At 38.2% G+C, this 60948-nt stretch overlaps 1 protein-coding gene across 2 annotated transcripts; it reads right to left on the bottom strand.

The window, feature by feature from the left end:
- Nucleotides 1-3039: 3039 nt before the first annotated feature.
- Nucleotides 3040-30584, bottom strand: STEAP2 (STEAP2 metalloreductase). Of its 2 annotated transcripts, XM_049893641.1 has the most exons (6): nucleotides 30303-30584; nucleotides 16917-17021; nucleotides 15616-16140; nucleotides 12729-13256; nucleotides 9813-9977; nucleotides 3040-7328 (listed from the first exon to the last, which is right to left on the bottom strand). In XM_049893641.1, the coding sequence occupies exons 3-6, from the start codon at nucleotides 16105-16107 to the stop codon at nucleotides 7041-7043; spliced, it is 1473 nt and encodes a 490-aa protein (XP_049749598.1). In that variant the 5' UTR covers nucleotides 16108-16140; nucleotides 16917-17021; nucleotides 30303-30584; the 3' UTR covers nucleotides 3040-7040. The 2 variants fall into 2 exon arrangements, with proteins under 2 accessions (XP_049749598.1, XP_049749599.1); XM_049893642.1 differs by lacking the exon at nucleotides 16917-17021.
- Nucleotides 30585-60948: the final 30364 nt, after the last annotated feature.

Raw genomic sequence — 60948 nt, 5'->3', positions numbered from 1 at the left:
ACGTAATTATCCATGTTCTACAACTAACTTGCCTTGTTCTGATTCTATTGTCCTCAAACATTCTTTTGATTACAATTTGAATTCTTATAAAGAACTGATTTAAGAATAGAGTATGCTTAGTTAAGGCAATACTTGTATTCTTGCGTATGGGGCACTGATAATTCTTAGCTGTGATAGATTGCTATTCTGATTTAAGAATGTGTCACTGTATGTTTGGTAAATGTGACTCTGTCTTTAGAGATGTATTGACTCAACAAGTCTGGATTTTCAGCCTTCAGGGCTGTGTGGCTGACCTTGTCAAAACCATCTTGTACTTCAGATTTCACTTTCCATTTGAAGATCTCACTACCAAAAGTATTGTCCTAGTCTGGATTCCCTTGAACCTACTAAAAACAAACAGTTGCTTCCATTTTATTGGGGAGTGCCATCCCAGGGAAGAATAAGTGAGGGGAAAAAGAAGTGAGGCAGTTGAGGAGGGAGCACAAATATAAACCCATTGTCTTCGAGCTGATTTTGACTCATAGCAACCCTGTAGGACAGAATAGAACTGTCCCAAAAAGTTTCCAAGGAGCAGCTGGTGGATTCAACTGCTGACCTTTTGCTTAGCAGCCGAATGCTCAACCATTGCACCACCAGACCTCCAAGCACAAATATAGGTGTTATTAAACTGGCCATAGCTTTGGAAAAAAGCTTGATCTCTTGGAGAATATTTTCATAGAGGCCTTATGAATTCTTACACTGCAGAACAGTCCAACGAGGAGAAAGGGAGAATTTATCCATCAGCTTCCTCTTGAGCTGCAGCTCCTTACTCAAAGTTCACCTCTAAAGTAGGGTTGCCAGATTCCGCAAAACAAACAATCCCTCTCCCCATGAAAAACAAGAAACACATCCCATACAGTATATGTAACATATGTGTACTAAAAAGTTACTTGTTTGTCTGCAGTTCAAATTTAACTGCCCAGTGTTCTATCCAGCAGTCCAACTCTCTGGATATTAACATCCAGTAATGCCCTTGCATTGCCATTTCCAGGTTGCATTACTTCAACTTTCCACACAGCTGCTGGGAAAGACAGCCTCCACAAGTCAGGTGCACAAGCACAAAGGTCAATTTGTCCTTGCCAATGGTGCAGCACACAGGGTTCCTCAATATGTACTAGCATGTGGCAGCTGGCAGTTAGCGGCAGCAGCACTTGGCCCTAGGACCACAAGCCAGAAGGCAAGGCAAGAAGTGAAGCCAGTGATGGGGATGAATGTGGGGTGGGGGAGCATGGGAGGAAGGAGGCTTGGCTGCATGGGCGTGGGGTGATGACATAATTTTCTGTAAAAATTAGTCAATGTTTATTATAACCTCTTTAGTATCTACCATGGACCATATTGTACTGGATACTGGGGATAAGTAGTTAATAAAAGTTTCTGCTTCAGGGAGCTTACAGGAATATTATGTGAGTCCTGATTTTAAAGAAGCTTAATGAATGCTAGTGAAGTGAAATAATTTTAAGAATACCCACTCCCTGGAGTCAATTCCGACTCCTAGAGACCTACAGGACAGAAAAGAACTGCCCCATAGGGTTCCCAAGGCTGTAATCTTCAGGGAAGCAGATTATCACATCTTTCTCCCAGGGTGCGGCTGATGGGTTCGAACTACTGACCTTATGGTTAGCAGCCAAGCACTTTAACCACTGCACCACTAGGGCTCCTCAATACCACCTCATTAAATTAAGGTTTTCCTTAAATGACTACTTTGTATACAAACAAAAAAAAATCACATGTATTGCTTTCTGGATTCTTCTAAAAAAGACTTAGAAAAGAATTAGGTGGTATTCATTAAATACCGGAATGATTTGATAAGAAAGAAAAGTCCATTTGTATAAAACATTTCAAAAAAGAAGTTAAAACACATTATATAGTACTTTTTATTTAGATGTTTATAAGGCAGATCTATGCGAATGATATAAAAACATGGCACATAATTTGACAGCTGTATCTTGGAGATTAAAGAATCTTAGCAAATATCAGTTACACAGTTTTAAAGAAAACAGTATTTTCCAAGCAGGTAAAAAATATCTAAAGAAAGATCAAGGCAAGAAAATGAGTAAAATCAATTACCAATGAAAAATCAATTCTAATGTGAATTGTGCATTATCCTTTAAAAGTTAAAGGTATGAATTGCAGTCTAGTTTACTCAAACAGTGTTAAATGGTATCCTGACAAAGAACTGAAAGCAGAAAGGATTAGTTTCAGCTTTAGAAGAAACCCAAATTAACAGTGGCTTAAACTGTTGATTTCATCCTCAGGAAAAAGCAGTCCAAGTAGTCAGAATCTTTCTAGTCTCCAGTCTGTCTTCCTTAGAGTGTGGCTTTGATCCTCTTGGGATGGTTGCCAGGGCTTCCGTCATCATGTCCATATTCCCCACAGTAACATGGAGGAAGACCATAATGAACACAAGCTTTCTTCCTTGAAGGAGATTTCCAGAAAGTCATACATACCAGTTGCTATGAGTCAGCTCCAACTCATGGTGGCCCCACGTGTGTCAGAGTAGAACTGTACTCCACAGGGTTTTCAGCGGCTGATTTTTTGGAAGTAGATCACCAGGACCTTCTTCCCTAGCCTCGGTAAACTCAAACCATCAGCCTTTTGGTTAACAGCCGAGCATGTTAACCGTTTGCAAACCCAGGGATTCCAGAAAGTCACACTTACTTCCCCTTATATCTCACTGGCCAACGCCCAGTTGCAGATACACCTACCTGCAGGAGAAGTAAGGGATTGGAAGGGACAGCAGCTTTCTAAAGAAGTAGGGCAAACAGACATTGGGAGACAACTTCCTGTCCCTGTTCAAGCTGAATGTCTGCAAAGCTAGGAAACCCTTTTAAAGAAAATCTTAATAACTTAAAATACTTCCTTCAGACTGGCAATTTTGGAAATCATCAAAAAGTATCTGCTTTTCTGATTTAAATTTAGCTCATCTAGCCACTGGGAGAATCCATATAGTCTGCCCTAATTTTGGATGACCACAATGGGAACTCAGTGATTTGGAAAGTTAAAAAAAAAAAAAAATCTCAGTATGTATGTGTGTTAAGCTGAATTAAGAATTTTTTGGTATCACATGGACAGAATCTCTGCATACTAAGCACTTTATAATTTTTTAGATAAAAAAATTGAAGAATCTGTTCATTCTTATAAAATTCACTGTTCAAAGGTATGAACACATTATGTTTCCACTAAAAATATTAGTTTCTCTTAGAGATACTTACATATACTGAACATACACCATAATTATGATCAATTGAAAATAGAGCATCACATTTTCATGATGACACATCACAAATATAAACCTTAACACTGATTGAGGTGCATTACACTAAGTGTGGCACTGCTCTAAGTCAAGATTTTATAAAACAGTTTCACCATGACATTTTAGGCTGTTTTGTATATTTCATAAACTGACACAGATATAATTAGTTCAGTGCTTACAGTATTCCTAAAGAAATATTTATGAATTACACTTATGGTACTAGGTTTAAAACAGCATATAAGAAACCTTAAATTTTATAATTAAATCTCTTTTTCTTTTTTGGACAGGGGAGCTCTGTACATTTATTATGGAACAGATTAATGGCAATAGGCAATGAAAAAGCCTTAAGGTTTTATCATACTACATAAGAGATAAACTAAAAATCTGGATATGTTATATTCCTGAAGCCCTTTTGTAGAAATAACTTTCATAACTTGACTGTAGCATAATATGAATATACCTTAAATTATTATCCAAAGAATTAATTTGGAAAGTAAAATTCCTTGAGTCAAGGTCATGCTAATTTATAATAAATTAATCAGTTAGTTTAACACTGGTGCTCACTTGCCAATCCTTTGTATAGCATAAAATAATTATCTCTGATAAATACCTACAAATATAGTTTATTCATACTTTCAAATATTTTAAGATTTAAATTAAAAAAATCTCACATATAATCTGGGCTAACATTCCATGTATATACTGAAAAAATACATGATAGCATTAATATATTCACATTTAAGTATGATTTCAGCTGTTCTTAAAAGAGGAGACATGAAATTTTCACACAAAAGCTAAGTAGCACAATATGGTCTGTGGTTATTTTCCTTTTAGGAAAAATTGCTTGATTTTTTTCATAGGATTAAAACTGGGTATATTTTTCTACATTCTTATAATTTGTTCAGGGGCACTTCTCCAAACACAGATCATGAGACAAATCCCTGCTGCCCTGAAGTCCCACTACTTTCTCAGGTCTAGCAATAACAGAATTCTGAGGCCAGAAAATGACCCAGAAAAATAATGACCATGAAAACTAACAACTAAGAAAAACAATCAGAGAAGTAGGAAAGTAATGCAATTCAAAATCAGTTAATATTTTTGCATTTTTGGAAAGGCTTCTAAATATTTAGAATTATAATTAATATAATACATTTATGTTAAAACTTCAAGCTTATTTCATCTTTTTAGTACTGAAAAGGAGCTATTACTATTTTAAACAATAGTTTCATCTTTTATACATTTTCACAGAAGTTCATTTTTTCATATTTCAAATGCTCTATTTACCTGCAACAGCAATTACCTTATGTATATTACTGGCTATTTAATATATATGTGCAATAGTATATTCCAAAAGTCATCTAACTTTTAAACAAATTTCATAATATTTTTACATTAAATAGTTAAACATGGCCTTAAGAAAGTTCAATTTAAGGAACAGGGAAGTACTGGAAATATGTTGTTTTCCCTCATCCACTAAAATATTATGTCTTTAAGTGTTTACCCTTAAAAGTTATCATCCAACTGAATTCCTACTAAGAACTAACAAGTGGTAATTAAGAAGGGAAGAATATAAATAAAATAAAGAAAATGAAGAGCTCAATTAAAGTAACCCACCCACCCAGTGCTGTTGAGTCGATTCCGACTCAAAGCGACCCTACAGGACAGAGTAGAACTGCCCCACAGAGTTTCCAAGGAGCACCTGGCGGATTTGAACTGCCGACCCCTTGGTTAGCAGCCGTAGCACTTAACCACTACGCCACCAGGGTTTCCTCAATTAAAGTACAAGGTATTAAAACTCACACACACAAAAAAGAACAGAGAATCATGAACACTTTACCAATGCAGTAGTAGGGAAAGAGCCATTTGGTGGGAAAGGTAGCCTCTACTAAATAAAGTCCTTCTATTTTTTGGCAGCTGGATTCAGCAATGCTTAATGTGGGTAAATTCAGAAATGTTATAATTTCAGGAAGAGGAATGTGTATAATTGAATCTTGACTGCAACTTTCTATTTTAATAAGAAATGAACAAATAGGGAAAAAAATGTAGGGCATTCTAACGAAGATTTGAACAGTTTGCAATTTAAATGTGGAATGTCAGCACTGAAAAATTTTATGAATAATTCAGATGATTATACGCTTCTAGAGTAGATTTATAATTAACCACTTATCCTAATATCCTTCACACTTGCAAATTGCTCCCTAACAAATGGTGAGCAGGCAGGAGGAGATCTCAGGATGGGAAAAGGAAATGACCAACCCTATAGGGATTTTTTAAGATTCTGTAGGACCTCAGCAATTCCCTATCACTGTTCTGGTCCTCTCTCTACTTGAAACTATCACTCCTTGGAAGGGAGGTTTCCCGACTGCTTAGGGTCTCCAGGTGCATGTCCCAGGTCAGACCAGGTAAGTAACTGTGCATTATCTCACAAGCTGTAATAAATTTATGACTGTAATATTTTCATTTATCTTTGGACACATACAATCCAATCTCAAAAATGTCAATGGCTTTATACAAAAGAGGAAGGCACCGATACTGGCATCATAAGCATAATGCATGGGGATGGAGCAGGGACAGTATAGCTTAGTGGTCAAAAGCATAGCCTCTGGACTTGAATGCTGACTTTGCCACTTACTAACTGCGTGACCTTAGATAAATTAACTTTTTTAACCCTCAGTATCCTCAAATGTAAAATGAGGATAAGAGCTATCTACCTCACAGCGTTGTTATAAGTATTAAATGGGACAGTACAAGTAAAGTGCTTAGAACAGTGCTTGGCACACTACAAACCCTCAGTGAACCTCAGTAAAATCCCATACTATAGAGAGCTGCAACTGGCTACGGTGCAACAACATGGATTGGTTGACAACTATTTGTGTGTAAAGCTGATACTTTTCCTCTAACTAGGAACAATTATAAGATTCCCAGGATTGGCACTATGTTAGAAATACCAGTTTGGGAGGTATAATATTACTGAATCCTCACCCTGATCAATATATTATTATGCAAATAAAACTGCTCTGTAACAAAATTAAGAATAAAATCTTTGACAAGGTATGCATTATCAGTATGTATTTCATGTCTCCAATGCATTTAAATATAATTTCAGGGTAATCTGCCTTTTTAATTTGTGCATATTCACATAATCACATTGATTCATACAATTAATTGGAGTCGCCAAATCCTATTTTATGAGAGATACACAGAAATGTTACCATGTACCCTTATTTTTTTTTACCCTTACCTAGAAGCTAATATAACACGTCCTTTTAAAAAATAATACACGATTATGCATTCCTATTTCTTAAGTTATATAATTAAAACCTTATTTAAGCTTCAGAAAAAAACATATATCCATTGAAATGTATTAAAATCTTAAAATTCTGCTGGTTTGCAAAGTGTTTTTAACATTATGAAGTATGTGTATATTATTAACTAAATATTTTGGCCTGATTATGAAATACAGTTTTGTTTAAATAACAACAGTGTTATAGTTGTACAAAACAAAACAAAATGTACCTAAATTTCAACAATATGTTTGACTCTGAAAATTCATATTGGCCAAATATGACATTTGTGAAAATAAATTTGAAAAAAATTCTACCACCAATTTCGTTGAGACCTCATTTAACAGATTTCAGCCCACAGCAAATTTGACATACATTTACACAAACTACCGAACACAGAGGAAGTAATTAAAAAAATGGCCTAAGTAGAGCTTTACTGGGGCACCAGTGAGCACCATTTATCATCACATTACTGTAACTCTCTCTGGTGAGAGGTGAGGAATGGCTCCTCCAATACCTTCTTCTAGAAATTGGCTCTTTTCCCAGCCTTTCTTAATTCTTTTTAGCTTTCGGCTTATACATGGGAGGAGTAAAATAATCTTACCCAGAATTACAACTGAAGGCAAAACAAGAGCAAGAACAAAGTTTGGTGGTGTATAAAACCTATAGTACTCTTCTTCAAAAGCTCGTTTCCATCCATAAATTAAAACATGAAAAGTACTTATGAGCAGAGCAACATATCCAAGGGTAGACTTAAGGTGGGGGAAGAAAGAAAAAGAAACAAAGAGAAAGAAGCAAATGATTCAAATTCATAAATTAACCCAACAGGTACACCATGTTTGCGTTTTTATAAAATTATTTTATGTTAAATTACTGAAGTGCTTTTCTATTCTCTCTAAATTAAGCTATTTTAACATTTTTCCATATTTCATATATATTTACATATTTATACACACACTTTATTTTACACAAATAAAGTCATACTGCATATAGTTGAACATTCTGATCATTTTACTTACGTATCAGGAAACTTTTCCTCATGTCATTAAATACTCTGAAAATATGACTTTAATTGCTGTTTAATATTCTATCAAATGAATGTGCTATAATTTACTTAACCATTCCTTATTGTTGAACATTGTCTGTTTCCAAATTTTCTCAACTCTAAAATATGCCACTGTAAGCCTTTTTCTATATTTCAGTTTCTGTCCGTAGGACTGATTTCTAATAGTGATTACTGGTCAAAACATCTATCTTTTCCTTAAAAGCGTTGACACAAACTGCTAAATTGTTCTTTAGAAAGGTTGTTCATTTTCCACCAGGTGTATGTATAGAAAAAATTTATTGTATTTAACAAAATTAAATGAAGAGAATTCTCATGTGTACACACACAAATATTTATATACACATATAGGATAAAGTTGATAGGTAAAAATTTTAAACCCTGTAGAATTAATATAAAATATAAAGAGCAATTCAAACATGTGGCTTTGTTAACCATATTAAATGAGATCATTATGAGTGCCCAGTTAGGCAGTTTACAAGTTAAAAATCTAAAAGGTCACCATTCTTGGGCTCCCTAAATTATTATATTTAGAATTGCTTACTTTGAGAAATGAGTCAGAATCTTTTTTTGGTACTTTGAGAAATGGTCTATGTTGCATAAAATGTAACATTACATCAGGACAATCAAGTAGTGTCTAACTTTCCTGGGAAAGGATCAACTCTTCTTTCTAGCAGGAAAAATCATTCTGTTTGTAATTACTCATCTTAATTTATAATGATAATTTGCACTCGTCTAGCACCTTTTATCAGAGGGCCTTCTATTTCTTTTCAGGTGTGATTAAACTAACAGTTGGGAAAATATTCACATTCTGTTTTCTTCAGAAAAGGAAAATGAATTTAGACAAGGGATCGGTCCTTAATTTGAATGAGGCTTTTACAAAAAACCTCAAGCCAATAAAAAAAAAAAGGCAAAGGGAAATAAAACTCAGTGTACCACCAAAGGACACTCAGCTGCCTCTGTGCTGTGAACCATTTGGATACAACCAATACAGATTTTGTGGTAATATAGCAGGGTCTAAGGTTGTTTTTTTTTAAGGTTGAGTTTATATATTTAAAAAATATACACATTTATTATATACATATTGTTGGAGGAAAATGTTCAGCTTATTAAAGAACAAAATGGTGTTTAGGAGTCCCTTTACAAATGCTCTTATACATATACGTGACTGAAATACTAAATACATATGTTAAAAAGATACATAAGACTGGTCACCTGTCTTAATCCATTAACCTAGTTACCTAGTTTGTCATTGCTTGTGTTTATGTGTATGTATTTGTATACATACACATTTCTTTTTAAATATTCAGACTGACCTTCTTACTCTGTGAATTCAAATTAATGAGAATTTTTTTCCTGGACAGATCAAGATGACTCAAAATATATCATAATTCTTCATTCATCTAATAAATTGACTTGCAGCATTAAATTTGATCTAAGCTCACCCCTCCCCTCCCCCCCCCCCTTTTTTTCTAAATAACCTCCCTGGTGATGTAGTGGTTAAGAGTTTTGCTGCTAACCAAAAGGTCAGCAGTTTGAATCCACCAGCTGCTCCTTGGAAACCCTAGAGAGCAGTTCGACTCTATCCTATAGGGTCACTATGAGTTGGAATCGACTCGATGGCAATGGGCTTGGTTTTTTTTGGTTTTGGGTTTTCCTTACCTTAGTAGGGTCGCTATGAGTTGGAATTGACTCAGCAGCAATAGGTTTGGTTTTTGGTTTTTTTGTACCTTAGTAGGCAGTGCTATCAGAGTCCTCCAGTATTCTTGTCCTGGTCTTTCACTTATTGAACCAGAGTAGCCCTAAGCCAGCCTCTAGTAATAGATGTTTCCCAAGCTAGCTGCATAAACATAAACCCTTTGCTGTTGAGTCAATTCTGACTCATGGTGACCTTAGGGCTTTCACGGTAGAACTGCACTCTGTAGGGTGTTCAATGGCTTTAATCTTACAGAAGCAGACTGCCAGGCCTTTCTTCCTTGGTGCCACTGAGTGGATTTGAACAGCCAACCTTTCAGTTAATAGCTGAGAAAAAACTGCTTGCTCTACCCAGGGACCTTAGCTTTCCCCTTTTAATAAGGAGGGTCATTTATTTGGGAGCATATTTAGAATTTAACTGTACTTGACAAGTTCTATGCCACCCAATTCCTCACCAAACAAACAAAATCCCACCTACCTGAATAAAACTGAATTCCCTCCAGTTTAAAGCATTGCTCACTGAAGGGATAGAGGTGACTGCCAGCAGGGAAAGTAAGCCAAGGCTCATTATTCCAAAGGAGATATACATTTCAATTCTCCAAACTTCTTCCTCATTCCAAGAGTTCTCAATATTTGCATGAACCTGACAAGAAAGGAAGTGTAAATTTCCTTTATTTGTAGGATGTTAACTGATTCAGTACAGAGTTCACTCTTGGCATACAAAGAACCAAGTCATATATGGACATATCTAAGTTGTGTTAATTCAATTCAACAAACTGTTACAGAGATCCTATTATTGGATGATATTGTTTTTTTTAGGTGTAAGGAAAAGGGAGGGAGAGTTAAACAAAAAGATGACTAAGACTCTCTCCTTCTGTGAGTACATGTGAGAAGAAAGGTGTAAACATGTCATCTTGTTTGAAAAACATCATGTGTTACACAGACTCTGGAGTCCCAAGACCATGAAATGCAGAAAGGTGGGCTCCAGGATGACATAGAAGTATAGAAATTTTGGCTCAGTTTTGAGTGAGGTTTAGAAGTAGGTTTAAATTTTTTTGACTAATTTGGGTACATTTTGACCTTAGTTCAACTTAGTATACTAGTGTATCTTCCGCCCTCACATGCAGAGTACTTGTGTTTATCTCTTTTTTCTTACCCTCTTTTCCCCCAGGAAGCTGAGAGTGCCCGGAGGACCAAGCCTTATGGAGCGCAAATATTTATCCACTTGAATTGCCTCATTAAGATACTTTTCCAAAGGTCCAGTTGCCTCATTTGTATACAGTACTTTTCCAAATGTCTTTCCTTATACTGACAATGCATATATATAATAAGTTAGACTTGATTTACTCTGAATTTGTGGCATTCTGCATAGGGACTACTTTTAGAACTGTGAATTTACATAGGAACAATATAATCAGAGTATATACATCAAGGATGGAACTCTTTGGGCTAAAGCTTTGAATTAAGTGAGTATTCATGGGAAGAAAGATCCTCTAACTTAATACCAGCTTAACTTTGTCCATTTCCAGTTAACCAAACTTACCTAAAAGTTTTAAAAAAAAAGGCTACTTCTTCACCATTATTTCTCTGAAGCAACTATACCAGCATTGCTCTCTGTGGAAAAAGGATCATCCCATCTTCTTGTTTGATTTCTATACAATCAATAGCTTCCCTTGGCATACCCAGAGACTACAACCTGGAGCTACCTGCCCTCTCAGTTCATTCATTCACTCAACAAATACTTTTTTGAGTGTCTACTATGTGCTGGGGAAACCATGGCAGCGCAGTGGTTAAGTGCTATGGCTGATGACCAAAGGGTCGGCAGTTTGAATCCACCAGGCGCTCCTTGGAAACTCTATGGGGCAGTTCTACTCTGTCCTACAGGGTCGCTATGAGTCGGAATCGACTCGACGGCACTGGGTTACTGTGTGCTGGGCACTGCTGTTCTAAGCATTGGGCATATGTCAGTGAACAAAACAGACCAACACCTCTCTAGAGGCTCATGGAGCTTACATTCTGACGGGAGAGGGCAGACAACAAATAATACATATAATGAAGAAAAATAGAAACTGTTTTACAAAAAACCAAACCTAACCTGTTGCCTTCGAGTTGATTCCAACTCACAGGAGGTAGTAGATGCTTTTGAAAAAAAGAAAAAGCGGAGCAGGGCAAAAGGGACTGGGATTACCAGTTGGAAGTAGGTAGCGGAATTTAAAATGGAGTCCAGTGAAGGCCTCACTAAGGTGATGTGGGAGCCTAACAACTTGAAGGAGATAAGGGTGTTTGTCAAGCAGATAAAGAAGTGGCATTTTTAGAGAGAGAATGCTTTACCCCTGTTGCCATCAAGTCGATTCCAACTCATAGTGACCCTATAGGACAGGGGAGAACTGCCCCACAGAGTTTCCAAGGAGTGCGTGGTGGATTTGAACTGCTGACCCTTTGGTTAGCAGCCGTAGCTCTTAACCACTAAGGCACCAGGGTTTCCAGCCAGAAAATGCTTTAAGTGACACCAATTTATTTATTTCTTTCAAAGCATTTAGGCTTTATTATTCAAACAAGCTTATCTACTAGATGCCACATACTTTGACCGTCATACCTTGGCTCCTGGTAAAATGTAAATACTTTTACACAATTGTTTTGGTGTAATGCCTTTAGCTTTCTTTAAGGACTGTTATAAGAAATGGCTTGGTGAAGTCTCTTATATTACTTTGCAAAACGGGAATTATGTAGTGTACTACATCATTTAATAATCTTCCATGAAGCTCTACAAGATTTTCCTGGAGAGTAAGTGCTAAGGAAGCTTTCCTACACCTCAGGGACTAGTATCTTTTCTCCTTCTTGACAATAAGAACCTTGTAACAGTGCCTCCTTTTTCCTATTATCAGAAATCTCAAAGCCAAAACAGAACTGTGCAGACACAGCTAGCGAGCTAACTATGAGTTGGAATCGACTCGATGGCACTGGGTTTTTTGTTTTTAATCTTATCTTCCCATTTTCTTTATATTTCACTGGTTCTAATTTTATTTATATGTTCACTGAGAGTTACGTTATTGCTTTGTGAAACATATCCAATTATAAAAACTTAAAATACTTAATGGTTTAATGCTGAAATCATTGCAATCCCAAAATTTAAAAAAAAAGAAAAGAAAACCCCTTCTTTGTAATTCTTTGCCTTTTTTGCAAAGAGGGTGGAGGTTAGCAGCTTTCACCCTTAATGATTTTAAGTTAGCCACTTAATTCCTATGCAGAAACATTGTTTAAGAACAATTCCTTCCCCTCCTTCACAACACCAAAAGAAATTTCTTATCACAAGATATGTAAATTTTATACTATTTTAAATCTTATGGTTTAGCAATTATACTAATTATGTTTAAATAACAAGCACATTCCATACCTGCTGATAAGCCATGTTGAGAAACAGGTACCTCTCTGACCTTCTCATTGGTAAGCAGAGGCTGTAGGCAACATGGACAGCAGCGAAGAAAAAACTTAGTAATCCAAGCTGTTTTCTACACTGGAGCCAGGTCTCCAACCAAGGTGGAAATCTCCTATACTTGGTGCCATAATAAAGCTGATAAGCAGCTGCCAAGAGACCTGCTAGATATACTAGGGACAGCAAAGTAATGGCAACTATGGGCAAGGTTTTATTCACAATCTCAATAGGAATCTTGTAAAAGTCACTCTGCTGGTTTCTCGCATATGGATGTATCACATCTCTGACAAAGGAATAAAGGAAGAAAAATGTGGCCAGGCTTATGGCTACTACCACTGGCCCTCTCCAGAGAGTAAATAGTCGCAGGGGTAAATTTTCAATCTCCCTGGCTGATGACAAAGATCCCAAGTCAATGGGAACGAAATTCAACTGACGAGCAAGTTCAATAACCTGTTGTCGAGCTTGAATATTGTTGCTACATATATAAACCTGCAGAAAAAAAGAGAAAAACTCATCATTACTACTGTTGTTACAAACATGCCAAGGCCTGCATGCTCCACTTTAATCTGGGGAGCATTACTTGTGATGACATCTGAATGATGTAAATTATTAAAGTTAAGAAGTTAAAGCCTTTATTAATTTACTAACCTATTATTATCAACCTATTTATTAACGGGTTAAAATAGTATCATAAAAACAACCAAATCTTTGCTACATGTGATGACATGAAAATAAAAGGTACAGAAATCTAGCTAGAACCTGGGGTTGGGGAGTCCTCAGAGGAAGGCAGGCAGAGGGAAAAAACGGTATGATTTCCTGGGCCATGTGGTTTGGTGGCAGTGACAAGGCAAGGTCTCCCCTCCAGTGGTCCAGGTCCAGGTGGAACCTGAGCAGCTTGTCACTCCTCCCCACTCCCTACCCCCATCTCTCTAATGACTCACTCAGGAAACAGGTCAAGGATGGGGCTGGCTCCCCCAGCTTTGTTTCTGGGCTGTGGTTCTAGGACTGGTGATCCTGCCTAGCAGACTGACTGCAAGTGCTGCCCTTTACAGACGTATATAGGAAGAGGAAAGATAGGCACTGACTCTGAGTGGTGGCATTTGCTGTTAAAACCCCTAAATTATATCATAATGCTGTCCTAGTTATATAATTTCTCTTTATACTTAGAAACCAATTCACTAGATGTCTCTGAAAAAACATGGATAATCTTGGTATATTATTACATTGGTCAGTATATAATAATTCTTTCATTTCTAAATGATGACAACATACCTGGTAAGGAAAAAAATGGCATTATAAGGCTTAGTAATTACCATTTTCTAAGACTAAGATGTTACTTCCATTGGAACTCTAAAGACATGATGGATGGGGGTGAGGCTGGGCTTTTAAAACTACGTAATATTGTTGTTGAGATTTCAACAAACATTTTTTGAGCTCCAAGTTTACTGATGGAGTGAATCACTGTTACTAATGGGTAGGTTATCTCACTTAGGGCTAGAAAAATATTGCTATAAAGCCTCCAGGTAATGTTTGGTGAAAACAAACTCTTAATGATGTTTATACAAGGGCTCTAAAATAGGGAACAGTAAAATATCTGTGTGCGGAACTTATTTACCTAGCGATGCCAGTGTGGAGCTCTTTAGATTGTTAATTTTAGCTAAGAGTAGCCAGATAAATGACAAATCCTATGCTATTATGTAAAAGTTCATGAGCTTTTCAAATGAAGTTTCTTTTATACTAAAGAAACAAGAAAAAGCACTCTAATTTATTACAGTGTGACAATGGGGGAATAATTTTTTTTTACTTATTTAGAAAAACTTTAGAAGATTACAAAATTTTATAATAAATCTAAAAGTATAAACCATTCAAATTAAGGGTACAAAGACTATAAAACACAAATGGAACTATTTCTGTAACTCATGTGAAATTTACTCACTGTTTCACAACACTTTTTCTGTTTAAAAAGTTAAAATTATTGCAAATATAAGTAAAGGATTAAATCAGGTACATTTCACAAGTACCAGCTCTAATTTGCAAAACTTGGTAGATGTGGAAAAAAAAGAAAAAGATTCAGAAAACCCTCTAGGAAGGCAGAAAGTATATATTCTTTAAAGGACTTGAAAGTGAATCATTATCACGGCTCTGATATGCAGCTACACTGATGAGTTACAATGCCTAAATTTATATTCTAAGGCATCTAATCAGCTGCTTTGTTGACAAAAATAATAAATTTTATCATCACGCTTAATTACAAAGGCACAACCACGTCTTTAAAACATTTTTAAGATGCTGTATTTATTGTACATGTTTACTTATGAAGACTCTCAGTCTACCAAGGCATCGACAGGCTCCCCGTCTGCTTTATTCTCCAGTTGAACTAAATAAAGCACTACCCATAGAGTCCCATGCTGAAAGAGAACCTAAGAAATCTACCTTCCCACACAGATGAAAACCTACACTTAAAATTATACTATTTAAAATTCTATGAATATTTAATCTATGTAAAATAAGAAGGCACTTCTAAAGCACTCTTACTCTTACTGAGGATATTAAATGCTGTTTCATACAGAGATGGAATACTGTGTTACGAAATAGTACAAGGAAGGAAAGAAGAAAGGAAGAGAGGGAGCGAGGGAGGAAAAGTACGGGATGGATGGATGAAATGGTGAAGGTAAAGAAAAAGGCCTGTTTGCTACTGTTTCTATTTTTGAGGAAGCAAGGACAGACTCAATGCACACTGTGTGTGCAAAATGATAATCATTGGAGAGTGTCAGAATTTGGTTTTTAAATGTCTGATCATTGTTTAGCTATTTACAAAATATCAGATTAAAATTTTAAAAATACATACCTGCCGGCTGGCATCTTTAGGTCCTAACTGAAGTGCCCAAGCTGAGATGACATTAAATCCTTTGACAATCAAGGAATCCGGGAACAATGAAGCCAAATATTCAGCATTGGATTCTGGATATTGATTTACCCTCATGTTATTGCTAACATCAATCAGGATTTTACCCACGAGCAGATGTCTCAAGTCCCACAGGGAGGTATAATGTTCTCTGTGTATAGCAACAAATATTATATTTGTTTTTGTTAGGGCATCTTCATGATGAGTGACATCTACTACATGAGGAAAAAATTCAGAAGCAAACTTAGGATTTCTACTTCCTATGACGACATGATAGCCACATCTAATGAGTCGAATGGTCAGGGATTTGGCAAAATCCCCGCTTCCAATTACACCGACGGTAACCTTCCGTGCATCTTTGATACCATTTATGCCATTAGGCAGAAAAGTTTCACTAAGGCTCTTAGGACTTCCCATCATGGAGATGGATTCCATGACAAGGACTCTTCCAAGATCACCAGGAGTGTCCTAGGGAGAAGAAAACAAAATGGTCATCAATTGTTTACTACTAGACATTAAAACTTTCAGACGTTATAATACTGTTCCTCATTTTCATAGGTAAAATATTTTGTCAAGCTAGAACACAAAAAGACATAATTTGTAAGCTAAAAAAGGATCTCTAAATAGAAAAGTCAACTGTCACAAAGGTGATGTGCTACGGCAGGACTTCGCAAACTTTAACGTGCACATAGGTCACCTGGGAATCTTGTGAAGCCAAAAATACCCCCTGAAGTCTTCTTAAAATCGAACAATAGTTTAGCTTAACTAGTAAAGAATGTCTGCCTTGAGCAGTGTGCTTTATAGGGGATCAAACTGACAACAACAACTCAAAAGATTAGATAGGAAACTAAGGTAGCAGTGAGTGTTAATGGGAGGGACAATTTGGAAAAGGAGGATGAGAGTGATTGCACAACTTAGAGAATGTAATCAGTGTCACTGAATTGTACATGTAGAAATTGTGAAATTGGTGTGTGTTCTGCTGTGTATATTCTCAACAACAAAAATAAATTATATATATAGAAAGTAATCATTTAAAAAAAAAGTCAAGAAATTAAAATAAAAACTGCAGATTCTGAATCAGTAGGTCTGGAGTGAGGCCCAGATTCTGCATTTCTAATAAGCTCCTAGTGACACCAGTGCTACTGGTCTGTGGATCCCTCTCTGAGTAGTAAAAAAGGAAAGAGACTCAGGTTTTTACCCAGAGCTTTTTTTTTTAAAAACATAGTTTTAACAAGCATGAGTACCCAGTTTCGCAGCAGATCCGAGGCAGCAAATCAGAAATGTTGCTCTAGCAGAGAGAAGGACCTTGATTTGATGAGACAGCTCACTCGATGACAGGAGACAAAAAACTACAAAAAGCAAAGAACTGTTTAAACCAAAACTGACTAGTGTCAATTTGAGGGTAGAGATAAACTATCCTATATACCTCAGTCGGACGGCACTGGGTTTGGTTTTTGGGTTTTATACCTCAGTCGCTAGTGACGTTGAGTCAATTTATGAGAGAAAGGTACAACAGCTAATGAAAAACTCCTGGCCCTTAAAAAAGTTAAGTAATACTTTAAGAAAAATAGGGCATCAAAATATACGAAAGGATTAATTAAATACCATACACTTCTATCATTCACCCTAGATCTATAACTTACTGACAAAAATGGCTTTCCATCAAAAAGCGGACTAATACTGTATTTATGGTCTTAAATTGCACAACACTTATGAAATCTCTTTCTCCTCCTTTTACTTATTAGCTACATAGAATATGATGCAGTTGTTCCTGGAAAAAATTGTCAAGTTATTTAAATGACTAACATATGAAAGTTTTGTAATAGGTAGTAAGTTGCTCAAAAACACAAATCAGATTGCCATGAATCAGTGTGGCTGCTGGGTCTAAATGAAAAATACTTTTCCATTCCATCCTCATTGCACAATTTCTTTTATGTTAATAGCAGATGTGGATCGCTTCGGAAGATTTGATGAATTTTACAGGCACAGGTTGAATGTCTCAAAAAATATACTTTGGGAGTTTTTACCAAATGAAATTTGAAATTACTGCAGCCAGGAAAACTTGACTTTCTACCCAAGAAATAGGTCACATTCAATGACTCACTAATACATCCATAAATCAATCTTTAGAAAGATAATAATAATCTTTAGAAAGATGATTATTTTAGAAAAATCATAATTAGTTATAGTAATAATAGCTAATACTTACATAGTAAATACTATGATCTAGCTCTGCCCTGTACTTCACATTTATTAACCACTTGAATCCCCAAAACAACCCTATAGACAGGTGCTACTGTTGCCATCCTCACTTTGCAGGTGTGGAAACTGAGAGTTGCAGAAGACAATTTACTTGCCCAAGGTCTTAGAGAGTGTAATGAGGGAGCCAGGACTAGAACCTAGGTAGTCTAGCTAAGGCACGTATCATTTGGGTGCATGTAAGGAACTTAAATGGGAGCTGTGGTAGTACAGTGGTTAAGTGTTCAGCTGCTAACCTCAAGGTTGGTGGTTCGAACCCACCAGACATTCCAGGGGAGAATGATGTGGCAGTGTGCTTCCGTAAAGATTTACAGCCTTGGAAAACCTGTGGGGCAGTTCTGCTCTGTCCTATAGGGTCACTAAGAGTAGGGATGGACTCAATGGCAACAGATAAGAAACTTAAGAAAAGGAATATTCTTTGGGTATGGTGGATGAGGTGCAAGAGTTATGGTTGTATTTATACGAGAGAACCATTCCTCCTTCTTTGGCCATTTCATTGCTCCTCAGAGTTACCTAGTGATCTTAATGTCTAAGTCAGACTCTGGGAAAGTAGAAAACTCACCATTTTTTAATCTAGTACATACATTTAATTTCACGAGACACCTTTCAAGACAGAAGGGTGGTAATTATCTACATTTCCCTTAGAGTGCTCCCATGTACCCTGCAGGCCAGGCTGGGAGTCAGAGGCATCAGGGCAGTGCTTGATAAAACTGTCAACATCCCTCTGGAGACATCTTTGGTTATCTTGGGAGTCAGGAGTAGTTAAAAGAACCATAAGTCACAAAATCAATGGTCATCCCATTCAAAAACTAAGGGTGAAGTGACCAACTTACCTACCATTAATCACATATGTTATCTAAGTACGAATAGAGAGGATAGACTCACACAGATCAACCCAAGTATCCTGTATCCCAGTCCTGAGTTCTTCTGAATAGGCACTGTAGCCATCTCCCAATATATTAGAATTGTAAAATCTTTTTAATCTATAAACCATGATCATCAAGGCCTTTTCAAACTAAAAAGAAAACAACATCAGTTATATTATAAACCGAGTTAAAACTCCTGTAAATCAGAATGTGAACATGTAAAAATACATCAGGATCTAATAAGCGTCACCTATATGGCCCTTCCCCCTTCGTTATACAATGTATTTCATACGTGTTAATGAGTGACACTGCTCAAACATGTTCGAGCCTTATTCACACTATTTCTAATGGCAAGGTTTAACGGAATCTTTTAATGGTGTGGCTTTGGCTACCATTAGAAGTTAGCCTAATAAATGAGACTCTTTTCACTAGTTTTAAGGAATTTAAGCATCCACGAGAGAAAAAACAAAACTAGCCTTTGATGGATCCGAGAGATGGACTATCTTTACACTGCTAAAAGGCATATAATACCTTATGTTTATGTCCTATTTCATAACTCAGAATGTTTTCATATATAACATTATCTTATTTAACTCTCAATGGCTGTATAGTACATATTATTATGCCCATTTTAAAGATGAGCAAACAGAAGCTCAGAGAACTTTAGCGACTTGCCTAAGATAGTACAGTTTACAATGACACAACCAGGATTCAAAAGAGTCTTCTAACCTCTGTTCATTCTAAAACTGCAGTGCAAACATTATGTGTGCAATTTTAAAACTGGTTAGCAGCTCCAAATATCACTTGTAACTATATTTTTAAAAAACAATACTAACTTTAAATAGCTAAAATATGAATCTAAGTTCAAGATAGTTTTGTAAATCCAAAATTATACATTTGTTTCAGCTACACAGAAGATAAAATATGATGGAAACATTTCTCATTTTTTCAAACAAAATTAACCAAAGATCTAAGTTTATTAATGTACAAAACATGATTGGTTACTGTATAATTCTTGAAGAACCCCAGATAGCAAGCCATGAGGACTCTGTAGACACCGTGAAGGTAAGTATGTTTTTTAGTGGGGAGTGAAAAAAAAAAAAGGGCTGCGAAGTATGTCTGTATCTTCTTTGACTCACCTAAACATAGACCTAAGAGCAATTCATCTCCCAGAAGCTATGGGAAACTATTCAGTGCTCAGGCACTGGAGTAAAACTTCATCAGTTTATAATTTGCTAATCTAGCATTCTGGATCATTTGGCTAACAGCTGAGCTGAAGTTCTTATTTATGATAGCAATGAAAAACAGGGTTATAAAAAATGAATAATGATAACATCTGAGAGATGTTTACCAATTTAAGAAAAATTAAACATCTTACATTGTACATTTCCAAGGAATGATGTAACTGAAGCCTAAGAAAAATTTACCCTACTGTGACCCAGCATGAATTTATCCAGACCACTGTGTGCTTTGTACATAAGAGGTAAAGGGCAAGAGAAGGCATAGTTCTCACCTAGTGATTACTCAAGGAATTTACACTCCAGTTAGGAAAGACAGGATGTGCTTAGAGTCAAAAGCAGAGAAAAACCTCACATCAGCATATAATTTAAGAACTAGATTGTATGGTCAGAGCAAAGTTACTCTAGAAGATCGGTGAGGAAATATTATATCATGTTCTCTTATTCAAGTTTTACATATGCATATCTAAATCATTTATATATATACAAAATCATCTCTAATCTACACAGAACATCCTCAATCCAAGTTGATGACTGCTCCTACAGATTCATTTTAGCTTAAAACTGCTGTTGTGTGCTGTCAAGTTGATTCTGACTCATAGCAACCTGCAGAGCAGAGAACTGCCCCATAGGGTTCCCTAGGCTGTAATCCTTATGGGAGCAGATTGTCAGGTCTTTTCTCCTACTTCTGGCAGTCAACATGTCCATTTTTTAAAAATAAAAGAAAGCGATAGACGACAGTTGTTTTAGTTGGCAATCCTATATAGATTCCAATTTTTTTTTTTTTTAAGTTATTCGTCTGTAAAATCCCCAAATCTGAAGACTATGTCTCTGGTAGACGTTAGGAAGCTGTGTTAAAGTGCTTGTTAAGCCTTCTGGAGAAAAAGCCTATTATGAGAGAGGAGGAAAGCACCCAGGAGCAAGGCCCCTGCAACAAAAGACATCTGAGGTTAGGTTAAGCAGTACTCAAAGCGTAGGGACACATTCTGGAGATGAAATATCAAATACTGCATTCTAATTTTCTTTAAGTAGGTGACAATTTTTACTTTCACAAACTTTGGGCTGCACTAAGATAAGCCCTAAATACTCTTGGTATTTACACAAACAAAACCAAACTATTTACTTATACTATGATAATAAATGCATTTCTTCGGGGGGGAAAGGGTTTTTTTTGTTGTTGTTGTTGGTTTTGTTTTTTGGAAGTTCTTAAGCCCTTCAGAAAACCCTAAAAGCAAAGTTGCAATTCTGCTTGAGAAACAAGAACATCATTCCCTAACACAGTGGCTCTTAAAATGTGGTCCCCAGACTAGCAGCATCAGCATCACCTGCAAACTGGTTAGAAACGCAAACTCTCAGGTTCCACTCTAGACCTACTGAATCAGGAACTCTGGGAGTGAGGCCTAGCAATTTGTGGTTTAACAAGGCCTTCAGTTGATTCTGATTCATATTAAAGTTTGAGAAAAACTGCCCTAATGTAATACAGTCCAGCCACTATTCACTGTTCGTTTGAATATTAAAATCCACTTTAGTCACACTATTAAATTCCGTTGCTCAGCTGAAACTCTTGGGTAATTGGTATGTATCTTTATTTGAAAAGAATTTTCCAACAATAATGAGTGTAGTGATTTAAACTATATAGATTTATTCTTTGAAATTCTGTTAATAAATTATCACAATTATAAATGATTTATTAGTATTTCATAGTCGAATCTGAATCTTTGTGTTCATGCTTTATAGAACCAACCAAATAATTCTCACAAAAGAAATACATAGTTATGTTATAGCTCAAGCTTGACAGACTAGTTCCAAGCTTTCTAAAAACTCACATAACCAGAACTTTAATGAGAAAAATGAAAAAACAAGTAATTTCCAAGATATTTCCCAGGTTTGGTATGTATGCAATGTTTTTACATGGATATGATTCCAAGATATTTCTAGATCCTAAGTCATTAAGAAGTCCTGGTGGTGCAGTGGTTAAAGCGCTCAGCTGCTAACCAGCAGGTCAGTGGTTCAAACCCACCAGCCACTCTGTGGGGGAAAGATGTGGCAGTCTGCTCTCGTCAAGATTTACACTGTTGGAAATCATTTGGGGCAGTTCTACTCTGTCCTACAGGGTCGCTCTGAGTCAGAATTGACTGGACAGCAACAGGTTTGGTTTTGGAGCCTTGGTGGTGCAGAGGTTAAAGCACCTGGCTGCAAACCAAAAGATCAGAGGTTCAAACCCACCAGCCACTCTGCGGGAGAAATATGTGGCAGTCTGCTTCCATAAGGATTTACAGCCCTGGAAATCCTGTCCTATAGGTTCACTATAAGTCGGAATCGACTTGATGGCAGTGGGTTTAGTTTGGTTACATCACCAAACAAGATTTTATATGTATATGAAACTGCCATTACTGGGGCAGGAAAGTACTCCCAACTAAAGTTAGGAAGATTTTCAACAACAAAAAAAAGGGCTTCTGGTTAAATCTAGGTTAGTCTAGGAATTCAATTAATAAAACAGCAACTTTATTACCCAAGGACTTAAATACAATTTTAGGATCCTCTTCAATAAATTAAAACAATATCCTCCCAACATATCCCCACACATTTTTCTCCTATGTATGCAGCAGAGAAGAATCCTGTACACATCCCTCCATCCACCCTACAGGTGTGGCCTGCTTACTCAAGTAGAGTTATGTGTCCTGTGTATACCTGAGCCTTCATAACACCGGATGTTAACATAACCAGGGAGCGTGTCTAAGATAACGCTGGGACTAGTGGCTACAAAGGTGCCCTGGTGGCACAGTGGTAAAGCACTCAGCTGCTAACCAAAAGGTTGGCTGTTCGAACTCACCAGCTGCTCTGCAGGAGAAAGATGTGGCAGTCTGTTTCTGTAAAGATTATAGCCTTAGAAACCATGAAGCAGTTCTACTCTGTCCTACAGGGTCACTAGGAGTCAGAATAGACTCAACAGCAGTGGGTTGTTTTGGTTTTAGCATCTATAACCTGACTGGAATAATTTCCTCATCTGATAACCTTGTTGCAGATGGTACTCTGAGGTAAGGATATGTATGTTTATTGACCAGCAGATACCATTTTTCTGTGTTGCAGTAACTCAAGTGTAAACAGTCTGCTGTGACAGGCCTGGCATTCTTGCCTCTACAGAAATCCATTTCCCTGATTTCAATGCCACATTATATAACAGGTTACAAATGTCTGCTGTTACAAATGGCACCAAGTTGACACATATTTTTGGGGGACACAATTCCATCCATGACAGGGACCAATCCACAAAGATGGTAATGATACTTACCTATCCATCTACTCAGCCATCCCCATTCACTCACCCATCCAATGTCTTATAGAGCCCTATCTACCAGGTATTTGGCTAGGTGTTCACACTCCAATAACTGAAAACAGGCATTGGATTCCTGAATATATAATCAATAGGATGTAATTATGAATGCTGAAGCATACAAGTAACATAAAAAACGCTTTGTTGAAGCATAATTTACATATCATAAAAACTTACCCATGTTAAGTGGACACATCAATCATGTTAGTAAGTTTACAGAGTGGTATAACAATGACCACAATCTAATTTTAGAACATTTCCATCAATAGTAGTTGTCATTAATAATGTCCTCTTTAAAAAAACTCTAATTCTCTTGATGTCCTGAAAACCCCACTGGCAGGTAAGAGTGTGACGTGAGTTTTGCTGACTCCCACTTGGCACTATGGAAGTCGTGGAGGGGCCCGTTGTTTTTTGGTAGGTGGAGGCAGGGTGGTAACCTGAGGGCCGTCTCCTTCCACAAGGGTCCGGAACAACTTACTAAAGCAGTGGTTCTCCACCCTGGCTGCACATTGGAATCACCCGGTGAGGTTTAAAACATATTGATGCCTAGCTACACACACACGCCCCCCCCCCCCCCCCCCCCCCCCCCGCCAACAACCAGGTTTTCATTTAATTGGTCTGGTTCAGCCTGGGCAGCTTTTAGAAATCTTCACGGGTTTACCAGGGCTTTAAAACGGTTCATTCTGGTTCGAACCCCTGGTGAGAAATTTGCATTTCTCCTACATCTAGGGCAGAATCATTAGCATCAGCTGGGAACTTGTTAGAAAAGCAAATTTCTTAGCAGGGCTTCTAACCAGAATGAACCAATTTGAAGCTCTGGTTTTAATATCCAAGACTGAAAACTACTAAAACATTCAGGATTCAACCTAATACTTATTTTGGTATTTGGAGATAATAGATGAGGCTTTTTGATCCTCAACTGTGTCCATTTTTACATTGTTGTTTGTAATAATAGTAACACTAGGGAGATGATAACTTCCCTTGAATACAGAAAGCTGAAGAATATGGATGTGTGGTCCCTTCCTCTTTCTGACTCAGGCAGCAACAGTGCCAGAAGGTCCACTCACTATTTTGCAATTTCCTCTCTTCACTTCCTGGGAAAGCAAAGTTATTTCTTAAAATGTGTCATTCCATTGTATAGCACACTTTGTTCCTGTTGTTTCAAAACATTCAAAATCCAGAATGTTCCAGCGACGGTACTTCTTTCGCTCTTACAAGAGGCTCCTTTCTTCAGTTCTCCAGGCATCATAGGTCCTGTTGACCTGGCAGAAGAGTGTGCAAGTGTACTGACTCACTCTGGAACAGTGCCTGCCAAACTTTAATGTGAGTATGATCAAATTTTGTTAAAATAAGGATTCTGATTCAGAAAGGCTGGGGTGGGCTCAAGAGCCTGCATTTCTCACCAGCTCTCAGGCGATGCCCATGGTGCTGTTCCACGAGCTACACGTTGCCTAGTGAGGTCCTAAAGTCTCTCTACCTTTTCATCTGATGTTATTCACAGATAATGCAGATTGAATAGCTGAGGAGACAGTGCCATTTATAGAAAAGTTTTCTTTTTCTTTAATTGGCCTGGTTCAGGCAAAACGATAGGTCTAAACTTCAGAAATCGTCTTGATTCTCCGAATTTGTTTCCTTTTCAAAATGGAAGACAAGTAGTACTTGAATCCTGTAGTCCCTTCCAACATGAAATTCTTTTGTTTCTGAGTCTTCAAGCTATATAATAACGGTAGTATCACACCATTTTATACTTAATACTGTGACACTTCAACTTAATAGTTCAATCTTAATGTGTAATTTAAGTAGCATATAGGCTCCTTGAAAATTCAACACTGTAGTTTTCTTGAATGGGCATTTGACTTGCTAAAAATACATTTAACACTTGAGAGTGTATTATGAAGGTAAAGGAATTTAATTACACTCAGCTACATGGACTCCTCAAGATTTTGAGTTGTTAAAAGAAGGATTTCCTTAACACTCCTCTAGCTGCCTGACAGCTGTTGTGCTATATTAATTTTGAAAAATAGAACCTAATTTTTTTAACATATAAACACCTAGGACTTTTTAGTTACTGGATAACAGTAACTTTAAGGGGTTGTCCTCAGAGATTTTCACATTTACAATCTACTGATTTGTTTGGTTATCAAGTTGTAAACAGGTAATGCACCCAGCTGCTAAACAAAAGGCTAAAGGTTTGAGTCCTCCTAGAGGCACCTTAGGAGAGGCCTGTCAGTCTGCTTCCAAAAAATCAGCCACTGAAAACCCTATGGAGCACAATTCTACTCTGACACACGAGATCCTCATGAGTTGGAATCAACTCCAAAACAACTGTTGCTGTTTGACTTTTTAAATCAAGGAAATATAATTCGCCAGGGTCAGGAGTGAGGTAGGTATAGTCTTTCCTTTGCAAAGCACATCTGAACCATTCTTCTTCTCTCCTGCAAATACCCAACACTTCTGAGGCTCACAGCAACTCATAATACCCTCTCCCCATCCTCAATGCTATCACCTACTGAATTCTAGCTTATCCTCAATCTCTGGAGACTTTGGCCTCCAGTACACACATGGTCTCTCTCTTTACCCCAATAGCTGTCATTCTTCTCCAGTACTTCTTCATCCAATGGACCATGGACCTCTTGTTTCCTTCACTTATTCATCAAAGGCAATGACTCTTTGCCTCCACTCCATCTTGGTCACTCTTGGGTCACTCAAGATACCTCCAAGCACTACCTCCTAACCTTTGAGCAATCTTAGTCAAATATTCACACTGATAATTCTAGACATCGAAAGACATCTGGTCTATGATCCCACTACTTTCTCATACTCCATTAACCTCCTCCTGGTTTCTCTTTCCACTTTACCCAACCTAGATTCCACTGTGTATACTTACAGTCACCCCTTTGAAAAGGGTGACTTGTTCAACTCTCATCTCTCTTGTTCTCCACCACATTCATCTGACAAAACTCCAGTCCCGGAAGAACTAAGCTATCTGTTGTCTGTATCAGCATCCAAATGGGTGAAAGTTGCTAAAGAAAGATCAGACAACTGAGCTCATTAGTTTTTCCTTAAATATACAATCACCAACTTCACCTGTCAAAGGCCAGTCTGTCCACTTCTATTCAGGAGACCCTCCCCTTCCTCCTCCCAAGGGGCATTGGTTATGCCTTTTCTCTGAGACATCTCAAACTTAACAGGTTCAAAACTAAACTGCTTCCTATGCAGACCTGTTCCCACTCACCCCAAATTTCCTCATCTCAGTAAATGGTATCAATACTCACTCACCCAGTTGATCAAGTCAGAAATCTGAGTCATTCTTGAGTCCTTGGTTTCCCTCACTTTTGACATAAAACCATCACCAACTCTTGTTCTCCACAATATTTCTGAAGTCTTTCCACTAACACCAATCTAGAACAGGTGTTTATCATTTCTCACCTGCACTCTACAAACATCTCTTAACGGGTCTCCCTAATTTCTCCTTTGACCCTTTCTAAACCATTCCCCACAGTGCAGCTAACATCATCTTAAAATGTAAATCAGATGATGTCACTCCCCTCCTTAAAAATCAATGGCTTCAAAGAAGTTTCCTGAATAAACTGAATGGTTTGAAGGCCAGCGTAGCAGGGGCAGGGGTCTGGGGACCATGGTTCCAGGGGACATCTAAGTCAATTGGCATAATAAAATCTATTAAGAAAACATTCTGCATCCCACTTTGAAGAGTGGCATCTGGGGTCTTAAACGCTAGCAAGCGGCCATCTAAGATGCATCAATGAGTCTCAACCCACCTGGATCAAAGGAGAATGAAGAACACCAAGGACACAAGGTAATTACAAGCCCAAGAGACAGAAAGGGTCATGTGAACCAGAGACTACATCATCCTGAGACCAGAAGAACTAGATGGTGCTCGGCTACAACTGATGACTGCTCTTACAGGGAACACAACAGAGAACCTCTGAGGGAGCAGGAGGATGCAGACCCCAAATTCTCCTAAAAATACCGGGCTTAATGGTCTGACTGAGACTAGAAGGACCCCGGTGGTCATGGCCCCCAGACCTTCTGTTGGCCCAGGACAGGAACCATTCCCAAAGACAACTCGTCAAACATGGACTGGACTGGACAATGGGTTGGAGAGGGATGCTGGTGAGCAGTGAGCTTCTTGGATCAGGTGGACACTTGAGACTATGTTGGCATCTACTGCCTGGAGGGGAGATGAGAAGGTAGAGGGGGTTAGAGGCTGGCAAAATGGACATGAAAAGAGAGAGTGGAGGGGGAGAGTAATTGGGATTACACAGCAAGGTGTACGTAAGTTTTTATGTGAGAGACAGACTTGATTCGTAAACTTGCACTTAAAGCACAATAAAAACTATTAAAAAAAAAAATCAATGGCTTCTAGTTGCACTTAGAGCTAAACCCACATTCCTGACCATGACTGGCATCGTTAAGGTTGGGTATCAACTTGGCTGGGCCATGGTTCTCAGAGGTTTGGCAGTCGTCTGATGTGATCAAGTTCATGATGAGATTTGATGTAATGTGATCACCTCGATGATGGGATCTGCTGTGAGCAGCCAATCAACTGAAAGGGAGTTTCCTTGGGGGCGTAGCCTACATCCAATACAGGGGACTCTCTGGCAAGGCTCCTAGACTTTTGCTGGCTCTGGATCCTACAGCTGGCTCCTGTATGTCTGAGCTCAGATTCTTGGGACTTGAGCTAGCAGCTTACCAGCCATCTTACCTGATGATCTTGTGATTCGTTGGTCTTTGAAGCCTGCAAGCCAGAGCCCTGTTGTTTGATTTGCTGATCTTGGGTTTGCCAGCCCCTGCAGCTACGTGATTCAGGAGAATCCTACAGCCTGACCCACATGGACCTTGGGAAGTTCCAGCCTCTACAACCGCGTGAGCCATTTTCTTGATATAATTCTCTCTCTATATATTTATACACTTTACTGGTTTTGCTTCGCTAGGGAACCCAGCCTAAGACAATGACTGACCAGCCCTGAACTAGCTAACTCCTGCTCACCTCTCCAAATTCATCCTAACTCCCTGTGGTCTTGCCATACTGTCCTTTCAGCACCTGGAGCAGAAAAGACCAATCACTTACCCACCTTTGGGCTTTTTGCACATGCTGTCCCTGCATCTCTTTAGTAGAATAATTCACTCCAGTTTTGTATTTTTGCTTTTTTTTCCCTCTCAGCCCCTGTTAATTTTCCTTTGTTACCATTTTCTATAATTATTTCCTTACTGGTTACTAGTCCCCTCCCCAAGAAGAATGTAATCTGCCCCTTAAGTGCAGAACCACGTTTGTCTTGTTCATCACGGCCTAGCATAGTGCTTGTTACACAGTAAATGCGAACGCAATAAATATTCTTTGTTATTGAATGCATCAAAAATTGTCGAGACCAAAAGAAACGTAATAGGATTCTAAGTCAGATCCCACTTTTTGCTGATTAAGACATGTAGCTCCAGAGGGACCAGGTGATGTTCAACGTCATGGTTACTGGCCAGGCAGGGAATAAATGCATCTCCTGATGTCTTGACTTTGTCCTTTATCACAGCTACAGTCCTAGTCTTTCAAACTTCTGGTGTATCCTTTCTTACTTCCTAATTCATTTATAATTTGTTCTTTAAAAATTCATCTTCATCTGTGCTATTTTTTTATTATTAAAATACAATTATGCTCATTCACCACAAGTACATTTTATATGGCACCACTATAATAAAAACTGATTTGGATAAAGCTTTTCATTTCCTTCCAGCACAAGTAGCTCAATTTATCATTACTGACATTGTCTCATTCCCCTACCCCAAAAGGCTGACTTTGGCTAAGAGGCAGAAATGTGCAGCCAAACCAATGACAGCATATGCAGTTCAGCTTATATTTCTAAATATTCTGCAAATATCTAGGATGGATATTTTTCTTCTTTAAATAGCTTTTACGCTTTGAAGCAAAAGAGATGCAGAGTAAAAGGCTTAGAGAAAAGAAAAAGAAGGAAAATAAAGAGCAACACAACGAAAAATAAAAAGGGAGAAAAGTGTGAAAGTGTGTGTGTGTTGTGGGGGAAGCTGCTGAGAGAGAACAAAAAAGGTTCCTAGCCTTGGGGACGTTAAGGGGCCTAGAATGCAATCTAAGTCATGAGGATGCGGGTAGGAATATGAATTCTGTTTCTCCCACCTTCTCTGACAGTGATGAACGATAATTAACCATGGCCTGGAATAAGTTTTTCCATTTAAAAACTAACTGCCTGAGAGTAAAAACTGACACCAATCCTTTTCCATGGGGTGGGAGAGATAATAAATGGAAATCTCTCGACAAAAATTCTCTTTATCGCTGCTCTATTTTAAGAGCAAGATTTTTAGGGCATAATTTTCAACAAGTTTTGTCTGAGGCTGAACACAGGGCTCAAAGATAATTTAGGACACTCAAAGAAGAGGCCAGTTGCTTCCCAACACATAATGGCCTAAACACACCACCGTCACATTATTGGGTAATAAACAAAATGACTACTAGAAATACTTATCTGTTTGCAAAGCAGCGCTGCACCATTTATCTTCAATGAAACGCGCTGCACCAACCCAAGGTGGTATATAGTCTATCAGGGAGGCGAAGGTAACCTGTGCCTGTCCTTTCCCTTTGGAGCGCATCCTACCTAGGACGCTGTCTCTCCTTGCCCCCTGGGCCCAACCTCAACCTCAGGACTTCCTGGGAGCTTGGGGAAGAGCAAGAGAGACAGGAGAAAGACTCGGTGGAACGAACGCCCTTTTGCACCCCTCCCACTCTGCACCCCCACCTCAAGATGCCAGGAGATCAAGGAACCCTGCCAGCTCAGGGTGGACGCCTGCAGAGGGCGCGGAGTCCGAGGAGGATGGATGCAGCGCGTGGCGCCAACAGCATCTAGACCCTGGACTCCGCCGCCGCAGCCACCTCGTCCCCGACCTGCTCACCTCCGGCCCTCCGTGCCCAGGCAGGGGCGAGCGTTGAAGCTCTCCGGGCTTGGCGCCGACTCTCTAAGGGCCCGCCAGGGCTCCAGGGCCTACAGACTGCACCTCCGACCGAAGGCTGCGGGGTGGCTGCCGCGGGGGCCGCGCTCCTGCCGCTCTCGGTCTCCCGGGGCTGGATCAACGAGACAGTAGGGAGGGAGCGCGGTGCGCGGAGGCCGGCGTCGCGGGGACGCGCCGCAAGGGGCGCGCATCGGGAAGGCGCCGAGCCCCGAGCCCGGCCGGGGAGCGCGGAGAGGAAGGGGGCGGGGGGAAGCCGTAGAACGCGGGGGAGGAGTCGGGGAGCTCGCTGCGGGGTCCCAGGAGGGCTTGCGGGGAGCTGGGAGAATTTAGAGCAATAAGGAGTGCAAGGGCAGGCGGGAGCCTGGCTGACCCCTCGCTGTCCCCTACTGGGACCAGCTGGATCGTCGCCGCTTGCCTGCTCCCCCTTCCCACCATCCCCGCCCGTAAGGCTCCTGTGTCGTCTCCCACAGACTCCTTTTCAAGCAGCTGTGGAAAAATCAAGCCCGCTTTTCTACTCCGCTGCTTTTGGGACGTGTGGTCACCTTTCAACTCTGTACTTTTAAATTACGCCCTTTCCCCCTCATCCCCTCCTCACCTCCCGGCTCTCGAAACTGCACTTTTTTTGTGTGTAAGTAGTCTTTACCTCGCTCACTTTTACCCACCCAAACTATCTTTTGGCCGAACTGTGTCCCTGAAATAAAATGTTCAGAAATCCACTTTTATGAACCACATTTTAAAAATCTCTTGGGCAGGAGGACCCTCACAGTCCGCGCACTGCAGTGACTTTGACCTTCATTCTTGCTCGCGCCGCAGGGGAAAAGCAGATTAGGCCACGAGTAATGGGGCCTGTGTTCCTGAGAAAGCTCCTTAACTCCCCTGGCCGCAAAAGCTGTGGGTGTTAAGGAGATAACCGCTGATCCGCAACAGCGCCAGCAGCTCTGAGGTTCTGTACGTTTTCTCCCCACAGATTACCGGGTAGTTAGGTATCCCTTATCCTTTACGTAAAAGGTGTCAATAAAAGAAGCAAGAGATCTTTATTCTCTGTTGTAAAACCAGTTTACCAAAAATTCTCAAATTTGGGGAAAATTTTTCCCGTATGTCAGTTAATTCCCACTTCAGCAAATTAAGTTTAAAAATTATCTCTCACGGTGGTTTATTAACCAAAAAAGAAAAAAGAAAAAACTGAGAAGGGGGTCTTGGCTTAATCACTGGACACTGTACTTTCCCCTTTGTAGTCCAGACACAGATTAACCTTTGCAAATGCTCTCTTTAGAAATACTGTACATACTTTGACCTGAAATGTACCTCCTCCCCCACCACTAAATATCATCTAGGTTTAAAGTTTGGGCATAAGCCTCCATCGCTAAATATTATTCAGGTTTAAAGTTTAGGCATAAGCTAAGTTTTAGTAATCTGTCAGGGTGTCGGGGCATTGACAGATGGTAAAATACATTTTGGTAACTGGAAAAATAGCCATTAGATTTTATAACAACTTTTATTACTTAGCAGTACTCTCAAATGATAAAATTGGTGTTTTTGTTTGTTTTTCCCCTAGCACTTCTGGAGAAACAGCGGAGGAAATGAATGACTCTTAGCAGATATTGAAAAGTATGTAGCTTTTCAGGAAACCCTGGTGGCGTAGTGGTTGAGTGCTACGGCTGCTAACCAAAAGGTTGGCAGTTCGAATCTGCCAGGCACTCCTTGGAAACTCTATGGGGCAGTTCTACACTGTCCTATAGGGTCGCTATGAGTCAGAATTGACTCGACGGCAACGGGTTTGATTTTATTGGTAGCTTTTCAGTGTTATTTTTAAAAGCAAAAACATATAATTTTCAAAAATGGGTCACTAAAGGAGAATAGCACTTTCCAACTATGCCAGAACTACAAATTATTGTATAGAATCTGTAGGTAAACCATATATTTTAATAAAAAAAAACTAACGTCAGCTGTCACAATACAAATATATCAAAGAATATGGAAAATCAGGTATCCCAAAGGAGAACCATCAAGTCAATAATTTGCAGTTTCCAGAAAGACTGCCTTTCATACTTGAACTGTTAAAATAAACAAATATTCTTGTTTTTTTCTGAATTATATATATTTTGTTGTGGAGACTATGCACAGCAAAACATACACCAATTCAGCAGTTTCTACATGTACAATTTAGTGACATTGATTGTATTCTCCGAGTTGTGCAACCATTCTCCCCCTTCTTTGCAGAGTTGTTCCTTTCTTGTTAACATAAACTCACTGACCCCTAAGGTTCCTATCTAATCTTTCAAGTTGCTGTTGTCAATTTGATCCCATGTAGATAGTCCTTAAAAGAGCATAATGCTCAAGTCATATCTTGACTTGAGCATTATGCTAAAGTTAAGCTAAACAATTGTTCAGTTTTAAGATGACTTCAGGAGATACTTTTGGTTTAAGGTTTAAAGATTATCTCAGGGTAATTGTTTGAGGGGTCATTCAGCCCCCATGGATCCAGCAAGTCTGGAGTCCATTAGAATTTGAAATTGTGTTCCATATTTTCACCCTTCTGATCAGGATTCTTCCATACAATCTTTGATAAAAATGTTCAGTAATGAAGAAACTTCTAAGTCGGAGAAAGGGAACACTCTTGTCTCTGGAGGTTATATATTTGCAACTTTAGTTGCCTGGAGACAATAGTTCCAGGGGGACATCTAGGTCAATTAGCATAACAAAGTTTATTAAGAAAATGTTCTGCATCCCACTTTGGTAAGTGGCGGCTGGGGTCTTAAATGCTTGCAAGTCGCTGTCTAAGCTACATCAATTTGTCCCAACCCACTTGGAGCAAAGGAAAAAGAAGAACACCAAAGACACAAGAATATTAGCCCAAGAGACTAAAGGTTCACATAAACCAGAGACTTCACCAGCCTGAAACCAGAAGAACTAGATGGTGCCCAGCTACCACCAGTGACCACCCTGACAGGGAACATAACAGAGAGTGCTGGATGGAGTGGGAGAAAAGTGTGGAGCAGAACAAAAATTCATGTAAAAAGACCAGACTTAATGGTCTGATAAAGACTGGAGAACCCCCAAAACTATGGTCCACAGATGCTCTCTTAACCCAGAACTGAAACTATTCCTGAAGCCTACTCTTCAAACAAAGATTACACAGGACTATAAAACAAAAAAATAATACATGTGAGGAGTATGCTTCTTAGTTCAATCAGATACATGAGACTAAATGGATGTCTCCTATCCGGAGGCAGGATTAGGAGGCAGGAAGTGACAGGAACTGGTTGAATGGACACAGGGAACCCGGGATGGAAAGGGGGCATGTGCTGTCACATTGTGGGGATTGCAACTAATGTCACAAAATAGTATGTGTATAAATTTTTGTATGAGAAATTAACTTGAGCTGTAAACTTTCACCTAAAGCACAATAAAAAAGAGTTTGGTAGTGGTAGCTGGGTACCATCCAGTTCTTCTGGTCTCATGGCAAAGGAGGCAGTTGTTCATGGAGGCAAAAAGCCAAATATTCCATCTCCTCCTCTCATTCCTGACCCCCCTTCGTCTGTTGCTCCAGGTGAGTAGAGACCAGTTGTTGTGCCTAGGATGGCCACTTGCAAGCTTTTAAGACCCCAGGTACTATGCAATGGACTAGGAGGTAGAACAGAAGCACTAAATGTGTTATTAGGCTAATTAACTGGAATTTTCTATGGAAACATGACCCTAAACCTCCAACCCAAGGAACCAAATGCCATGAGGTGTTTGGTTGTACAAAAGCAGCCTCACCAGCTACTCTCTCTTTTTTTTGTCATCGTTGTAAATACGCCTATCACAGTTTTTGCTTATTCAACTTTTTACAGGTATACAACTTATTGACAGCCGTTATAATAATCGGCTATGCAACCCTACCCTACCCTTAATCAACATGATAGCAAACAAATATTCTTGGTAGAAAATCCGATGTCACCGAAGGTGTCCCAAGAGTTGATTGATGTTGACACAAAGCGTGATTTCTTTCAGCTCATTCTGTGGCAACTATAATTTTTACTACTGTTTTTCATTTGAAGTTTCAGAGTATAGAAATGATTTCACAAGTCTTTTCCAGGTCGTGAGGTGCTTTCTGACAAACCTCTTCAGTTCCCTGAAGTAGTAATTCATTCCACTGGTGTGCAGCAATAATTTATTAAATGGATCTCTAGTGGGTTTTTTGGGTGAGTTGACTAGATGTGTTAGTGTAGTTTTTTTCTTTGAAGTTACTATAAAAATTGAATAACTATAGAGAGGTGGTTCCCAAAATGTTTAACTTCAAGTACTAGTCCCTCAAAATGCTCCTCTAGTAATTCGTTCACTCCACAATATTTATTGAGCTTTTGCTATAAATCCTGACTAGGGCACTGGGAACAATGGTAAAGAAGACAGATACGGTTACCTGTTCTGATGGAACTTACAGTTTGGAGGGGATGGTAAATTAGTAAAGAAGCACAAATAAAATTTACACAAATAAAATGAGTGTAATGATCATGAAAGTAGCAGGCTTTGAGAGAAATAGCAACAAGAGGAACCCCTTCATTTTAGAGATCCACGATGTGCAGTAATGGATTAAAGGCTCTGATAATTTCTACAGTAAAGACACTTTAACCTATTCCCAACAAATCCCCAAATTTGCTCTGAGTGCTGGGTTATTTTTTTGTGAGCAATGCCTATTAATAAAATGCAGAACCATTTATGTAAAACACTGCTTTTTTGAAACCAAAGAATTCAATAAACGTAAATAGTCTATTAGCATTATATTTATTTGTCAAGGTACATTCACATATTTTAATAGATTTATAACAAAGTAATAAACAATTATAAATAGATTTTTGTCTATTTGAAGGCAAAATGACATAGAAACACATAAATATATTAACATAAGTGTATGAATGGAAAACAGATTTTTTTTTTTAACTTAACATTGTTTCATGAACATATTTCCATATATTAGGGTGCAGATGCTTAAAATTCTTAATAGCTTTATAGCCCATAAAATTGCTATAGATTAGTCTACTTAGCCCTAAGCTAAAGGAAAAAAAATTTTTTTTTTCTGATTCTTTTGTAAGTAATACTGCATTAACATTTTTGAACAAGTTACTCTTTGGGCTATATTCTGAAATGTGAGTTTAGTGAATTAAAGTTTTATGTTTTTCTTGTTGTTGTTAATTGCTGTAGATTCAGCTTTGACTCATTGTGACCCCATGTAAAACAATGACATGTTGGCCCGTCCTGTGCCATTTTCATGCTCGTTGCTATGCTCTAGTACACTGTTGTAGCCAGTATACATTTTGAGTGCCTTCCAACCTTTTTTTTTTTTTTTTCCAACCTAGAGGGCTCATATTCCAGCACTGTATCAGACAATATTCTGTTGTGATCCACAGGGTTTTCACTGGCTAATTTTTGGAAGTAGATCGCCACACATTTCTTCCTAGCCTGTCTTAGTCTGGAAGTTCCTCTGAAACCTGTCCACCATGGGTGACTCTGCTGGTATTTGAAATACCAGTGACATAGCTTTTAGCATCACAGCAACATGCAAGCCATCACAGTATGACAAACTGACAGATGGTGGTTATTTCTGGTTACATATTCCCATGTTTCTTTCCACAGCAATTGAAAACATGTTATGAAAGGTATGGGTGTACTTTTATCATCAGTGTCTCATTGGGTTTTATTATTTGTTCCTGTTTGAGTAGTTTCTGGCAACTTTTAAATGTGTATAATTTGTCCTTAGGAAATAGCAAAGATACTTGGAGGAATTTGGAGATCTTTTATCGTGAATCCATAAAGTATCTTAAAGCTATTTCCTTTCCAGTATGCCTTGCCTCCATGAATTATTTTAAACTACTTTTGTGGCAATCAAACAACTCTATAATTAATTATAACAATGTTTAGAAAAGTCAGGTATAAGCATTGAGTCTAGGTTTAGAATTGGTGTAGGTCAGCAAAGTTTACTTAGGAGCAATGTAAGAAAGAGGAACTGAAATTTGAATAGTGCCTACATGTAAGGAAGCCCATCTTTGGGAGATCCTTGTGGGAAGGGAAAATTTTTCAGAGATTTAAAAGGAATAGAGCAGGGCAGAATATTTGCAGGACTGTGAATTTCTTCACAGCTCTGAAGTAAACAAGAAAATAGGGAGGCAGTCACTTTGTCACATGTGCTTTCAGCATTTGATGATCTGGGCAGAATTCACGGGTGCCGACAGACATTTTTATAGAGTTTAGGCTTAGTAAACCCTATCCTCTTACTCAAAGAGCATTCATCTGCCTTTGTCTTTGGGTGAGGATTTAGTCCACAGATAGAACAGTGTTGAAATTAGAGGTATTCTTGGTGATATGAGAGTTCCCTATGAAACATTTAAAATTGTGTTTGTGTGCTTTTTTTTTTAATGATAATCTTAAAAAGTCAGTATAAGCAGATTTTATTCTGGATGTCATCAATGACCACCTTCTAACTGAGAACAACCATGCGGTTTCAGAGCCAGTGTTCTTTCATGTATCATTGAGTTGATGTCAAACAGATCACTCTGTCAAACTCTAGTGAGAGGGAATGGTGGAAAAAAGACCTTTGAGAATCCAATTCTCCATAAAAGCAATGAGAACAAAGGTAAAAATTGTCAAAATTAACTCTTCCAGAACTGGAATTAACAAAAGACTTGCAACAATCTGAGGAGTGGTTATTAAAGAAAAACGGTTGAAAAAATTGTAAAGAAAGAAAAATGGTTGAATCTTAGTAAGAATAATTAGTTTTGTGAGGTTATAACTTGCCCTGTTCCTACCCTCTTCTCCTGAGCTCTGCAGTAGTCTTGAAAACCAACAGCGTTGCAATCATGGTGAAAACTGGAGCAGACAAAATGGATTTGGAGCTCCCAAAAGTACCATTCCCAGAAAATTGTCAGTATTTGACTTATGTGGCAGTTCCCTGGAAACCCCCACTTGCAGGCTTGTTTTTATTTGATCAGACTCATAGCTCACTCAGTGGGAACAGCCCTTTCCATGGCGGACATTTGCCAAAAACCATCAGTGGCAATTATTTAACATTGCAGCTGCCTGAGGCAGCCATAGCGGATGAAAGAAACAAGAAGCTGGCCAAAAAAAAAAAAAACTTGAAAAGCTGGGGAATGAGAGTCCACAGGAGATTTGAAAAGTTCTGACAGAGTCCTGGGAATCTAGAAGGCCAAGAGGATGCACATGGCTATGTGCATGCCCAGGGCTATGCTCATGCTCAGGAAAGACCTGGGAATGCCTAAGCTGGTTGACCCTCTGGTTGACACTCTGGTTGACCTTAAGGCTCTGGGCAAGCAGTAAGTGAAGACTAAGAAAGAATTATAAACTCTGCTTAAGCACTGAAGTGTGTTCCAACACACAAGCAAAGCCCCTCAGAAGGCTGGGGGATTTATTGGTTCCACACATTTAAGAAAATCTCAATTATTAGCTGACCACTAAGGTAACTGAACAGAGACCTCAGTGGCAACAAAAAATACTTTAAGGAGTTAGTTTTAAGAAAGTCACTAAACAAGCAAATAGCAACAACACCAGTGGCAAACAGGAACAACAAAATGGTGGTGGTAGAGGATCTGATTTCCAGAGTTGCCACATTATACTGTTTAAAAAGTCTTGATTTCAACAAAAATTATAAGACATGAAAAGAAATAAGAAAGTAAGGCCCGCAAACAGGAATAAAAAGTCCATAGAAACTGTTTCTGAGGAAACTCAGGTATTGCCCTTACTAGACAAAAACTTAAAATCAGCTATTTTTAATATGTGCAAAGAGCTTAAGAAACCCATATTTAAAGCAGTAAAGGAAAATACAAGAATATCTCATTAAATAGAGAATATCAATAAAGAAATAGACCACACAAAAATTTTCACTGAAATGGTTATAGCAGCATTATTCATAATAGCCCAATAGTGAAAACATCCCAAATGTCTATCAATTGATGAATAGATAAAATATGGTATATCCATGCAATGCCGTATTATTCAGCCATAAAAATGAATGAAGTACTGATGTATGCCACAACATGGATGAACCTTGAAAACAGGAAAAATGCCAGACACAAAAGGCCACATATTTTGTGATTACATTTATATGAAATACTCAGTATAGACAAATGCATGTTGTTGTTAGCTGCCATTGAGTCAGCCCCCAGTTCATGGTGACCCCATGTGTTACAGAGTAGAACTGCTGCATAGGGTTTTCTTGGCTGTAATTTTTACTGAAGCAGATATCCAGGACTTCTGCGGAGTCACTGGGTGAGTTCGAACCACCATCCTTTTGGTTAGCAGCCAATCCTAAATCTCTTGCTCCTTGACAGATGCATAGAAACCATAAATAGATAAGTAGTTGTGAATCTACTGGTTGTAAGAAAAGGGAATGGGGAATGACTGCTAATGTTTGTGGGTATTTCTTTTCAGCACGGTGAAGATATTCTGGAATTAGATAGTGGTGATGGTTGCACAAGTTTATGAATATACTAAAAAACCACTGAATTGTGCCTTTTCAAAAGGTGAATTTTATATGTGAATTATCTCTCAATAATAAAGAAAAAAGAGGAATTTGTCTCAAAAAAAATTTAGTGAGAACAGATGTAGACTTTAATTTGTAACAATGCATTCTTCCCATGTGAAGACCAAACTACATTAATTTGTGCTCTGCCGATGTACATTTAGCAGTTGAAAGAAGAGAGAAAAGTAATGGAAGAAATTAGTCATTATCCAGCTCATTTTAAGTGTATTAAACCCAGGAGAGCTATACAGTTGCAGTTAGTACCATATTCACATAATAAGCAGCAATTCAGCTTCTGCCAAACCACGTTATCTTTCACATTTACTTGTCTTTGAAACTTTTTGTGAAACCCAGCTGTGCTGCTTACCACTGTGTGACTTTCGACATGTTACTTAACCTTCTTAGTCTCAATTTCTTCACCTATTAAAGGGGGGTTAATAATTTGTTGTGAATATTAAATAAGTTGATATATGTACACTGCCTAGTACTTATTAAGCAGTATATAAGTTAGATGGAAGCCCAGGTGGCATAGTGGTTAAGAGCTACGGCTGCTAACCGAAAGGTCGGCAGTTCAAATCCACCAGCGGCTCCTTGGAGACCCTATGGGGTAGTTCTACTCTGTCCTATAGGGTCGCTGAGTTGGAATTGACTTGATGGCAATGGGTTTTTTTTTTGGTTTTAAGTTAGATATTACTATTTAAGAAATTTGAAAGTTTGTTTACTTTTATAGTTGTGTGCAACCTCTAATAATAATGAATTTAGACCTAGGTTTGTATTTGAACATATTTATGTAACTTCTTCATTAAAAAACGTAGGTCAACAATGTGCCCTGAAAGGGTCACATATACCAGAGACTACATCAGCCTGAGACCAGAAGAACTAGATAGTGCCCAGGTAAAACCCGGGACTGCCCTGACAGGGAACACAACAAAGAACCCCTGAGGGAGCAGGACAGCAATGGGATGCAGACCTCAAATTCTCGTTAAAAAGACCAGACATAATGGTCTGACTGAGACTAGAAGGACCCTGGAGGTCATGGTCCCCAAACCTTCTGTTATCCCAAGACAGGAACCATTCCCAAAGCCAACTCTTCAGACAGGGATTGGACTAGGCTATGGGATAGAAAATGATACTGGTGAAGAGTGAGCTTCTTCGATCAAGTAGACACATGAGACTATGTGGGCAGCTCCTGTCTGGAGGGGAGATGAGAGGGCAGAGGGGGTCAGAATCTGGCCGAGTGGACACAAAAATAGAGTGGTGGGAAGGAGTGTGCTGTCTCATTAGAGGGAGAGCAGCTAGGAGTATATAGGAAGGTGTATATAAACTTTTGTATGAGAGACTGGCTTGATTTGTAAACTTTCACTTAAAGCACAATAAAAATAAAAACTGTGTTCTGTGAGGGTTCTTTCCCTCTTCTTTTGTCTTTAAAAGGTGTTTATTCTTTACTCAAATTTGAGACACGCTTGTGTAGAACAACCTTCAACTTTTTCTCCTCTGTTCTCAACTTTCCTTATACCTGATAATATCTTACGGTTGTCAGTTTTAGGTCTAAAATTAATAAGAATCAGCTATATCTAAGTCCAGTTACCTTATTAGTAGTTTAGGGTTTTTGTTGGAGTACTATTGGATCCACTGAAAGAGGCAATTTGCTACAGTGCAAATTACTGTGGACCAGTAATTAGAATTTTTTTTCTTTGTTTTTTGTTGTTGTTGTTGTTGTGCTTTAGGTAAAAGTTTACAGAGCATATTAGTTTTTCATTAAACAATTACTACACATATTATTTTCTGATATTGGTTGTAAACCCTACAATGTGTCAACACTCTCCACTTCTTGACCTTGGGTTCCCCATTTCCAGTCATCCAGTTTTCCTATCGCTTCCTGCCTTCTTGTCTTTGCTTTTGGGCTGGTGTGCCCATTTTAGGGCTGCTAACCAAATGGTCAGCAGTTCAAATCTGCCAGGTGCTCCTTGGAAACTCTATGGGGCAGTTCTACTCTGTCCTATACGGTCGCTATGAGTCAGAATCGACTCACAGGCACTGGGCTGGGTGCCCATTTAGTCTCATATATAAGGTTGAACTATGTGTTATTGTTTGTTTCATAGGCCTGTCTAATCTTTGGCTGGAGGGTGAACTTCAGGAGTGACTTCAGTACTGAATTAAAAGGGCACCCAGGGACCATACTCTCAGGGTTTTTCCAGTCTCTGTCAGACCAGTAAGTCTGGCCTTTTTTTGTGAGTTTGAACTTTGTTCTACATTTTTCTCCTACTCTGTCTGGGACCCTCTATTGTGACCCCTATCAGAGCAGTCAGTGGTGGTAGCTGGACACCATCTAGTTGTGCTGGACTCAGTTTGGTGGAGGCTGTGTTAGTTGTGGTCCATTAGTCCTTTGGACTAATCTTTTCCTTGTGTCTTTGGTTTTTTTCATTTGCTCCAGATGGAGTGGGACCAGTAGTTGTATCTTAGATAAGCCACTCACAAACTTTTAAGACCCCAGATGCTACTCACCGAAGTAGGATGTAGAACATTTTCTTTATAAACTATGTTATGCCAGTTGAACTAAATGTCCCCTGAGATCATGGTCCCCAGCCCTCAGCCTAGTAACTCGGTCCCTCAGGGATTTGGATGTATCTGTGAAGCTTCTGTGATTCTGTCTTGGTCAAATTGTGCTGACTTCCCCATTATTGTGTACTGTCTCACCCTTCATCAAAGTTACCACTTAACTATTGTGTAGTTAGTATTTTTTCCCCCACACCCCCTGCTTGTAACCATCAAAGATTGTTTCTTTCTGTGTGTAAACCTTTTCATGAGTTTTTATAATGGTTGTCTCATACAGTATTTGTCCTTTTGTGGTTGACTTATTTCGCTCAGCATAATACCTTCCAGTTCATCCACGTTGTGAGATGTTTCGAAGAGTCATCACTGTTCTTTATCACTGCTTAGAATTCCTTTGTGTGTTTGTATGTATCATAGTTCATTTAATTAGAATATTTTAAGTGACTTACTTGAACCTTTAGCAAATTGCTTAACCACTTTGGGGCTTAATTATAATGTCTTTAAAATGAAGGTTTATCTTCAAGTCCCTTCAAGGCCTTCAGTTCTGAGATACTTTCAGCATATTCACAATTATGGTATGATAAATTGTCATGCATTCCTAATACTTGGTAGAGGAAATTTGCCTTTCAAGAATCCTAACTTCATGGAGTATCATTTTGTTCAGAGTTACTAGGTATCTGTCCTACCCTTTTCTATTTCTCTGGCATCAGTTTGAATGCACAGGTAAATTCCCCAAAACAGCAGAAGAGAAGATGGTCAGAAGTAGGGGATATGGGATGATCTACAGATTGAAAAATTAACTGGAAAATTCAAACTTGACTGCACAGTATACAAAAAAGCCTTCCTGTTTTTCTTCTACCTTTTTCAAGCCATCATATTCTTTTGAAGTAATTTTGGATACCATTTTTACCAACCTCCACTTATAATGTAAGAAGCACTGTGGTGCTGGTCTTCAAAGATGGCTTCCCAATGAATATCACATTTTGGTGTTTGTCTTAGTAATCTAGTGGTGGTATAACAGAAATACCACAGATGGGTGGCTTTAACAAACAGAAGTTTATTGTCTCACACTTTAGGAGGCTAGAAGTTCAAATTCATGGTGCTAGCTCTGGGGGAAGGCTTTCTCTCTCTGTCACTCTAGGGGGAAGGTCCTTGTCGTCAATCTTCCCATCTTAGGAGCTTCTCAGCACAGGGACCTCAGGTCCAAAGGACATGCTCCCCTCCTGGTTCTATATTCTTGGTGTTAGGAGGTCCCATGTCTGTCTGCTTGCTTTTCTCTTTTATATCTCAAAAGAGATTGACTTAAGACACAACATAATCTTGTAGATTGAGTCCTGCTTCATTAACTAAAATGCCTCTAATCCTTCCTCATTAACATAGAGGTACGTGGGAAAATCACATCAGATGACAAAATGGTGGACAATCACACAATACTGGGAATCATGGTCTAGCCAAGTTGGCACACCTTTTTGGGGGACACAATTCAATCCATAACAGTGTTCATGCCTTTATGTAGTCTTGCATACATCAAATCTGGGATGGCATCATAAAACAAATACAGTACACTAGTGGTGATGCTGTGTGGCATCTGAGGATAGATAACAAGTACCCTTGAAGCTTCTGCCTTGATCTCTTGGAGTGATTGCTTGGAGGAAGCAAGTAGCAATGTAAGAAATTTGCCCTGAGAACACTATGCTGTGAGGAAATCCAGCCTAATCTCACGGAAAGGCCATTGGAGAGACAGATGCCTGACCAGTCTCCAGCTGTTCCAGCCTATCAGGCTGAAGTGCAAGTCATGTGAGTAATGAAGCTGTCTTGTATGCAAACACAATCAAGTCTTCAGGAGACTTCGGCCCTACCCTCCATCTGGCCACAAAAGCATGAAACAATTTAAGTGAGAATCACCCAGCTGAGGTCAGTTAACTCAGAATTGTGAAAGATAAATTGTTTTAAATTGTCACATTTTGGGACAATTCATTATGCAGTAATAGATAACCAAAATAAGGACCAAAAAATTTTTTTTTCAGTTTCTTTTTTTGATCAACAATATCTATTCTATATTTCTCTCGTGAACTACTTTAAAATTTTTAAAGGAATGTCATACACATTTTCTCAGTAGACTATTTCCCTCTACGTTTTATGTTACTTTGTGTCAAATAGTTAAATTTGTTTATTAAAAAAATCACAAAAACATTATTTCATACCATTTCATCATCTTTTTGATGCCTGGCTTAAGATTTTGGGTTCTGGGAAAAACTGAGTCATTTCCAGCATTACAAATCCTGTTGTTAATACCCAGCAAAAGAAACCAACTTTAAGAAGCAAAACCCGACTTTTGTTACTATAAACATAAACGTTTGACCCCAAGATTAGACTGTAAGAGGATCAGAGAGGATTAGGGAAGGAAGAGATATTTTAATCTTAGTTTTATTATCTTTTAAATTATATTTTAACATTGTTCATTTATTTTAAAACACATTTAAGTAAAATTGAAGTCTCCTAAAGTGTTGTAATTTTGTGGCTCTAAATGCAACTCTCTCCATTTATTTCCATACAAACATTGCAAGAATTTATCATAGTGTATATAAATAATAAAGCACTTTATATACCTCACCTCATGCAACACACCTAAATAAATTCTAGTTAAGCTGAAGAGTTAAAATGTAAAAGTCTGATGATAAAGAAAATCAGAGAAAACAGAAATGAGTATTTATCATGTTTCTGGTAGAGAAGGGACTTTCAAGTGTGAGTAGATTGAAGCAATAGCAAAGATAAAGATTTGTAATTTTGACTAAATAAAATTTAAAATTCTGTATGTTTTCAAGAAAAGTAAACTGAGGGAAAATATTTGTGTATATTTAACAAAAGATTAATGTCTTAAATATTTAAAATAGCTTATACAAATTTATAAAAGAAGCAACAGTTTAGGCTCCAGTAATGGGCAAAATAATTGAATGGACCTTTTATAGAAACAGGAAATAAAACTGTTTAATAAACAGAGAAACTGGGAAAGGTACCATCTGCAGACTGTCCATGGTCTTTTTATTTGAGCTCAAGTAAATTACCTTTTTAAGTAAATCACCAAAGGTGTTAGCGCATTGCCATATAAGGGACCTCTTTAAAATTTGTAGCGCACCTTGACAATGTGAAACGTAAGAGGTAGGTCACAGTTTAAAAATGCTAAGGGTAATGTGTCTCTTTTTCTTGTTCTTTATTATTATGCAATTATATAATAAAGTAATTCCCAGACTTTCCAATATTCAATATATATACTCGGCCTAATTTTTTCAATTCCTAGGCTGTTTTACAGTGGTAAATTTACCCATTTTATAGGCAGCATAAATGTCTTGAGGTCATATTTTCCTGGGTTATATCGTTTAATTGAGGTCTACTTATATTTTACTTAAGAGTTGCTGAGTGGTGCAAATGGTTAACACACTTGGTTGCTAACCAAAAGATTGGCGGTTCAAGACCACCCAGAGGCTCCTCCAAAGAAAGACCCGGTGATGTACTTCCAAAATATCAGCCATTGAAAACACTATGGAGCACAGTCCTACTCTGACACACATAGCTTGACCATGAGTCAGAATCAGCTTGACTGCAGCTGGTTTTTTGGTTTGGTTTAGCCCCTTGACATGATGTTCAGTTTGCTGGTTTTATTTTGCTTCCAGTTCCTAAAAACTGAAAGCCCTATGGATCATGCAGTACACTGTTGTAGGGTAATGCTATTCAGCTATATGCATCTCCTCCCTAATAGAATCAGCTTGGCTCTTCCCTGACGCGTGCTGGGGATGAATTGGGGATGGACTCGGGCTAAGGTACAAGGCCGGGAGTGGCATGACTGGGCCAGTGGCCAAGGCCAAAGAATGCCTTAACAACAAGAAGGAAAACATCTGGGCTTGGATGTGAAGTCCCTGGGAGCACTGACTGCCCAAGAACATGGAAGAAAAATGATGATTCTTGGTCTCAGCTGGAATGGTATATAAGCTTGGGTCCCTTGGTAGGTGGTTGTGGAAAATACCCCAGCCCGCTGCCACTGGAGAGCAGCTGCTTGCCCATGTCAGTAAGTTTTCCCTGAACGCATGAATCTGGAAAGGGCTATGTGTCAGTTCTTTGGATTATCTGCCAAGACGCACAGTGAGGGTCTTTCCTTGCTGGGGCTGTTCCCCGACAGATGTGCAACCAATCATGGGGACTGGGCAGCATTTCATGCTGTTATGCATGGGATCACCATGAGTTGGGGCAGACTCAGGCTGCTAACAAAGACAACAAAGTTAGAGATGACAAGTGATGAGTTAGATATATGAGCCTGGGGTTATGAGGAGAGGTCTGCCTAGAGATATTAATTTGGGAGCTATTGGCATATAAAATATTTAAGTCATGAAATCGCTAGTGGAGCCAGAGTAATTAGAAGAGAACTTCAAGGTTTGAGCTTTGGAACATTTCAAAGTTTGGTGGTGAGGGAGATGAGGAGGAAAGGAGAAAGGAAACTAAGAAGATGCTCTTTATAACATAAGTGAAAAAGCAGGACAGCACATACTCTTGTATACTTTAAATTATCTCTAGATTACTTATAATATACCTAAACAATCTAAATGCTATGTAAATAGTTATACCATATTGTTTAGGGACGAATGTCAAGAAAATAAAGTCTGTACATGTTCAGTACAGACCAAACCATCGTAGGCCTAACTATATAGCACAATTCAGATGCCTGGCAAAAAAATCCTCAAACAATGAGTGCTAGAGAGAGACAGGATATGTGAAATGGCAGGTGGCTACAGCAGGGTATGCCTGTGCATCACTTTTTTTTTCCAAATATTTTCAATCTGTAGTTAGTTGAATTAGTGGACGCAGAACCCAGGGATACAAGAGGGCTGACTGTACTTCAGTGAAAAGGGATTATTCAGCTGTATTAAATGCTTTTGGGTGATCAAGTAGGATACAAAATGAGAATGGGATTTAAAATATGAATGTCATTGGTGACTCACTTGATGGGAGTTAGTTCAGAGAATGGGAGAACAAGAACTGTAGAAAACAAGTATAGATGACCGCCCAAAGAGTTTTGCTGTGAAATGAAGGAGATAAATGAGGTGGCAGTTGGAGAATGCAATAGCATGCTAACCGAAAGGTTGGAGGTTCAAGTCCACCTAGAGGCTCCTTGGAAGAGGAGAAAAAAAGTTAGATATATATACTTACGGGGGGAAATCCAGTAGAGAGAGAAAGATTGATGATGCAGGATAGAGAATGGGAGAACTGCTGGAGCAAGATCATTGAATAGGCAAGAGCGGATGGGAGTTAATGCATAAATGGTGGATTTGGCCTTTGTTAGGAAAGTAAGCAGTTATCTGCAACAGAAGAAAGGCACTATAGACGAGCACAGATGCAGGGACGCAGCAGATGTGGTGGGAAGCTTATGGAAGTTTTTTTCTGACTCTTTTTCGTAGTAAAATAAGAAGCAAGGTCATCAGCTGAGAGAGAGGGTAAGGAAGACAGGGAAGTTTGGGGAGAGAAGAAAAGGCATGAAAAATGGGACAAATAGAAAGTACCTAATAAGAAGAGGGGAAATGCATTTAAATATATCAGTAATGAAAACAAATATAAATGGAATAAAATCTCCAGTTACGTAATTCACTACATGACAGTGTAAAGGAGAAAATCATATGATCTTCTCAATAGATGCAGAAAAAGCATTCTGCATATTGCCATTGATGATAAAAACTCTTAGTAAGTTAAGAATAGAAGGGAACTTGCTTAAACTGCTCTTAGGCCTGCACAAACGTCCAAAAGCAGACCTCACACTTCCTTAAATAATGTTTAACATTTGTCCTTCAATATGGAACAAAACAAAGATGTCCTCTATTGCCATCACTGTTCAACATTGTACGTGAAATACTAGCTAGCATGAAAAGAAAAAAATAAAAGTATAACAATTGAAAAGGAAGAAACAAAGTTATCATTCATAGATAAAAATGATTTTACATTAAAACCCAAGAGTCCACAGATTGTTAGATTTAATAAATGAGTTTAGTAAGATTGCTAGATGGAAACATCAACATACAAAAGTGAACTGTGTATCTATACAACATCAAGGGGCACTTTAATAATGCAATTGAAAAAGATGCCATTAATAGTTCTAACCATAAAGAAAGAAAGAAAAATGCAAGCTGTTTATGGAGAAAATTATCAACAGTATTGAAAAAATGTTCAAGAATATCCAAATGAATGTAAAGATCTACCATAATCTTGGGTAGAAAGAGTCAGCATTGTGAAAATATAATTCTTCCCAAATGTGTCTATAAATTCAGGGCATTTACAATAAAAATACAACAGAATTTTTCAAGGGAATAAGAGACATTAATTCTGAGATTGGTATGAAAGAGCAAGAGGTCAAGAATAGTCATGGAATTCCCAGAGAAGAACAATATAGGGTGATTTGCCTTCCCAGATGTCAATGCTAAGTACAAAGCTGTAAAAAATTGTGTAGCACAGGATTAGACAAATAGGCCGAGGAAACAGAACTGATGTAAGAATAGAGAAAAACTTGATTTATCACAGATAAGATAGGATTTGAATATCAGTGGGAAGAAAGAAAGGACTATTGTTTATCTACCTGGAAAAAAATAAAATTGTATCTTATCCCAAAACGTCAATTCCAGCAAAACAAAAGACTTTAATATGAAAAGGAAAATTTTTAAACTTTTAGAAGAAAGCTTTAAAGAAGAAAACAGGATAATATTTCTGTGACATTTATTAAATAACACACACACAGACAACCTGGCATGCATGCAAACCCACATGCTCACACAAACACAAATGTGAGCCAAAAGAGGAAAATTTTATCCATTTGGCATTAAAATTAGAAATTTTTCAAAATCAAAAGAAACCATAGACAGATTGAAAAAGACTAGTCACAAACTGGGAAAAGATACTCACTACACATACAAACAAGGTATTAGTATCCAAAAGTACAAATTCCCACAAATTATTTAAAAAAAAAAAAACTTGAAAGAGAACTGGTTAAGACATATACATAATATTCAACCTAGCAATACGATTGCTATTATATACCTCAAATATTTTTGTCTCTGGACCTCTTTACACCCTTAAATATTATTAAGATTCCCCAAAGAGCTTTTGTTTATATAAGTTGTATGTATTAATATTTATCATTTTAGAAATTATAATTGAAAAATTTAAAAATATTTATTATTTCATTTCAAAATTTCAAAATTTCCCAATTATGTGTTAACATAGCTAACATTTTTTATGAAAAATAAGTAAATTTTCCAAACAAAAAAGTAAGAAGAGTGATATTGTTTTACATTTTTGCTAGTTTCTTTGATGTCTGATTTAATAGAATACAGCTGGATTCTCATATCTTCTTCTGGATCCATTAGGTTGCTATACCATATGTCATGTTGCCTCCAGAAAATTCCACTGTATGCTTCTGAGAGAATGAAAGTGAAAAAGACAAATAACATCTTAGCATTATTTTGAAAATATTTTTGACTTTACAGACACCCTGAAAGGGTTTCTTGGGGACCTTCAGGGGTCCCATGACCACTCTGTGAGAACCACTGACCTAGAGAAACATCTACTTTTGTACAGCAGGCAATATGCAGAAGCTTGTTCATAACTGCATTATTAAATAGAAAAACACTAAAAGCTAAGATGGTCCAAGATGGCAACTTAGTCACCCATACCTTGCCATCCCCCTGCAGCAAAGAACCGAAAAGCCAAGTGAAGCAGATACAGATGACAATCTGGGCACTCAGAATAGCAAATAGAAGGATGAAGAATTAGATCAAATGCTGAAGGGAAAGAGAAACTGAATGAAAACAGCGAACAAGGAGACTTAACGGACTGGAGGCAAAGTGAACAGCGTTCCTGGGTGAGGAATACAGGAAGGCAACTTCATGTCCCCAATAGGAGACAGAGATACTGTGTAGACAAACCTGGAGCGAAGCAAGGTGAGCAGAACATGAACTGGATCTAAGGAGGGAAAGCGCAGGAAGGCAGGTGAGAGTCCTAGGGATCTAGGCAACCATAGATCAAGGAGGGAGCCAGAAAATAGGGACAGAACTACACACTAGCTGAGGTCCCTGATCATTTAGACGAGTGGCACTGGCAGAGTGGAGGATCCTTGGAGTGACAGCTAGAGATCCTGCACCCAACTGGACTCTGGACAGCTCCTCCTTCTTGGATTTTGTTGGGGTTGGTTCCTAATCACTGGCTGCACTCTGTGGGGAGTGCTTCAGCACCCATGCCAGAGACTGAGGGAACATGCTCTCCTCCTTCTACCCCCAGCCCTCCCAGTGACCAACAGTGAGCCCCCTCGCCCCCCCCCCCCCCCACTCTGCAATGTGTGTGCTCCCAGACCATCAGACCTGTGACTGGAGATTCTTGCTCACTCGCTTTGACCATCCCAGCCCAGTGACCAGTGAGAATGCTCCCTATACCCAAACTGAAGTGACCAGCCAAACAGACACATCATCTCACCAGCAAAGCCAGTCAAATCCTGACAGGTTCCAGCTCTGCCAAAGGACAAGCAGGTGATCCTAGTGACCTCATCTAACGTCCACCCACTACAAAAGCCCACATCCCACACACAAACAGTTCCTGCAGGCCATCTGCACTTGCATTGAAACTGCTTGATACCTCACCATCTACTGAGACACCAATACATACATACACAGAGGGCCTGTACCATCCATTTGTGTAGCACTCCTTCACAGTGGATACAGAAACATCCTGCCCTAACCTCCAGATAATGCACTAACTGCTAGCATCAACCTGGAAGGACCCCATGGTCAAATAAGGGCTGTGGAGGGACCCTGACCATGCAACGCTTGTCAACAAATATCAGAGAAGAACCTGCTTTCCCACCTCCACTAAATCCAGTTAGGGAAGACATAGGAGCCTAACCACAGAGGGCTAGCACATCATACCCACCAGTGAGAGGAAATCACACCCAGCCAACAGACGTCACCAAAGTCACACATAGACCAGAACCATAAAACAACAACAATTAATACAAAGAAAAGAGACATTCTGAAGAGAAAGAGAAGAAACAGAACTCTGGATACATCAAAACAAAACAAAAAAATCAGCACAAAACAAACATATGTATAATCAATCATCAATCCATCAATCAATGAATTGACACCCTAACACCTCAGAGACAGCAGACAATAACAAATCATATGAAGAAACAGGATAAGATGGCTCAAACAAATGAGCAAAATAAAGGGGTAGAAAACCTTCCTAAGGAAGAAATGGTAGTAGAACTACCTGACAAGGAATTCAGAAGATTTATACGTAGGATCCTCAAAGAAAACACAGACAAAACCCTAGAAGAATTCGGGAAAACAATTCAAGAATAAAATGACAAACAGACAACTAGAAATCATACAGAAACAGCAACTAGAAATCCAGATTAACAAGAAAATATCAGAAATGGATAATTGAACAGAAGGACATAGAAGTAGAATTGACTCAATGAAAGAAAGAATCAGTGAAATAGAGAACAAATCCCTTGATACTAATTTCTTTGAGGAATGATCAGAAAAAAGAATGAAGAATACCAAAGAGTTACATGGAACACTATCAAGAGGAATATTTTATGTGTAGTTGGAATTCCAGAACAGGAGGAGAAAAAGAAAAGAAATACAAAAAGCACAGACAGAATTGTTGGAGATTTATTGGGAGAAAACTTCTTTAATATCATGAAAGATAAGAAGGTTTCCATCCAAAAAGCTCAACAAATCCCATACAGGATAAACTCCAAAAGAAAGTCACCAAGACCTATCATAATCAAACTTTCCAAAACCAAAGACAAAGGAAGAATTCTGAGAGCAGCTCATGAAAAACTATCACTTACAAAGGGGCATCAATAACACCACACTCTGAGTTCTAAGCAGGCAAGACGGCAAAGGGACGACATGTGTAAATTCCTGAAAGAAAAGAATTGCCAACTAAGAATCATGTACCCAGCAAAATTGCCTTTGAAATACAGGGGAGAAACTAGAACATTCCCAGATAAACAGAAACTAAGGGAATTTGTAAAAACCAGACCAAACTTACAAGAAATATTAAAGGGAGTCCTTTGAACAGAGAACCAACAACATCAGCTAACAACCTGAGATCAAGACAGACTCCGATGCAAATCTAGATAAAGAATTTTCAAAAGCAAAATGAAATTGCAAAATTGAAAACAGTGAACCAGAGATGACAATCTGTAAATGATGACAACTTCAAAACAAAAAGGGGAATAATTGATATAGTTATAGAACTTTCATGTGATGAGGAAGTCAAGGCAATATCAAGATATAACAGATTGTTTTAAACTTATAAAGATAAAAGTAAAATTTAGAGTAACCACAAAGAAGATTAATAAATCTACTCACAAAAATAAAGAAAATAAAAAAGACTTAACCAAAAACAAAAAAAAAAAACTCACTGCCGTTGAGTCAATTCCAACTCACAGCGGCCCTATAAGACAGAGGAGAACTGCCCCACAGAATTTCCAAGGAGAGCCTGGTGGATTCAAACTGCCGGCTGCTTGGTTAGCAGCTGTAGCACTTAACCACTACGCCACCAGGGTTTGAAACACAAAATCGGCAACACTGAAGAAAATGAAAAGAAAATCCATAATAAGAACTCAGCACAGAAAATTAAACAGAACAAAGAAATAGTTAACAATACCAAAACAAAAGAAAAGCATAACAAAATGGCAGCAATAAATTCATATTTTTTTTCTATTGATAATCTGATAATCACACTGAATATAAATGGTTTAAACACACTAGTCAAGAGATAGAGTGGCAGAAGGGATAAAAAAAATGACTCATCAATATGCTGACTACAAGAGACACACCTTAGACACAAAGACATAAATAGGTTAAAAATCAAAGGATGGAAAAAAATACATCAAGCAAAGAGTAACCAAAAGAGAACAGAAGTGGCAATAATAATCTCTGATGAAATAGACTTTAAGTCAAAAGCAGTGCTCAGAGGAGAATTTATAGCAATACATGTACACAACCAAAAAAGAAGAAAGGGACAAAATCAATAGCTTAACCCTGTAACTCAAACAAATAGAAAAGAGCAGCAAAAGAAGTCCGCAGTCACCAGAAAAAAGGAAATTATAAAGATCAGAGCAGAAATAAATGAAGTAGAAAACAGAGAAGCAATAGAAAGAATCAACAAGACTAGATGTTGTTCTTTGAGAGGATCAGTAGAACTGAAAAACCACTGGCCAAATTGACAATGGAAAAAATGAGAAGATGCAAATAACCACAATAAGAAATTAGATGAGTGAAATTACAACAAAAACAATGGAGATAAAAAGGATCATAACAGAATATCATGAAAAATAGTGCTCCAACAAATTTGAAAACCTAGAACAAACGGACAAATTTCTAGAAACACACTACTTATCTAAACTAATGCAAACTGAAGTAGAAAATTTGAACAGACCCATAACAAAAGAAAAAATTGAAGATGTCATTTAAAAAAAGGCAAGCCAAAAAACTCCCAACAAAAAAAAGCCCTGGCACATACAGATTCACTGGAGAATTCTACCAAACATTCAGAGAAGAGCTGACACCAATTTTACTCAAATTATTCCGTAACATAGAAAAGGAATACTCCCTAATTCATTCTTTGAAGTCAGCATAACCCTGATACCAAGGCCAGTAAACATACCCAAAAAAAAAAAAAAAAAATACAATTGCAAAACAATATCCTTCATGAATATTGGCACAAAAATTCTCAACAGAATTTTAGCCAACAGAATTCAACAACATATTAAAAAAATAATACATCATGATCAAGTGGGATTCATACCAGGGATGCAAGGATGGTTCAACATTAGAAAATCAATGTAATTCACCACATGAATAAAGCAAAGGAAAAGAATCATAGGATTATCTCAATTGACCCAGAAAAAGCATTTGATAAAATTCAACACTTATTCCTGATAAAAACTCTCAGCAAAATATGAATAGAAGAGAAATTCCTCAACATAACTAAAAGCATATATGCAAAAGCAACAGCCAAAGTTATTCTCGACAGAAAAGGATCGAAAGCATTTCCCTTAAGAATGGGGATGAGGCATAGATGCCTTTTATCACCACTATTACTCAGTATTGTACTGGAAGTCCTAGCTAGAGCAATGAGGCAAGAAAGGGAAATAAAGAGTATTCAAACTGGAAAAGAAGAAGTAAAACTATCCTTATTTGTAGATGACATGATCTTATGCATAGAAAATCCTAAAGACTCCACAGGAAAGTTAATGGAACTAACAGAAGGATTCAGCAAAGTGGCAGGCTACAAGATCAACATAAAAAATCAGTTGGGTACCTCTACACTGACAAGGAGGACTGAAAAGGAAATCAAGAAAACTTAACCAGGGACATAAAAGACTTATACAAGGAATGAACAAACCTGTCTTAGAGAAGAAGTACAACCAGAATGTTCCTTAGAAGCAAGGATGGCAAGACTACATCTCACACACTTTGGACATGTTATCAGGAGGGATCAGTCCCTGGAGAGGGACATCATACTTGATAAAGTAGAAGATCAGTGAAAAAGAGGAAGACCTTCAGTAAGATGGATTGACACAGTGGCTGCAACAATGGGCTCAAACATAACAAAGATTGTAAGGATGGCACAGGACCAGGCAGTGTTTCGTTCTGCCATACATAAGGTCACTATGAGTTGGAATCGACTGGACAGCACCTAACAACTTTGCAGGCAATACTATAAAACATTACTGCAGGAAACCAAAAGAGAGCTACATAAATGGGAAAACATTCCATGCTTATGCATGGGAAGACTTAACATTGCGAAAATGTCAGTACTACCCAAAGTGACCTATAGATAGAATGCAATCCTAATCCAAATCCTGACAATATTCTTCCATGAAATGGAAAAACGAATTTCCCACTTTATATGGAAAGAAAGGAGGCCCTGGATAGCTAAAGCAATATTGAAGAAGAAGAACAAAGTAGGCTTCACATTCCTGATCTCAATACTTACTATATAGCCACAGTAGTCAAAACCTAGTACTGGTACGATGACAGACACGTAGACCAATGGAAAGGAATTGAGAACCCAGAAGAAAATCCACGGGCAGCTGATCTTTGATAAAAGGAGAAAATCCATTCAATGGGGGAAGAAACAGTCTCTTTAACAAATGGTGCTGACAAAAGTGAATATCCATATGCAGAAATATGAATCAGGATACATGCCTCATATCATAATCAAAAACTGAAAATGTTTCAGATACCTAAATGTTAAAGCTAAAATTATAAAGTTCCTGGAAGATAAAAAAAAGAATTTTTTTTTTTTTTTTTATTGGGTCAAAACTAGGGAACCTAACCTTTGGCATAAACAGCCTATCAAACAAAACTAAAAATGCATGAATGACAGAAGATAAATTAGATAACTGGAACCTCCTAAAAATTAAATACTTATGCTCATCAAAAGACTTTACCAAGAGAGTAAAAAGATAACCTATCAACCTTAACCAAGAGAATAAAAAGATGACCTATAAAAAACCTATAGACTGGGAAAAAACCTTCACAAAGACATATCTGATAAGGGTCTAATCTCTAAAACGTATAGAAAACTTCAACAACTCAGCACCAAAAAACAATCTAATCAAAAAAATGGGCAAAGGACATGAACAGACACTTCACCAAAGAGGATGTTCAGGCAGCCAACAAATACATGAAAAGATACTCACCATTATTAGCCATTAAAGAGATGCAAATCAAAACCACAATGTGATACCATCTCACCTCTGCAAAAACTGCAATGATCAAAACAAGAAAGAAAAAAAACCCAGAAAACAGTAAATACTGGTGAGGTTGTGGGAGTATTGGAATTCTTATACATTGCTGGCGGAATTGTAAAATGGTACAAGTACTATGGAAAACAGTATGGTCCTTCCTCAAGAAGCTAGAAATAGAAATACCTTATGATCCAGCAATTCCACTCCTAGGTATACAAAAAAAAAAAAAAACCCACTGCTGTCAAGTGGATTCCGACTCATAGCAACCCTATGGGACAGAGTAGAACCGCCCCATAGAGTTTTCAAGGAGTGCCTGGTGGATTTGAACTGCTGACCTCTCTGTTAGCAGCTGTAGTACTCAACCACTAAGCCACCGGGGTTTCCATTCCTAGGTATATATCCTATATATCCCAAGACAGATATGTATTTTCATTTGGCAGTCTGAGGTATATTCAATATTCTTACCTGCAAGAGCTGAACAATGAATAAGGAAGACCAAAGAAGAATTGATGCCTTTGAACTGTGGTGTTGGCGAAGAATATTGAATATACCTCAGACTGCCAAATGAAAATACAAATCTGTCTTGGAAGAAGTACAACCAGAATGCTCCTTAGAAGCAAGGATGGCGAAGACTACATACTTTGGACATGTTGTCAGGAGGGATCAATCCCTGGAGAGGGACATCATTGTTGGTAAAGTCAGTGAAGAAGAGGAAGACCCTCAACGAGATGGACTGACACAGCAGCTGCAACAACGGGCTCAAGCATAGCAACAATTATGGGGATGGCGCAGGACCAGGCAGTGTTTTCTTCTGTTGTGCGTAGGGGTCACTGTGAACCAGAATCAACTCAAAGGCACCTAACAACAACAACATAAGAGCAATGACACGAATGTTATGTTCGTTGCAGTATTATTTACAATAACAAGAAGATGGAAACAAACTAAGTGCCCATCAGTGGTTGAATGGATAAACAAGTTGTGGTACATTCATACAATGGAACATTATGAAGCTATAAAGAATAATGAGGAGTCCTTGAAACATAACATGGGTGTATCTGGAGAACATTACGATGAGTGAAATAAGCCAATCACAAAAAGACGAATATTGTATGGTCCCACTATTATAAAAAGTCAACAATAGATATATACACAGAAAGCAAAGTTTGTTGATGGTTACCAGGGATGGGAGTGAGAGGGAGGGGGAATCACTTTCTAGGTAGCAGACACTTGTTACTTTTGGTGAATTGTCTATAGTTACCCAGATCAACGTGGATGAATCTCATTGAATCTAATATTGAAAGAAGCGAATCACAGAATAATACATAAAGTATGATTCTATTTACATAAAGGTCAAAACTAGACAAATCTAAACAATATATTGTATAGAGATATATATACAGGTGCTAAAATTATAAAGGATAGCAAGGGAATGATAAACCAAAAATTCAGGATGATGTCTATCTCTGTGGGTGGAAGTGCGGAGGCAGATAATAAGGGAGGACACTTAGGGCGCCTCTGGGACACTGACGTTTTATTTCTTAAGCTAAGTGGTGCACAAATGTTCGTTTCATTATTATTTTAACTGTGTATACGTATTTTATAAACATTCTATGTAGGTATGATATAATTTAAAATAATGATTTCTAAATAAAGAAAACTCAGTTGAAAAAGACACACAATATGGAATGGAATGTATTGACTTCTGGAAAGATTCAGGACTAGGGAGAGCTTTACGTGTACTTTGATCCAGAGGTCTCCCTCTATAGCTGGGAAAGAGGTCATCTGGCTTCAATACACATGGACTACACTGGGGAAAGGTGGATACTGGAATGAGGAAATGATTGAAAGACAAAGACTTAAGGAAGAGGAATTTGCTAATGTCCAGAACCACAAAGCATAAAACAGACACCTTGAAAATTTCAGTTAGTATTTTTCATTTTATACTCAACTTTTAAAATCCTTGTTTTTCCTGTTTCACTTTTGCTAGCTTGGATTTCTAGCTGTAATGAAACTTAAGAGTCGTAATGATTTTATTATACCCTCCTCCAATTATTTTGTGATCATCACATTCCAACTTGAAAGATAACTCAGATGCAATAATAAGCACCTGTTATTAAGCCTCCTTTTAAGTGGGATGGCATTCTGACTGAAGAGTAAAGTTGAAAACTAGTTAAAATAGTAATTTCTGGGCCTGTGTCCCTGTACTCCAGACGGTGGTATTTCTACAGACCATGACTAGGGTGTATTGACCTTTGTTGCTGTTGTGGTCTGTAAGGTTTTTATTGGCTAAATTTCAGAAGCAGATCTCCAGGCCTTTTTTCCTAGGGTATTGACTTCTAGTATAACTGTAATTTTTATTTTATTATTTAATATAATTTTTCATATTTTATATATATAAATTTTCATATTGTAATGACTCTTAGAAAACTCATTATAATATACAAATTTCTCAAGCTAATTATGTATGATTGTTAGAGTTAATCATCTATTTAGAATAATTATGAATTATTTAGATAATTTGAAATTTCCCCTTTTAAATCCAAAAGTTTTAAAAATGATCCTTTTCTATGTGATCTACCAGTTAGATCCCCCTCCTTTATGAAATCTTTCTTGAGTTCTTCCAGCCACACAAGCTCTCTTCTCTAAGTATTTATGACACTTATTATCATTGGGGTCACTATGAGTTGGAATCAACTTGAAGGCAGTGGGTTTGGTTTTGGTTTTATTATCATTATTACTCACTGTCTTAGTCATCTAGTGCTGCTATAACAGAATTACCACAAGTGGATGGCTTTAACAAAGAGGAGTTTATTTTCTCACAGTAAAGTAGGCTAAAAGTCCAAATTCAGGGTGTCAGCTCCAGGGGAAGGTTTTCTTTCTCTGTCACCCTTCTCATCAATCTTCCGCCAGACCAGGAGCTTCTCTTTGCAGGGGCCCCGAGTCTAAAGGACATGCTCTGCTCCTGGCACTGCTTTCTTGGTGGTATGAGGTCCCCCTGTCTCTCTGCTTGCTTTTCTCTCTTTTATATCTCAAGACACAATCCAATCCTGTAGGTTGAGTCCTGCCTCACTAACACAACTGCTGCCAATTCTCCCTCATTAACATCACAGAAGCAGGATTTACAACATACAAGAAAATCATACAATACTGGGAATCATGGCCCAGCCCAATTGATACACATATTTTTGGGGGGACATAATTCAATCCATGACATTCACTTAGAATGTACATGCTATTTTGTATTGCCACCCTTTCTAGAGTAACCTCTAGAAGGGGTTTTGTGTATTCACAACACCTCAGCACAGAGGTATATCCATAATACAGTGGCTATGTCAATAAAAAAAAAAAAAAATTTTTTTTATTGACAGTGTCTTAGTAGATCCTTTCTAAGGACATAATGATGGATGGGTTATTTCATGTAGAGTACATACCAGCATCTGCCTGAGAGTGTTTCTATCCTTTCGTGATGAATAGTCTGGGTTCCCTTTTGGTGATGCTTCCTTGCAGGCAGGATGCATGTTTGTACCAGGAAAGCAAAATAGAGGCTGGTGGCAAAAATGCAAGTAATTCTGAATAAATACAAAAACAGCCAAATTCTCTCAGCAATGGTTTCCTAGAAGCAATCTACGCTGACCGTTCTATTAAAAGCTATAGAATAGAACATAATCTGTCTAATCATTACAGATAGCTGGCTTGGAGAAAATATTTTCCCTCAGGAGTGTTTAACTGTTGGTTAAAATCATTTGTATTATTGCCTTAGCATTCCGATCCATTTTGTAAAAGTCACAATTCATTTTCTGCACATACGTAGTAGAAAGCACACATTTTATAGAACGCGGGTATGTTTCTAATTCCTAAACAGCATCTCTCCTGGTGTGGACTACTGTTGAAGATAGTGTGTTGGAGGGTTTTTTGTTTTTTTTTTTAATACAAGTGTAGTTTCTATAACGGCTAAAACAAGAACTCAGTGGAAACTTGGTGTTTCCTCTTAATTTGTACATTGATCAGAAAGTCAAATTAGCTATCCAGATTAAAGACATTCATGTTTGTAATTGCTCAGAGGTATATAATCAAAATCAAATACACAAATGTTTATTAAATTGCAAGCTAAGCCTTTTATGGGATAAAAAGAATATAAGCCACATTGCCTCTAACAAGGTTTACAATCCAGGTGGATAGATAATACATTATTTATTGAAATGTGAATTCATGATGGAATAAAGCAGCACATTATTTGTGAAAGAACAATGCAGCGAAAATATTATCATAAGAGAGAAGGGAAGCAGAGTCATCCTCCAGGAGAAGTGAGTACCCAACTGGGGAGGATTTTGGCAAAAAAAATCGTTGATCCAAGTTGAGTTTTAGAGTAACTCATCGGCCTTATACCGTTTGAAAAGGAAAGCAGAGAGACCGGGTAATGTGAGCCTCCTTAGAAGACTAATAACGCAGTCAAAATATTAGATAGTATAAAGGACATGTATGATTTTTTTCTTCAGCATTCTTTTCTTTTTGATTCAGAGGCTCAGGTGGAGATGAGACCATTCCCCCTCAAACTCCACGTGTATGCACATGACCCAGGTCTGCCCAAATAAGTCCACCCCTATGGTCAAAATGATTGGTTTAGGCATGGGCACCTGGTCTAAACTGAGCCAATCAGGGTTCTCTCTCGAATTTTTTCTGCTAGACCTATTAAAAAATACCCTCTTCTTCAGGAACTTGGCATTGTCAGTGGCCATTTTTACTGTCACATTGTATGGTAGTTGTCTTGAGAGCAGGTCCTCCAGCCCTGGTCAAGCCTTCAGATGACTGAACTCCCAGCCAACATCCTGAGGGCAAACTCATGAGAGACCCTGAGTCAGAACTAGTTAGCTAAATTGATTTGCAATCCCTGACACACAGAAACTGCGAAATAATAAATGTTTGTCATTTTAAGCCACCAAGTTTTGGGGTAATTTATTACACAGCAGTGGGTAACTAATATACATGAGAAAAGCTGGTCGAGAACCGAATCCAATGCAGAGCCTAGTGATTGAGAAAACCAAAAAAACCAAACCCGTTGCCGTTGAGTCAATTCCGACTCCCAGCAACCCTATAGGACAGAGTAGAACTGCCCCATAGAGTTTCCAAGGAGCGTCTGGCTGATTTGAACTGCCAACCTTTTGGTTAACAGCCATAGCATTTAACCACTATGCCACCAGGGCTTCCACTGATTGAGAGAGAACCCTAATTTTATAGTTCATGCCCGTGGATGGCTATAGGCTTCCTCATTAGTAAGCCAACAATTAGTATTTTTGTTTGGGATATTTAGAGTTAAATTTGTATCATTTACAAGTGAAAGAGTCCTGACCAATGTAAATGTTCTAAGCCAGAGTGGTAGAACATTGGTAGAACTACCTAGAAACCAGGTAGGTGATTGATAGAATTTTTAGATGTAAGGGAACACAAAATTTTAGGGTTTAACAATATGTTTGCAACATTAACAGATGTAAAGATATTAGGAAAGTGAATTCTTTGTGGGAAAGGTATAGGAGAAATTAAATAATTTATTTTCAGATCGAGCCCTGTGTAGCAGTATTGGGAACAATGGCAGGTATTTAATAAAATGAAGTGGATTGCCCCACAAAAGGTGTCACTGTATGATTGTTTGTCACTGTATGATTCCTTACTGAAGATATTAAAGACTGGACTTATTGTAATAACACAGGCTGGACACACACACACAC

The sequence above is a fragment of the Elephas maximus genome, chromosome 8 (genome assembly GCF_024166365.1).
Source record: "Elephas maximus indicus isolate mEleMax1 chromosome 8, mEleMax1 primary haplotype, whole genome shotgun sequence".
In the NCBI taxonomy this organism is placed as follows: domain Eukaryota; kingdom Metazoa; phylum Chordata; class Mammalia; order Proboscidea; family Elephantidae; genus Elephas; species Elephas maximus.
The sequence above is the reverse complement of the archived record's forward strand: the minus strand, read 5'-3'. Positions and strand labels throughout refer to the sequence as shown.

Bases quoted from the DNA above. Each gene is read 5' to 3' on its own strand.
- STEAP2 (XM_049893641.1), bottom strand. From the start codon at position 16,107: ATGGAATCCATCTCCATGATGGGAAGTCCTAAGAGCCTTAGTGAAACT. The intron at 13,257-15,615 runs GTATGTATTTTT...TTTTTTCTGCAG, and splicing joins CTAAAGATGCCAGCCGGCAG to GTTTATATATGTAGCAACAA. The intron at 7,329-9,812 runs GTAGGTGGGATT...CCCCACCTTAAG, and splicing joins GGGAATTCAGTTTTATTCAG to TCTACCCTTGGATATGTTGC.